Genomic DNA, 72089 nt, shown 5'->3' with positions numbered 1-72089 from the left:
AGGTCTGTACCAGAAAACCAGGTAAAACCAGGGCTATTTCAAGGGCGAAGACACAATTTCAAACGAAGTTGGATGCGACATCTGATGTACGACAACTCTGGCAGGGTTTGCAAGATATTACTTCCTACAAAGTGAAACACAATAGCATGAATAGCAGCGATGCTTCACTACCAGATGAACTCAATGCCTTATATGCCCACTTTTAAAGGGAGAATATAACTACAGCTATGAAGATCCCTGCTGTACCCAGTGACCCTGTGATCTCTGTCTCAGAGGCTGAACTCTCACAGGGCAGAAGGTCCCGATGGAGTACCTGGTAAGGCTCTGAAAACCAGTGCGAACCAACTGGCGGGAGTATTCAAGGACATTTTCAAACTCTGACTGCTATGGGCAGAAGTTCCTACTTGCTTCAAAAAGGCAACAATTATGCCAGTGCATAAGAAGCATAATCTGAGATGCCTTAATTACTATCGCCTGGTAGCACTCACATCGACAGTGATGAAATGGTTTGAGACGTTGGTCATGACTAGGCTGAACTCCTGTCTCAGTAAGACCTGGACCCATTGCAATTTGCCTATCGCCACAATAGGTCAATGGCAGATGCAATCTCAATGGCTCTTCACATGGCCTTAGAACACCTGGACAATACAAACACCTACATCAGGATGCTGTTCATTGACTATAGCTCAGCATTTAACACCATCATTCCCACAATCCTAATTGAGAAGTTGTAGAACCTGGGCCACTGTACCTCCCTCTGCAATTGGATCCTTGACTTCCTAACCGGAAGACCACAATCTGTGCGGATTGGTGATAACATCTCCTCCTCATTGACGATCAACACTGGTGCATCTCAAGGCTGTGTGTTTAGCCCACTGCTCTATTCTCTCCACACCCATGGCTGTGTGGCTAGGTATAGCTCAAATACCATCTATATATTTGCTGATGATACAACCATTGTTGGTAGAATTTTGGATGAAGATGAGAGGGTGTACAGGAGTGAGGTATACCAACTAGTGGAGTGGTGTCGCAGCAACAAGCTGGCACTCAACGTCAGTAAGATGAGAGAGCTAATTGTGGACTTCAGGAAGGGTAAGATGAAAGAATACATACTAATCCTCATAGAGGTATCAGAAGTGGAGAAGATGAGCAGCTTCAAGTTCCTGGGTGTCAAGATCTCTGAGGACCTAACCTGGTCCCAACATATCGATGCAGCTACAAAGAAGACAAGACAGCATCTATACTTCATTAGAAGTTTGAAGAGATTTGGTATGTCAACAAAAACACTCAAGTCTTCTATAGATGTACCGTGGAGAACATCATGACAGGCTGCATCACTGTCTGGTTAGGGGGGTGGGTGGTGGAGGCTGCTGCACAAGACTGAAAGGAAGTCTCAGAAAAGCAGCGTCCATTACTAAAGACCTCCAGCACCCAGGGCATGCCCTTTTCTCACTGTTACCATGAGGTAGGAGGCACAGAAGCCTGAAGGCACACACTCAGCGATTCAGGAACAGCTTCTTCCCCTCTACCATCCGATTCCTAAACGGACATTAATCCTGTGAACACTACCTCACTTTTTAAATATATATTATTTCTGTTTTTACATGATTTTAATTCTATTCATTGTATGTATAGTTATTTATTTATTTATTCTTATTATCTTCTTCTATATTATGTATTGCATTGAACTGCAGGTGCTGAGTTAACAAATTTCATGACACATGCCGGTGATAATAAAGCTGATTCTGATTCTGATTCTGAAAATTAATAAGTAAGTATTGTTACGAGAATACACATAAAATTAAGATGTTTGCTGGCCTGGGCTAGCATCAGTGGCATCAGCAGTTGGTCTGCCACCTGCCCTCAGGGGAAGGAGAGATAAGGAACAATGGAGCAGCGTCTGGAGATGTGTAATGAAGGGATGTGGGAGGAAGAGCTGTCTGGAGCGGCTCCCCCCTTTGAGCCCTGAACTGTTTGAAGTGATGGACAGGCGATACCCCAGCAGGGGGATAAAAAGGGACAGGTTCGCTAAGACAGACACACACGCCACCCGAGGTAACGAGACCCTGGAAGCGGTGCGCTTCTCACGAGTGGTGAGAAGAACCGGACAACGCACAGGGTGGAAAGGTACGATCAGCGGGAACCCGGTGTGTGTCCGCCCTTGCCTGGGTGCCGGGTTCACTGCAGAGGATCGACCGCATCTGGAGGAGGGGTCACAGTCGGTGACCTCAGGTGACATCACCAAGGACCCGCCCAAATGCTGTTTGTGAGCCATCTCGCTGGTCTGTGAGTGAAGCTGTGCTGAATGATGAGTTGTTCCTATTCTATGTCTCTCTTCCCCACCTTGTCCATCGCCATGGCAACGATTACTGCGAACTGAACTTTGAGTCATTTTGAATTTGGTCATTTAACCCCTAGACAACGATAGAGCTTGATTGATGCTGTTATCTTAATGCTGTGCACATGTGTGTTTATCATCACTGAACTGTTGCATTTATTACCCTTTCGATTACTATGTTGCTTGTTTCTTTAATAAAACTTTCTTAGTTCTAGTACTCCAGACTCCAACTGAGTGATCCATTTCTGCTGGTTTGGCAACCCAGTTACGGGGTACGTAACATAAGTGGGGTTCTCGTCCGCGATTTTGAACGCTAAATTTGGGACGGAGTAAATTGATTGGGTTAAAATTCCCGAAAGAAAGAAAAGACAAACAGCAGAAATGGAGGTTGAGGAATTTATAAAGGCGCCGACCTTGGAGGCATTAGAGGATGCCAGGAAATCGGAATTGATAGCTGTGGCAAAACGGGTGAATCTTGCTAAGGTGAAGTCGACAATGAGGAGAGAGGAGATACACAGAGCTATTGTAGAGCACTATGTATCTAAAGGTGTGTTTCCCCAAGGTGAGCTGGGGGAGGTGTCTATTGAAAAACCTGCTGGAGACGCGGTACAGGTACAGCTTGAAAAACTGAGACTCGAGCACGAGTTCCGGGTACGGCAGTTAGAAAGGCAGGAGAAAGAAAGAGAGTTAGAAAGGCAAGAGAGAGAAAGACAGTTGGAGAGAGAAGAGAGAGAGAGGGACAGACAGTTGGAGAGAGAGGAGAAACAGAGGGAAAGGGAATTTGAGCTGGAGAAGTTAAAGATAAGGGCCGAGCAGGGGCTCGTGCCGAACCAAGGTGGAGGGTTCCGGGCGACCCAGGAGGTTAGGCTGGTTCCCCCATTTGACGATACCGATGTGGATCGGTACTTTCTCCACTTCGAAAAAGTAGCTATAAGTCAGGACTGGCCGAGGGATAAGTGGGTTGTTTTACTTCAGAGTGTACTGAAAGGGAAAGCCCAACAAGCTTACTCCGCTTTATCCCCGGAAGATGCCCAGAAGTATGAGGTGGTGAAGGAGGCCATCCTCAGGACTTATGAGTTGGTCCCGGAGGCATACCGGCAGAGGTTCCGGAATGCGAGGAAGCGGTGGGACCGCACGTATTTGGAGTTTGCTCGCGAGATGCAAACATATTGTGAGCGTTGGTGCGCCTCGAAAGGGGTAGAGGGGGATTATGACAGACTGCTGCAGCTGATTCTGATTGAGCAGTTTAAAGGTTGTGTCCCTGAGGGTATGAGACCCTACCTCGATGAGAAAGAGGCAGCCACGTTAGCCGCAACTGCTAAGTTAGCGGATGAGTATGCGTTGACGCATAAAATGAAGTTTGCCCCGAGTAAAGGCTACCAGAAGGGTAGTCAGGACGGCGGGGAGAGTCCACCGGAAAAGTCAGAAAGTAAGCCGGGGACTAGTGAAAAGGATAAGGTAGACCGGGAGCAGTCTGGTAGGAAGTCTCCTGGAGTCGTCTGTTATAATTGTGGGAAAGTCGGACACTTTGCGTCCAGGTGCTTTGCCCCAAGGAAGGAGACGGGGAAAGGAAAAGCGGAAATTTTGAATGGCTGTATTGAGCTGTTAAGCGAACCGCTAGGGAAGGACAGGTCTGAAAAAGTCCAGGAAGGGCGCGAGAGGTTTATCTCGGCCGGACTGGTGTCAGTGAAGGAGAGGTTAAAACCAGTTCCAGTGCGGATCTGGAGAGACACGGGAGCGTGTCAGTCACTAATACTGAAGAGTGTATTAGAGTTTAGCTCAGAGACCCAGACTGGGGAGGTAGAGGTCAAAGGTGTTGGGGAAGGGACAGAGTCAGTCCCTTTGCACCAGATACATTTACAGAGCAACCTGGTCTCTGGACTAGTCACGATCGGGGTGAGGTCCGAATTACCGATGAAAGACGTGGAAGTCTTGCTCGGTAATGACATCGCCGGAGGAATCGTGTTCCCAGTCGTGAGATTGACGGGTCAGCCTGCCAGCATGGAGGCCCCGCCCGCGATGGTGAATTTGGCTGAAACATTTCTGCCAACCTTGTATGAGACAGGGTGTAGTGAGATAAGAGGTAGTGAGGGAGCTGGAACGGACGTAGCAGTAGCCAGGAAAGAATTTGTGCAGACGCAGGAGCGAGACGAGGGGCTGATGGTTTTTGCCGAGACCGCTCTCTCTGACACAGCCTTGACAAGCTATTGTGCGGGTGAGGAAGTGCTAAGGAAGAAAGGGAAATCAAGTACAGCATCCGCAGATGAGGAGTGGGGGGTGGTGCAAAAGAGTTATGGGGATGAGGTTTTTAACATGGCCCACGAGGTACCCCCCGGTGGACATTTTGCGGTGCTGGAGGAAACAGTTGGTGGAATCATGAAAGAGAGTTACCGGCTGCCCAGGGGGGAAAATGTTATTGATCATGACCGACGCGAACTGAGACGGTCACCGGCTTTTGATATGCTAACAAACCTAGTCGGTGTTAGCGTGGAAATCAATGAAGCGAGGGGCCCCCTGCTAAGAGGAAAAAACCATTTTGAAAAGATTAGGATGGGATCGGTCAGATGGGAGAAGGCTATTGTTTTGGCCAGGTCTACTGATAAGGTCTCTCCCTTAATCCCCGAAGGAGTAATTAAACGACTCGCACCCATGTGTTTGATTGTCCCGAGGAAATGCAAAGAACTGGGACGTTGGGTTATGTCGGTTACAATAGGGCGGCCAAGCAAACAACACCCATATTTTTCGAGTAATTCAGTGACTAAAGGGCTGATGAACACAGAGGTGTGTATTGGCAATTTAATACGGCTGTCTGAAGCCAGCGTGATAGTGAGCCTTGGAAAAAATGAATTCGGCCACACGAATGTCACTTACCTGGGAATTGTGGTGACACAGGGGCAGCTGGCAGTGATGCAAGCTACAGTGCAGGCTATCGCTGACCTCCCAACCCCGACAGACAAGAGGGCCCTCAGAAGGCTTTTGGAGATGGTGGGGTACTGCAGGAAGTTTTGCAATAACTCTGCGGTCAATACCCGTCCCCCTCCTACTAAGCCCTTGCGAGGAAAAATTGAGTCGGAATGGGACGACCCTTGTTGTTGTGGTCCGGGACAAAACCAAATGAGAGGTTACATTGGTCGCAATTCATCAGTGTTTTTGGCCACTATGAAGTTTGCTGAGTTGGAGCCTGGTCTAAGGGATTATTAATAACACGTGTAAAAGGAACAGAAAATGTGATTGTCTGTCAAGGTGTTGACAATTTCAAATTCTCTGTATTAGCTAAATAACTGTTAAAGATGTATATTGTGTATGTATCAGATAATGTAGTCATGTTTGTAATTTTTACCTCCCGGTAAAAATCCTTAAAGGGGGGAAGTGTTACGAGAATACACATAAAATTAAGATGTTTGCTGGCCTGGGCTAGCATCAGTGGCATCAGCAGTTGGTCTGCCACCTGCCCTCAGGGGAAGGAGAGATAAGGAACAATGGAGCAGCGTCTGGAGATGTGTAATGAAGGGATGTGGGAGGAAGAGCTGTCTGGAGCGGCTCCCCCCTTTGAGCCCTGAACTGTTTGAAGTGATGGACAGGCGATACCCCAGCAGGGGGATAAAAAGGGACAGGTTCGCTAAGACAGACACACACGCCACCCGAGGTAACGAGACCCTGGAAGCGGTGCGCTTCTCACGAGTGGGTGAGAAGAACCGGACAACGCACAGGGTGGAAAGGTACGATCAGCGGGAACCCGGTGTGTGTCCGCCCTTGCCTGGGTGCCGGGTTCACTGCAGAGGATCGACCGCATCTGGAGGAGGGGTCACAGTCGGTGACCTCAGGTGACATCACCAAGGACCCGCCCAAATGCTGTTTGTGAGCCATCTCGCTGGTCTGTGAGTGAAGCTGTGCTGAATGATGAGTTGTTCCTATTCTATGTCTCTCTTCCCCACCTTGTCCATCGCCATGGCAACGATTACTGCGAACTGAACTTTGAGTCATTTTGAATTTGGTCATTTAACCCCTAGACAACGATAGAGCTTGATTGATGCTGTTATCTTAATGCTGTGCACATGTGTGTTTATCATCACTGAACTGTTGCATTTATTACCCTTTCGATTACTATGTTGCTTGTTTCTTTAATAAAACTTTCTTAGTTCTAGTACTCCAGACTCCAACTGAGTGATCCATTTCTGCTGGTTTGGCAACCCAGTTACGGGGTACGTAACAGTATACAGTAGATGTTAGAAAGCTCGGGAGCACTGATGCACAGAGGGATCTTCCATAACTCCCTGGTGGTGACAACACAATTCAGCTGGGTTTTACGGAAGGCAAACGTCCTGTATCCAATAAAGTGGCCATTGAGTGAATGTTCCTAGCCTGCTGCTGCAGCTCCACCTACTTCAGGGTTCGAGACCTTGTGCATTCAGAGGTGCTATACTGCATGCACAACACATGTTGAAGCATGTGGTTATTTAGTTACTTGAAGTATTGTCAGCTTGAACCAGCCTCACCATTCTCCTCTGATCTCTCTCATAAGTGACATTTTTGCTTGCAGAGCTTCTGCTCAGTGTTTTTTTTTGTTTCTCACACCATTCTCTGCAAATTCTAGAGACTGCTGAATGTGAGAATCCCAGGTGATCAGCAGTTTCTGAGATACTCAAATGTGAGATATCCCATCTGGCATCAACAATTATTCCATATCAAATTCAAATTCCACGCCAAATTTCTTCTCCATTCTGATGTTTGGCCTGAACAACAACTGAATCTCTTGACCATATTTGGGTGCTCTTATGCATGGAGAAGCTGCCAGATGATTGGTTGATTAGGTATTTGCATATACGTACAGGTGTACATAATCAAGTGGCCACAGTGTGTCTGTTACTGTACACTACCTTGAAATTCATTTTCTTGTAGGCATTTACAGGAAAACAAAGTTTTACAATAGAGTTTGCAAAAAAATATATAGGTAAAGGCTGCTGAACAACAAATGTTCAGACAAGCTGCTCAAATAGAAGAAAATAACACTGAAAGCATGAGTAGGAAAGCATCCTTGAAAGTAAGTCTATAGGTTGTAGAATCAGTTCAGAGTTGTGGTGAGTGAAGTTACCAGTTCAGGAACCGATGGCTGTCAGGTGATAAGTGTTCTTGAACCTGATGGTATAGGATATAAGGCTTTTGTACCTCCTGCCCAATGGTAGTAGTGAGAGGACAGAATGCCCTGGATTGTGGTCATAGAGTCATAAAGAAATACAGCACAGAAACAGACCCTTCAGCTCATGTGGTCCATGCCAATACTATTTAAGCTGCCGACTCCCAATGACCTGCACCGAGACCATAGCCCTCCATATCCCTATTGTCCATGTACCTATCCAAATCTCTCTTAAATGTTGAAGCTGAGCTCATATAGATCAGCTGTGCTGGAAACTCATTCCACACTCTCATGACCCTCTGAGCGAAAAAGTTTCCCAGCATCTTCCCCTTAAACTTCTCACCTTTCACCCTTAAGCCATGATCTCTGGTTGCAGTCCCACTCAATCTCAGTGGAACAAGCCTGCATGTATTTACTCTATCTATACCCCTCATAATTTTGTTAACCTCTATCAAATCTCCTTTCAATCTTCTATGTTATAGACAATTGACAATAGGTGCAGGAGTAGGCCATTTGGCCCTTCGAGCCAGCACTGCCATTTACTGTGATCATGGTTGATCATCCACAATCAGTACCCCGTTCCTGCCTTCTCCCCATATCCCTTGACTCCGCTATCATTAAGAGCTCTATCTAACTCTTTCTTGAAAGCATCCAGAGAATTGGCCTCCACTGCCTTCTGAGGCAGAGCATTTCACAGATCTACAATTCTCTGGGTGAAAAAGTTTTTCCTCAACTCCATTCTAAATGGTCTACCCCTTATTCTCAAGTTGTGGCCTCTGGTTCTGGACTCCCCAAACATCAGGAACATGTTTCCTGCCTCTAGCGTGTCCAATCCCTTAATAATCTTATATGTTTCAATCAGACCCCCTCTCATCCTTCTGAATTCCAGTGTATACAAGCCGAGTTGCTCCAATCTTTCAACATATGACAGTCCCACCATGCCAGGAATTAACCTCGTGAAACTGCGCTGCACTCCCTCCATAGCAAAAATGTCCTTCCTCAAATTTGGAGACCAAAACTGTACACAATACTCCAGGTGTGGTCTCACCAGGGCCCTGTACAACTGCAGAAGGACCTCTTTGCTCCTATACTCTACTCCCTTTGTTATGAAGGCCAACATGCCATTAGCTTCCTTAACTGCCTGCTGTACCTGCATGCTTACTTTCAGTGACTGACCAAAAAGGACACCAAGATCTCATTGTACTTCCCCTTCTCCTCACTTGACACCATTCAAATAGTAATCTGCCTTCCTGTTCTTGCCACCAACGTGGATAACCTCACATTTATCCACATTAAACTGCATCTGCCATGCATCTGCCCACTCACCCAACCTGTTCAAGTCATCCTGCATTATCTCAACATCCTCCGTACATTTCACACTGCCACCCAGCTTTGTGTCATCTGCAAATTTGCTAATGCTACTTTTAATCCCTTTATCTAAATCAATAATGTATATTGTAAGTAGCTGCAGTCCCAGCACCGAGCCTTGCGGTACCCCACGAGTCACCGCCTGCCATTCTGAAAGGGACCTGTTAATCCCTACTCTTTGTTTCCTGTCTGCCAACCAATTTATGATCCATGTCAGTACCCTACCCCCAGTACCATGTGCTCTAATTTTGCCTACTAATCTCCTATGTGGGACCTTATCAAAGCCTTTCTGAAAGTCCAGGTACACTACATCCACTGGCTCTCCCTTGTCCACTTTCATCGTTACATCCTCAAAGAATTCCAGCAGATTAATCAAGCATGATTTCCCCTTCGAAATCCATGCTGACTCGCACCGATCCTGTTACTGCTATCCAAATGTGCCGCTATTTCATCCTTTATAATTGACTCCAGCATCTTCCCTACCACTGATGTCAGGCTAACTGGTCTATACTTCCCTGTTTTCTCTCTCCCTCCTTTCTTAAAAAGTGGGATAACATCAGCTACCTTCCAATCCTCAGGAACTGATCCTGATTCTGATCCTTATGTTTTAAAGAACACAGTCATAACCTTTTCAATCTTTCCTTATAACTTAGGTCCTCCTGTAAGTTGTCTCTGCATTCTTTCAAACTTTTTTGCATCTTTCCTGTAGGTCTTTGATGATGGATGCTGCTTTCTTCTGGCAGCACTCCATGTAAATATACTCAATGTTGGGGAGGACTGAGCTGTATCAAGCAATTTCTCCAGACTTTTCTGTTTCTGGGTATTGATGTTTCCATAGCAGGCAGTGATGCCATCAGTTAGGGCATTCTAGACTGTGCATCTTTAGAAGTTTTGTCAAAGTTTTGATGACATGACAAATCAACACAAACTTCTGAGAAGGTAGAGGAGCTGTTGTGTCATCTTTGCAATGGCTTTTACATGCTAGTGCCAGACAGATCCTCTGATATGTAAACACCAAGAAGTTTAAAATACTGACACTCTCTAACTCTGATACCCTCATAAGGACTGGATCATGGACCTCTAGCTTCTTCCTTCTGTGATCGATAATCAATTCTTAGATTTTACTGTCATAGAATAAGAGTCTGTTGTTGTGACATCACTCAACCAGAATTTCAATCTCTCTCCTATCTTCCTGTATGGCAATTTGTCATCACCTTCAGGGTAGGCCATTTCTTCTTTATTAATTATGACACTTAAATCATTAAGTGCTAGTGTGGCATCTTCCTTTGGCTAAATTTGTTGCCGGACCACATGTCATACACCTTTGCCATTACTAGTTCTAGTCATACAAAAGATATCTTTTTCATTGCCATAATGTAAGTAAATCAACATTCATTTCTTGATATACTTACATTATTTGAATCAGAAATAGGTTTATTATCCCTGGTATATGTCATGAAAATTGGTGTTTCTCAGCAGATTATACACATAGCAAGTTAGTGCAAAAAGAAACCAACATATAAGTTAGTGTTCATGGTTTTATTGCCCATTCAGAAATCTGATGGCAGAGGAGAAGGAGCCGTTCTTAAATGTCTCCAGGTTACTGCATCCCTTCCCTGATGGTAGTAGTGAGAAGAGGGCATGTCCATGGTGGTGAGCGTCCTTAATGATGGATGACACCTTTTGAAGATGTCCTTGATGGTGGGGAGGTTAGTGCCCATGATGAGTTTCCAACCCTCTGCAGCTTTGCCATTCCTGTGCAGAGACCTCTCCACGGCAGGTGGATGAGAATGTAGGTGGAATGATTAGTATGTTTGTGAATGATGCCACAATTGGTGGTGTGGTGAGGAGTGAAGAGTGTGAGGAGGAGATAGAAAGAAGGATCAGCCATGGTTGAATGGCAGAGCAGACTCGATGGGCCAGATAGCCTAATTCTGCTGCTATGTCTTATAGTCTTATGGTCTGAGGTTACAACAGGATCTATATTAACGGAAAGTGGGCCAAGGAATGATAGATGGAATTTCACTCAGAAAGTGTGAAGTAATGCATCTTATGAAGTTAGACCAAGCCAGCATATACACAGTGAATGACATGGCTCTGGAGAGTGTTGTGGGGTTCAAGTACGCAGTTCCCTGAAATTGGCACACAGGTAGACAAGGTTCTGAAGAAGATATATGGCATGCTTGCCTTCATTAGACAGAGGCTGATTACAAGTTAGAACATCATGTTACAGTGGTACAAGATGGTGGAGAGACCAAGCATGGAGCATTGTGTGCTGTTCTGGTTGCCCTATTATGACAAAGATTTAATTAAGCTACAGGGTGCATAGAATATTCACTATAATACTGCCATGACTGGAGAACTTGAGGCATAAAGAGAGAGGCGGAATAGGCTGGAACTTTGGGGATGACTGAAGAGTGGTTTTACAGATGGCTATACATTCATGATCGGCATAGATAAAATTGATCATCACAGTCTTGTTTTCCTAGTGGCTTATGTTTAAAATGAGAGTGGGAAGATTGAAGAGCGACCTGGGCGGTAAATTATTCATGGAGAGGATGTGGTTTTATGGGATGAACTGCCAGAGGAAATGGTAGGAGTTGGTAAGTTTACATTTAAAAGAGGTTTGCAGAGGTGTACAGATAGGAAAGGTTTAGATGGATTCATGCAAGTGGAACTTGCTCAGGAAGACACTTTGGCCAGCATGGATCACTCAGCACGGTCTCTGAAGTTCACCGTTGTACCAGTGTGCTGTCAAAGCTTGCAATCAAAGAAAACTACACTGTAGTTTTTTTTTCTTGCCTTGCAGAATTTGCAAGAGTGAGGCTGTAATAATACACTAAACATTTGCAATGCAAGAATGCAAACATTTGTTCAAATGGGAAGGTCACTGCCCAGGCATTGCATATTGTTGCTGAATATACTAAACGCAAACAATGTAATATATCTAAGTCTTCAGATTTAAATTATCCAGTAAAGTGACATAAAAAGGTTTGAAATGTGGATATATCCAATGAAATGAGCTAAAGCGTGAACAATTGTTCATAATTTTCAGAATTTTGCACTTGGTAGCTTCATTACACTTAAATTTTTCAGCACTGTGACTGGCAATTATTGGACTAATATTATGATGCCAACACTCTTTAAGTGTCCCTGATGCATTATAAATGCTACTTTCTTTCTCATTTTGAAAATGTTGCTCTTGTGAATAAAGCCCATTTTATTACCTGTGTAATAGCTATTTGCAATTTTTGTTATAGATTTCCTCAACAGTTTCAAAAGTATATTTCTTTGAATCCATATCTTTCTGCAATAATTCACCCATCCCCTTAAAAGGTAAACACAAGGAAATCTGCAGATGCTGGAAATTCAAGCAACATACACAAAGTGCTGGTGGAACGCAGCAGGCCAGACAGCATCCATAGGAAGAAGCACAGTTGACGTTTCGGGCCCATTCCACGCACTCACCACTCTGCATAAAAAACATACCCCTGACATCTCCTCTGTACCTACTTCCAAGTACCTCTCATGCTAGCCATTTCAGCCCTGGGAAAAAGCCTCTGATTATCCGCACTATCAATGCCTCTCATTTTCTGTGGTGAATACTGAAGCCAAGTACTCATTAAGTACCTCTGCTGTCTCCTCCGATTCCATACACACTTTTCCACTGTCACACTTGATTGGTCCGAATCTCTCACGTCTGATCCTTTTGCTCTTCACATACTTGTAGAATGCCTTGGGGTTTTCCTTAATCCTGTCCGCCAAGGCCTTCTCATGGGCCCTTCTGGCTCTCCTAATTTCATTTTTAAGCTCCTTCATGTTAGCCTTTTAATTTTCTAAATCTCTATCATTACCTCATTTTTTTGAACCTTTCGTAAGCTTTCTTCTTCTTCACTAGATTTACAACAGCCTTTGTACACCACGGTTCCTTTACCCTCCCATCCTTTCCCTGTCTCATTGGAATGTACCTATGCAGAATTCCACACAAATACCCCCTGAACATTTGCCACATTTCTTCTGTACATTTCCCTAAGAACATCTATTTCCAATTTATGGTTTCAAGTTCCTGCCTGATAGCCTCACATTTCCCCCTACTCCAATTAAACACTTCCCTAACTTGCCTGTTCCTATCCCTCTCCAATGCTATGGTAAAGGAGATAGAATTGTGATCACTATCTCCAAAATGCTCTCCCACTGAGAGACCTGACACATGACCAGGTCCATTTCCCAATACCAGATCAAGTACAACCTCTCCTCTTGTAGGTTTATCTACATATTGTGTCAAGAAACCTTCTTGAATACACCTAACAAACTCCACCCCATCTAAACCCCTCACTCTAGGGAGATGCCAATCAATATTTGGGAAATTAAACTCTCCCACTACAACAACCCTGTTATTATTACACCTTTGCAGAATCTGTCTCCTTATCTACTCCTCGATGTCCCTGTTACTATTGGGTGGTCTATAAAAACACCCAGTAGAGTTATTGACCCCTTCCTATTCCTAACTTCCACCCACAGAGACTCTATAGATAACCCCTCCATGACTTCCTCCTTTTCTGCAGCCGTGACACTATCCCTTATCAACAGTGCCATGCCCCCACCTCTTTTGCCTCCCTCCCTGTCCTTTCTGAAACATCTAAAGCCCGGTACTTGAAGTAGCCATTCCTGCCCCTGCACCATCCAAGTCTCTGTCACAGTGACAACATTATAGCTCCAAGTGCTGATCCATGCTCTAAGCTCATCTGCTTTGTTCATAATACTCCTTGCATTAAAATAGACAGATCTCAAACCATTGGTCTGAGCGTGTCCCTTCTCTATCACCTGATTATCCTCCCTTTCGCACTGTCTCCAAGCTTTCTCTATTTGTGAGCCAACCTCTCTTTCCTCCGTCACTTCAGTTCATAGTCATAAAGTTCACAGACAAGTTCACAGCCATAAAGGCAGATCATCACTGCAGCCAGTCTAAGAGCCCATTAGCTTCAGGCCACAACCTCAGTTCAGTGCAGAGTCGAGTAAACCAAGTGTAGCAGTGAGCTGAATACCAGCCTGCCCCTCTCCTCCGTCCTTGAAATCCTGACCTTTTCAATCTGGACCTGCTGTTAAACTGACCTAACATCAGCCTGTTCCTTGCTCTCAGCCCAGGCCCCACCATCTCAGTTTGGCACGAACCTGACCTTTTCAGTATGGCCTGGTACTTAAATCAGCTAAACAATGGTTTGTTCCTCGCTCTAAGGCCACTTTGATTGGGCCCCAAGTCCAGTTCAGTGATGGCCAAACATCGGCAGGTTCCTTGCTCTCGGGCCTGAGTCCCGTTGCTTTGATTCTGTTTGTGCTTACTGTACTGCACCTTTGACCCTACAGTTCACCGATTCCCTCAGGACACTCAAAAAAAAAAGGCCAGGTCATACAGGCAGTTCAAAAGCACACCTTCAAAAGGGTACTTACAGGCTATAGATTGCAGTGATTGTTGTCCAGAAAAGTAGTTAGCAGATTTGTTTGCGGCCAGTAAAGCATTGCTGTATCTCACAAGTACTATCTTAAACTGGAATGTACATCATAATCATGTCACTGTCAGGATTCATACCATTGACTCCCATTCCAAATTAATTTTTTTTAATGTTTGTAAATACTGAGCTAATACGCTCCTTAATTTCTCCACCCCCCATTTATTCACTTTTAAGCCTATTACAGCTTAATTTAGTCAGAATATTTCAATTAATTCATGCTGTAAAAAATGTCACACCCAAACGTACATAGCTGAATTGAGCAAAGATTCAGACTGAATAAGACATAATCCTGTAATTGCAATGATAATATTTTGACTGTACCAGCTCTTGGTACACTGTTAGATTTTTACTTGAAAACCCCAAGGCGTTCTACAAGAATGTGAAGAGCAAGAGGATAAGATGTGAGAGAATAGGACCAATCAAGTGTGACAGTATAAAAGTGACTCTAGACAGGTACATGGAACTTAGAAAAATAGAGGGCTATGGATAACCCTAGGTAATTTCTGAAGTAAGGACATGTTCGACACAGCTTTGTGGGCCAAAGGGCCTGTATTGTGCTGTAGGTTTTCCATGTTTCTATGTTCTATGTTTCTAACTCACTTTTGGGAACTTCAGTTCTGAGTGTTGTTTGTTTACTTTTTATTGTTTGCATGATTTGCTCTTTTTTCGCACACTGTGTGTTTGTCAATCTCTTTAATGAGTTCTATTGGGTTTCTTTGTTTTTGTGCTTGCCTGTAAGAAGATGAATTTCAAGGCTGCATATAGTATACATTGAATTGAATTGACGACTTTATTTCTCATATTTCACTCCGTCTCCATCTGAATGTGCAATGTGCAAATTATAGTAATTTGTAATAAATAGTATGTTCAGTAAAATTTACAATAGAACAGTCAATATAGCTTAGAAATACAATTGTATCAGCATGAATTAATCAGTGTGATAGCCTGGTGGAAGAAGCTGTCCCGGAGCCTGTTGGTTCTGGCTTTAATGCTGGTACCGTTTCCTGGATGGTAGCAGCTGGAACAGTTTGTGGTTGGGGTGACTTGGGTCCCCAGTGATCCTTCGGGCCCTTTTTACACACCTGTCTTTGTAAATGTCCTGAATAATGGGAAGTTCACATCCACAGATGGGCTGGACTGTCCGCAGCACTCTCTGCATAGTCCTGCGATTGAGGGAAGTACATTTCCCATACCAGGCAGTGACACAGCCAGTCAGGATGCTCTCAGTTATGCCCCTGTAGAAAGTCATTAGCATTTGGGGACTCATGCCGAACTGCTTCAACTGTCTGAGGTGAAAGAGGCGCTGTTGTGCTTTTTTCACTACATAGCCAGTATGTACAGACTAAGTGAGGTCCTCAGTGATGTGTATACTGAGGAACTTAAAGCTGTTCACCCTCTCAACCCTAGATCCATTGACATCTATGGGGTGAGCCTGTCTCCATTCCTTCTATAGGCCAAAAATAGCTCCTTTGTTTCTGTGACATTGAGGGAGAGGTTGTTTTCTTGACACCACTGTGTCAGGGTGATGACTTGTTCTCTGTAGGCTGGCTCATTATTATTTGAGATAAGGCCAATCAATGTAGTATCATCTGAAAATTTAATTAGCAGAGTGGAGCTGTGGTTAGTGGCACAGTCATGGGTGTACAGAGAGTAAAGGAGGGGGCTTAGGACACAGCCCTGTTGGGCTCCTGTGTTGAGGGTCAGAGGGGCAGAAGTGAGGGAGCCCACTCTTACCACATGCCGGCAAGCTGATAGGAAGTCCAGGATCCAGTTTCATATGGCAGGGTGAAGGCCGAGGCCTCTGAACTTCTTGTCAAGCCTGGAGGGAATTATGGTGTTGAATGTTGAATTGTGGTCCAAGAGGTGAGTGCGACAGGATGCCACTCGTTCAGTCATGTTACCTTGGTCTTTGTTAGTACAGGGACAATGATGGATAATTTGAAGCAGGAGGACACTCTACACTGGGAGAGGGAGAGATTAAAAATGTCTGTAAACACACCTTCCAATTGTGCTGCGGACATCCTGAGTCCTCACCCTGTGGTGCCGTCTGGTCTCACAGTTGCAGGTTGTAGCAGTGGCTTTCCTCGGAGGGTCAGAGTTAGTGACATTGAACTGAGTGTAAAAGAGATTGAGCTCATCTGGGAGAGAGGCCGCCATGTTGGTGGCACCATTAAGTTTGGCTTTGAAGTCTATGATGGGTATGCAACTCTCGCCACAAGTCACGTGTACTATTCGTAGTGAAGCTTAATTCAATCTTGTCTCTGTAATGTTGTTTCACAGCCTTGATAGCTTTGTGCAGATCGTAACTGCTTTTCTTGAGCTCCTGCTGATTGCGGACAGCATAAGCTCTGCGTCGCGTGGAAAGCGGTGTGCGAAGAAACGGAAGCGAGGCGAGCTGGCAGGAGTCCATGCCAGGGGAAAAGCAAGCCCTTTCCAGCCAGCTCTTCCATCCACTCTGCTCTCCAATGTCCGCTTGCTGAGGAAATCAGGCCCGCAGTCCTCAGATTCGCCGGAGGTGGGGACGTCGTAAGCGGTGTGCGAGGAAGCGGAAGCGAAGCAAGCGGGCAGGAGTCCGTGCCAAGATAAAAGCAAGCCGGCCAGCTCTCCCGTCCATTCTGCTCTCCAATGGACGTTAAATTGGACTACATCCGACTCCAACGAAATACTTGGCGCAAGTACAGAAACGGACGTGATCCCGGACTGTTATTTATGTAACAGCTTTTCCCCCAAGCCATCAGACTACCAACCTACTGCCCTCCGCTGTCTATTGTCTTGTTTACTTCTCATCGTAATGCCTGCACTGATCTGTGTAGTTTATGCAGTCCCGGGTAGGTCTGTAGTCTAGTGTAGTTTTTGTGTTGTTTTACGTAGTTCAGTGTAGATTTTGTATTGTTTCACTTAGCACCATGTTCCTGAAAAACGTTGTCTCATTTTTACTGTGTACTGTACCAGCAGTTATGGTCGAAATGACAATAAAAAGTGACTTAACTTGACTTGACTTGAAGTGCTGCTCGCACGGAACTATTGATCCAGGGTTTCTGATTCGGGAAGACCCTGACCGACCTCTGGGGGACAACATCGTCGATGCACTTCCGAATGAAGCATGTGACTGCATCCGTGAACTCAGAGACATCCTCATCATGGAAGACATTCCATTCAACATCATCGAAGCAGTCCTGCAGCATGGAGACCGATTGGTTGGACTAACAGTGGACTGTTTTAACTGTAGCTCCCTCTTGTTTCAGCTTCTGCCTGTATGTCGTCAAAAGCAGGATCGAAGAGGGATCTGATTTTCCGAAAGCTGGGAGAAGGAGAGCTTTGTAAGCTTTGCGGAAGAGAGTGTAGCGGTGGTCAAGTGTGTTATCTCCACTAGTGCTCACCTAGATGTGCTGACAAAACTTCAGAGAGAATTTCGTCAGCTCCGCTCAGTTAAAGTCACCGGCGACAATGAAGGCAGTCCCTGGCTGAAGTACATTTATGTAACACTTTATAAAAATTTTAGAGTCCCTCAATGCATTTTACAAGTCAATGAGGCTCTTATAATAATGGGTTGTATTTTAGGAACTCTCGTACTATGGGAAAACAAAGAGCTTATCAAAGAGCAGAGGAAGTCTCAACAGGGAACAGCGGGACAAATGACCAAATATTCTGCTCCACATGCAAGCTGAGCTGTTGTGAACACCAGGAAAAACAACTCCGATCTTCAAAATAGAGCAATGAGACCTCTTGCAACCATTGAGAGGACATAAGAGGTTCTGTAGATGCTGGAAGTCTTGAGAAACACGTAATAAGTTGGAGGAACTCAGCAAGACAGGCAGCATCTACGGCGGGGGTGGTGGAGTGTACAATCAATACCTGAGCTGTTTAATTTCTGACATAGATGCTGCCTGATCTGCCAAGCTTTCCAGCATTTTATATGTAGCTTTCCATTGAGAGGGCCTTGGTTTAACATGTTGGACAAGGAGAACACCTCCTCCAGTTCATTGCTCTGTCAGTCCCAGCTTAAATTTGCACTTAAGTCTATGGGCAGAGCTGTGTTTGAAGTTCAAAACAAAAGTGGGAAATGCAGATTTACAATAATGGTCATATCCTTTAAAAAATCTCTTCTCAGACATCCAGCCGGGTGCAGGTATCGAATATAACCAACATTTCAATGACAGACTCTGCCACCTTCATCAGGGATGATGGCTGGGCATGTCTAATCTGGTGGTATTTATACCCCCATAGTCCATCCTTTCTGATTGGTTAGTCCTCATCCAAACAGGTTTCTACTCTCCCACCTTGCTTACAATCAAATTCCAGTTTTTACTGACAGCAAAAGCCTTGTCTTTGTTAAAACTCTTTTCCTCTAGTTTTATTTCAATGGCTTCCTTTACTAGGTGATTGCGAAAGGCATTGGTGTGACATAATAGCTTTATGCCATCAAAGTCAACCCTATGGCCATTGGGAATGCCAAACAGCTATACCTTCTGTGCTCCCTGATGCGGGTTTCCACCGTGCGTCCTGTTTGGCTGATACACGCTGCTCCGCATTTACAGGGAATCCTGTAAACACCAGTTGACCTGAGTCCCAGGTCATGTTTGACCTGCATAAGCTGTGATTTGAGCTTACTTATGGGTTTGTGGATGGTATTAGTCTGGTATTCCTTCAGGATCCTGCTGATCCTTCCAGAAACCTTGAAAATATGGGGAAGACAGGCAGTAAAGATAGTTTCCTCCTTGTTGTAAGGTTTCCTGGTTTTTCCATCAACCCTTTTAAGGACCTATCTGATTTCCTTCACCTTGTAGCCATTCTGTTGGATTGTTGGCCATGATCGTCTTATTTCTTTGGGGAGATTCTCCTGGTGTGAGTCAATTTTTGCACTGTTAATCAAAGTAGAAAGAACCACTCTACTTTGGGAGGCATGATGATGGCTGGTACAAGTCCATGTGAGTGAGTTTCCGATAGATGCCATGTCCGAGGCTGCCATTCAGTTTCCATTGTATTAGAATGTCCAGGGATGGGAGGCAACCATTCATCTCCATCTCCATCATAAGTTGAATGTTTGGATGTATACGGGTCATGGAACTGTCGAGGTGCCTGGAGTCCATGAGGTCGCACTACGAATGATGTATCTGAAGACATATTTGGGGCGTAAGGGCACTGAACTCAGAGCCCTCTCCTCAAAGCCCTCCATGTAGAAATTAGCAACAGCCAGTTAAAAGGGTGATCCCATGGCTGCACCATCCGGTCGTTCATGGTAGTTCCCATTATAGAGGAAACATGTCAATGTAAGGGTGTGTTCAAAAAGGTTAACAGTACCCTTATAAGATCTTGATGGCAGGAGGACCAAGCTGTCCTTAATCAGAACTCTCGTGGACAGGGACACCATGTCGAAACTGACTATTATCTCCTCTGGGTTCAGCTGGATGTCGGTTATTGTTTTAACAAAGTCAGTCAAATTCATGGTGTGGTGCTCATAGCCTCCAACAAAGGCAGACAGGATAGTTATTAAATGCTTAGTGAGATAGTTAGAAAAGTCTTGGTAGCACCAGCGTGATGTGTCTTGCATATGTCTGCTGGCTGTCCAGATTTCTTCAGTAAAGTGGAGGTCATCCTCACAATTGTATCCGTGGGATCCCACTGTAGAACGCTGTAGGCAGGATCATCCAGAATCTGTTGGATTTTCCTGTGTGTTCCTCTGAGGACATCAAGACGGTTGCATTTCTTTAAACACAAAATACTCTGCAGATGCTGGGGTCAAAGCAACACTCACAACACGTCGGAGGAACTCAGCAGGTCGGTCAGTTTCCGTGGATGCTGCCCGACCTGCTGGTTGCATTTCTTTGTCCACTGGTAAAATCATGACGACTGGGTTTCGCTGCTGTAGTGCCTGGAGGGCCAGTCACCCACCTTTTGTAATGTTTGGTTTCAGCAAAATGGCTCTTTTGAGGGTCATACAGACCTATCCTTACCTCCTCCACAGTGTTTGGTGGATTGCTTGCTCTACTCCACCAATGTAGCCCCGATAAGGTATAGTTCTGGGGACCAGAGTGAAGTTTAGCCCCTTGACAAGGACTGATCTCATCGCCTCATTGATACTTTGCCTAGTTTGGTTGATGACAGTCCTTTCTGAGTCCAATGGTGGTATTGTGTATGTGGCCTGATTACACAACAATGCTATTAATAAAAATACTGGAGACGGGAGCTAAAATTCATGGTTCTTTACTGGCAGAAACCGAACTTGGCACACACGTACAGATCAATACGCACCTAATAGCGCATGCTCAATATGCGCCTAATAGCGCATTCAATGATGTGTTACTAAAACATAAATTAGTCCCTTATTATACTGTAGGCTATAAGGTACACTCCTCCCCTTTTATTTTAATAGTGTATCCACTGTTTTTTTTTAACTGGGGCATTATGCTAAACAAATACGTTTACCCTTAACGTACAAATGCCTACCATTTGTTTACTTAGCAACTTAATAATGTCAAATTATAACAAGCCTACTTTTGGTCTAAGACCCATTTATAACTCAAGCCTCTGGCGGGGAGTGGTCTTCTCTAGATTGTCCAACACTGAAGCAAATAAGTCTTCACTCTATTGTCTGGAATAAACTAAACAATCCACAAATTGGCAGGTTTCAGCCATAAAGCCATAAAGAGTAGTCAACTCCCTCTTGCAAAGATGACGAGAGCAAAGTGAAATCCATGAAAAGGTGAATATTTTTCTTAAAGATATGTACAATCATCAAAACTGAGATGGCATTGCAAAGTGCCTTCAAATAGTGTGTTCTTCAGTCTGCAAATAAACTTGTTTGTTTTAATAGAGATTTCCATATAACAGTCATTTAAAGTTGACCTCTGAGCATAGGGAGTTAAGAAGATGTGCTCCTCCAACTTGCTCAGAGTTCCAGGCAGCAGATCGCCTCCATATAATGAAGACTCCTCTGTGCAGCTGTCCTAGATATATACGCATCTTTGTGCTATCACTTGTCTTCCTTACCCACATCTCATTTGTTCCAACTGAGCTAATTACACAGCCAAACTTAATATTCTCCTTAGATTCCAAATAGATAGCCTAGCCTTTATGATACCATCTCTTATCATAATATAACTTCCCATCTTCTATTCGTGCTTCTTATCTTTGTGCTGGTGATTCAGCAGGAGTGCTGGGAAGATGCTCAGGAGAAGACGGAGATGCTGGTCTTTTCGGAGATTTAAGCTTATTGAGAGGTCGCAGATCTTCCATTATCCACTCATCTGTTAACAAGTAATTTAGCTGCGCAGGTGCAGGTTTTCGTCTTTTGTCTGTAATTGGAACAGGGTCATTAGGTCCCCTCCTTAGTTTCCTAGTCATTATTGGCTCTACCTCCATAGAATCTCCTGTGAGTTCCATTGTCAGCCTCTTATTTTCAAACACCTTTTTCTTTTCTTCAAATTCCTTCACTGCTGCTTTCTTCTCTTTAATAGATTAGATTAGATTAATATAATTCCTTTCCACTTGTTCTGTCCCTAGTTGCAGAAAAAGCTCTGCATTTCGTATCCTTTCCTTGTATTGTTGATCTAGTTTCTTCATCCTTTTCTGATACTCCTGCAAAGTGCCTTCCTGTAACTGCTGTAGCTATCTTTTGACAAATGTCAATTTCTCCTGGTAAATCTGTTCTTTTACTTTCAGGTAGTCTTCATCATCCTGCTTATTAGCAATATCTGTCTCCTTTGCGAAAATCCTCTGTAGTTTCATCCGAGTCACTGCCACGGAATCTGCGTTCGTCCTCATTGTTGACACTGTCTAGCTCCTCCTTGTTGTTGTAATAGTCGACAATGGGTGAGAGGAGAGCTGTGGATCTCTTCCCCGCCGAGCTGCCCTCCGTTGTTGACGCATCTAGTGCCTTGATGGTGTGCCAATCCAACTGGATTTTCCTGAGCCATTCACGTCCCAGCAACAGTGGTCCTCATTTTTCAGTACATAGAGGTTCACCTACTGTGTTTTGTCTCCGTAGGTCACTGTCACTTTAATTTTACCTTTGGGGCGCACTTTCTGTCCTGTGTAAGTTTTTAGAAGTAGTTTGGTTCATTTCAGAAGTATGTGAGAAAACAGTCGTTTGTAGTCATGTAGAGAGATCACTGTTAAAGCTAAGCCTGTGTCCAACTCCATTTTCAGTCTCACGCCTGCCACTTGTGGAGTGATCCTTATTACTCTTCGATCATCTGTCTCTTTTATGCTGTGAAGTTGCAGACAAGACAGTTCACTTTCGTCTGAGTCGTTTCCATCAGAACTGCTTTCTTTCATTTTGTGTACCTTGTTGTATTTTCCTTTCTGGGGTTTCTTATTTTGCCCTTTTTCTGCTGTTTACTAGCTTTGCATACTCTGCCAGTGTGGTCCTGTTTGCCACAGTTTCTGCATTCTTTTTCTTTAAACCAACAGTCATTCGGGTCATGTGATCTGTTCCCACAATGGTAACATTTCTTTCCTTCATTTCTGTTCAGTGACATTTTATTTGTGGCATATTCCAGAGATTTTTGTTGTATCTCGGAAGCACCCCGTGCCGCTGTTTCCGTTGATATTGCAATGTTTAGCGCTTTCCCGAATGTAAGGTCCTTTTCACACAGGAGCTTCTTCTGTGTGGTTTCACAGTGCATGCCACACACTAACCTGTCCCTCAATGTGTCCGATAGACCAGCTCCAAATTGACAGTGTTCTGATAATTTACACAATTCAACACAATATTCAGAAGTGCTTTCATTTTTGCTCTGATTCCGATTGTGAAATTTAAATCTTTCGGCAATGACCAGTGGTTTGGGGTTTAAGTACTGTAGGAGAGTGTGTACTATTTGCTTGAAGGTTTTGTCAGCTGGCTTTTCAGGGGTTAACAAGCTCCATAGCAGGCTGTATTTTTTTGCTCCCATAATGCTGAGTGAGATGCTGGCTTTCTTTTCATCCTTAACACTGTTAGCCTCACAATATAACTCCACTCTTTCAATGTAAATTGCCCAGTCTTCAATGCCACTATCAAGTGCTGTAATGGTTCCAATCATTGCCACCTTTGTTATGTTAATTAAGCCCTGTTTTCCCCTTATTTTCCTTTTTGACTTACGTGTCCTTTTTGCTAGCGCCACGAGCGCACTCCATCTAGATGAGTGTGTGTCGCTCCTTTTTATCTTCCTTCTGGGGCAGGCAGACTCTCAGCCTCTGGGGTCAACGCCAGCTGTGGTCTTGGCTGGACGTGCTGCGGCTCAACTCTGTCTCTTGGTCTCCCGACATCCCCGACCCTGACTGTGTTCCCGCTTCTTTTCAGACTCGCTGGTTCCCTCTGCCTCCTTCTCCCGTTCCTTGGCTCATTCCTTGTGCTCTTCTTCTGAGTGTCGTTATCAATTAAAACATGGCGTTCTGATACGATGTAGGTTCATTAACCTCGTCGCCAATTTGTTGTGTATGTGGCCTGGTTACACAACAATGCTATTAATAAAAGCACTGGAGACGGCAACAACATGTTACTAAAACATGAAGTAGTCCCCTATTACACTGTAGGCCACACGGTACAGGTGGGAAGGCTGCACTTTGCTTCGATAGTTTGGTGTATTTCCTGACCTTCCTCACAGTGTTCCTTAATGAAACTAGTTCATCTTGGGAAGCGGAGAACATGCTGATGTACTCTCAATCACTAGGAGACAAGAGGGATGACAATTCCAGGTAAAGGGGCAGTAGTTTGTTTGCATTGATGTCCAGCGAGGATCTAATGTAATGGATATGGTCCCTAATCAATGCTTGACTAGCTCATCGTTGAATGCATCTGGCTGACGGAGAACCTAACGCGGAACACTACCTCATGAACTCACCCTCCATCTCAAAAGGAAGGCTAAAGAACAAAGAAGACTTGCCTTCTCTTTACTCTTTCTCTTCATCCACAAACTCATAAGAAAGCTCAGATCACAGCTTATGCAGGTCAAAGATGACCTGGGACTCAGGTCAGCCAGCATTTATAGGATTCCCTGTGAATATAGAGCAGCATATATTGGCCCGACGGGACGTGCATATCAAGGAGCACAGGAAGTGTATCTGTTTGTTTTACCAGGAGAAATCAGCAGTACTACATTTGCATTGGCCATAGAATTGATTTTGATGGCACAAAAGTACTGTGCTGCACCAATGGCTTTTGGGACTACCTGGTGAAGGAAGCCATTGAAATACAACTAGAGGAAAATAACTTTAACAAAGATGAAGGTCGCGCTCTAAGTAAGAACTAGAATTCGATTGTAACTTGATTAGATGAGAACTAAGCTATCAAGAGGGATGGACTACTGGGTATAAATACCACTGGACTAGATATTCCAGGCATCATCCCCAATGAAGATAGTAGAGGTATACACCGATTATAATTGATAACCGTACCCAGCTGGAAGCCCGAAAAGAGTTTATTTGTTATATATGTTGGGAAAACACTAGATTATTTTTCGGTCATATACTTGTTTGAAAATCAGTAGATGATTGCCTCATGCTCTGAATGTTCTTCCAAATTTGGCCATGGGAGTGTGTATTGGGCAACAATTTGGCAGTACTTTTATAAAGATCTCCATGAAACCTTGATCCTGTAACAGTAGTGATTCACAAATTCATATATACTCTGGAGCTGTAACACCAGGGATACCTGCAGGCAATGCTGAAATATAAATAGGCTAGGGGCATCAGGGAGCTTTTTCTTTACATGGTGAAGTTTTTTTGTACGGTTTTTAAAATATTCTTGCCTTTAGTATTATTGAAATATTAATATTTCAAACTAAATGTTGACAGCTTCCTGTAAAGGAGATGTACTTACTTTCCTTCTGGATCTGATCTTCCAGCTTTGAAACTTTCATTATTATCAACAATTTATTGGCTGACTGACGATCTCTCTGCAACTATTCTTTTTGCCTCAGTGCACTTCAATAGTGTGTTTACAGCCAGTCATCCCATTCTTTTTCCTATAATCTCTCGATCTAGAGCTGTAGTTCTCTCTCCTCGAAGTTCAAAGTCCAAGGTACATTTATTATCAAAGTATGACACGTAAAACAGAGCTTTCACCACCAGTAACCACCAGGAACTCAAGAAATACTGCTACAATCTACAGTAGTGCTGCCAACATCGCTGCCTCTCTCCCAGATGAGCTAAATCTTTTTTACGTTCGGTTCGATGTCACCAACGCTGAGCCTCGAGGAGAGCCGCCGATCCGACCTGCACCTTGGTCATCTCTGAGGCTGAAGTATGCAGGTGCTTCCAATGAGTGAACAGTCACAAAGCTGCAGGACCGGACAGCACCCCAGGTCGGGTACTCGGAGTGCACACCGCACAACTGGCAGGTGTGTTTACAGACATTATTAATCTCTCCCTCTCCCAGTGTAGAGTACCCTCCTGCATCCACCGTTGTCCCTGTACCTAAACAGATCAAGATAACATGTCTGAATGACTGGTGTCTTGTCACACTCACCTCAATAATAAGCAAATGCTTTGAGAAGCTGGTCAAGGACTACATCTGCATCATGTTGCCACCCACACTGGACCCCCTACAATTCATCTACCGACACAACCGATCGACAGATGACACAATAGCCACAGGTCTACGCACCGTCCTTACACATCTGGAGAGGAAGGATACTGAGAATACGTGAGAATACTGTTAATAGAACATAGAACATAGAATAGTACAGAACAGTACAGGCCCTTCAGTCCACAATGTTGTGTCGACCCTCAAACCCTACCTCCCATATAAGCCCCCACCTTAAATTCCTCCATATACCTGTCTAGTAGTCTCTTAAACTTCACTAGTGTATCTGCGTCCACCACTGACTCAGGCAGTGCATTCCACGCACCAACCACTTTCTGAGTAAAAAACCTTCCTCTAATATCCCCCTTGAACTTCCCACCCCTTACCTTAAAGCCATGTCCTCTTGTATTGAGCAGTGGTGCCCTGGGGAAGAGGCGCTGGCTATCCACTCTATCTATTCCTCTTATTATCTTGTATACCTCTATCATGTCTCCTCTCATCCTCCTTCTCTCCAAAGAGTAAAGCCCTAGCTTGGACTACAGTTCAGCATTCAACACCACAGTTCCATCCAGGCTCGATAGGAGGCTCAGAGACCTCGGCTTTGACCCTGCCTTGTGACTTCCTGTCAGATCGCCGACAGGTTGTAAGAGTGGGCTCCCTCACCTCCACCCCTCTGACTCTATCAGAAGAGCCCCTCAGGGCTCTGAACTAACTTCCCTCCTTTACTCCCTGTATACCCATGACTATGTCACCATTCATAGCTCTAATCTGCTAATTAAATTTGCTGACAACACAATATTAATTGGCCTAACCTCAAACAATAACGAGGTGGCTTACAGGAAAGAAGTTATCTCTCTGATACAATGGTGTCAAGAAAACAACCTCTCCCACAACATCGCAAAAACAAAGGGGCTGGTTGTGGATTACAGGAGGAATGGAGACAGGTTAACCCCTATTGACATCAATGGATCTGGGACTGAGAGGGTAAACAGCTTTAAGTTCCTTGGCATCCACATCACCGAGGACCTCACCTGGTCTGTACGCACCAGCTGTGTGGTGAAAAAGGCACAACAGCGCCTCTTTCACCTCAAATGGTTGAGGAAGTTTGGTATGGGCCCCCAAATCCTAAGACCTTCCTGCAGGGCACAATTGAGAGCACCCTGACTGGCTGCATCACTGCCTGGTATGGGAACTGTACCTCCCTTAATCACAGGATTCTGCAGAGAGTGGTGCAGACAGCCCAGCACATCTGCAGTTGTGAACTTCTCATGATTCAGGACATTTACAAAGACGTGTGAGAAAAGGGCCCAAAGGATCATTGGGGGCCCGAGTCATCCCAAACCTGGTCTATTTCAGCTGCTACCATCCAGGAAATGCAGCATAAAAGCCAGGACCAACAGACTCTTGGACAACTTCTTCCACCAGGCCATCAGACTGATTAACTCACGCTGGTTTGAGTGTATATCTATGTTGTATTTATTTTAAATTATTATAAATTACTATGATTGCACATTTAGGCAGAGACATAATGTAAAGGATGTAAGAAATAAATAAAGTCAATTCAGGAAGAAAAGTATGAGGAAGCACACACCGATCCTTATCAATGGGTCAGCAGAGGAAAGCCTGAGTAGTTTAAAGTTATTGGGTGTCAACATCTCAGAAGATCTATCCTGAGCCCAACATATTGACGCAGTTATAAAGAAGGCATGCCAGTGACTATGTTTTATTAGTAGTTTGAGGAGATTTGTTATGCCATCAAACACTCTTTCAAATTTCTACAGATGTACCCCTGGATAACGTTCTATCTGGTTGCATCATTCAGTGGTATGGAGGGGTCACTGCACATGACCAGAAAAAGTTCCAGAGGCTTGAAAACACAGCCAGCATCATGGACACCCGCCATCTAATATGTGCATATTCATGAGCGCAATTGCCAAATCTGATGTGCTGCCAAATCCGTGGTTGTGACAGGGCTCCCCTCTCTAGGCACAGCCCCTGGCCCCTGAGGCACCACAGACCTGTGTCCGCTGAGATTCCCGAATGAGGGACTTGTCCAAGGTGTCCTTTAGTGATGCTGGCAGGTAAGTGCCATGGTGTGCACTGCCAATATAGGAGCCAAAGACTTCCATGTAGAGACAGAAACAAGAGCTTAGACAAAGGTAGCTCGACCAAGTCACACCGTGAGACAAATCATTATCAAAATGAGGACCCTCCAATTGGAACTAATCCGGCATCCACTTCAAGAATAAAACTAACACAGAATCTGAACTTACCAAAATAAACTTAAAGATAAACAGAAAGCATCAGGGAACCACATTACAAAGAGTGAGTTGCTCGAGAAAAACACAAGAAACCCTAAAACCATTAATAACTGTTAAGCAAGATTAACCATTTCAGGCACTCTGAAAACCTCAGAGCCCTGCACAGGCCTGAAGAAGTCACAACAGGACACCCCTCCCAATAGCTGGCACCTGAAGACCTGAAAATTCAAAATCCAGGGAAGAGATTGAGAGACTTGGGGAACTCGCGAAGGAGGCACGGGGGACTCAAGAGGCAGGGAGACTTAGGAACCCGAACAGACCGAGGAATCCTGAGAGACCTGGGAACCCCAACAGACAGTTCAAACAACCTCGGGCGGGTCCGAGAGGGTGGCTTGGGAGTCCTTGAGATGGGAAGGACATTGAAAAACTCTAAACATATTGAATAAGCCTTGGAAACAATTGGGAAATGAAAACCCTGGGGACATAGAGAAAAGTCCTTGGGAAACTTTGAAACCATGAAACTTGAAACCTAGAGGAGGAATCTTTTCAAATCTTGTTCACAGTGTTTTATCTTTCACAATATTTTCCCAGAAGAAATTAGGATATACATTCAATTTTACAGATCAAGACAGCATAGACAGATTTCTTTCATTGCTAAGCTGGCTGGTTCTCTGTAGATCTGTTTAATTTGCTGCATGGAAGTTTAATTTTCCCAGTCTGCACCATGACTTTCATCAGGAGATTAAAAGTACTAGCTTTTGGATTAGGGCTTTTCCAGAATTTACACTATTGACTTGAATGATGATTTGTTGATGATTTGCTTGAAGCACTCATTTGTTACACAGACCCAAGTCACAGGACCACAAAGCTGGGAACCCGAGTACTTGTGACTTGAAAAGCTTGGAATGGATACCACAGAAACTCAATGTAGATGAGAGAAGCTCGGTACGTAGACTTGGGACTCTTGGAATGTAGAGTCAAGGTATGCACTGAGAATAAAGGCTACCTCTCCTCAAGCCACCAAAGTCAAATCATCACTGTTCAAACTTAGCTGGGTCCATTACTTGGCAAGATCCTTCTGTCACGATGGAGACAAAACAAGTTTATACATAGGAACTCCAACGGAACATTGTTGCCGTGACGAATCACTCTGACTAATGAATCTCATGGCCAAGGTCAGCTGCCCTCTCTCTGCTGGGCCCATCATTGTGTGGTCGAAACTTGCTGTCACCAGGTGTGGATAAGGCCCAAGTGCGGAGTGAGAGACAATGAAGCGGGTCGATATTTCACGGACTTTAATGCAAACAATGTCAAAGGGAAAAAGAAAACAATAAACGCTAAACCAAACAGGGCCGTTGACTAAAACACTCAAATGGAAGACAAAGCCTACACTGCGGCTGAAAAGAACAACTAAGAATAAAATGAATACCGCTAGTCTCTGAGTCTTGACAATTGGACTTGACAGTCCAATTTCTCAGGCGAGGTGGAATGCAGATAATGAAGCATAGCTGGTTCCAAGTCTCGACAAAACTATGACGGAATGAATGGAGTTAAATGCTATCACAATGAAGTAATAATTAGCTGACACGTGTATATTCATGAATGCAATTGCCAAATCTGATGCACTGCCGATTCCGTGGTTGTGACACCATCAAGGACACCTTTAAAAGGTGATGTCTCAAAAAGATGACATTCATCTCATTAAGGTTCCCCTGTGACATCAGATTTCTGAACAATGAACCCATGAACAGTAGCTCATTATCTGCGCTCTCTTTTTACACTACTTTTTAAATTTTTACATATATTTCTTATTATAATTTATAGTATATTTTATGTATTGTACTGCTGCAAGACACCAAATTTCACGACATATGTCAGTGATAATACACCTAATTCTGATTCTTATATTTCTATGTTATCAAAGAAGGTAGCAGCAAGAACTTTATTGACAGGATCCATGCCAACTTAAATGCAGGATCAAAGCATTGTCAGACCAACATCCATCGACTCTCATTTGTCTATCCTGCTGGTTATTTCCTCATAGAATTCCAAATAATATTTTCAGGCAAGATTTCTGCTAAAGGAAACCATGTTGACTTTGGCCTATTTTGTCATGTGCCTCCAAGTACCCCAAAACCTCATTCTTACTAACGGACTCCAACATCTTCCCAACCACTAAAGTCAGGGTAACTGGCCTATAATTTCCTTTCTTCTGCCTCTCTCCCTTCTTAAAGAGTGGAGTGACATTTGCAATTTTCCAATGTTCCAGAATCATTCCTGAATCTGGTGATTCTTGAAAGATCATTACTAATGCTTCCAGAATCTCTTCAGCTGCTTCTTTTAGAAGTTTGGGCTGTAGTCCATCTGATTCAGATGAGTCACCTACCTTCAGACCTTTAAATTTCAAAGCCCAGCTGGATTGATTTGGCCTGTACCCAACATTTTCAATCTGAGCCAGCTCTTAAATCTGCCAAATTGTGGGTTGTTCCTCATTCTCAGGCCTCAACCCCACCTCCTTGACTCTGCCTCGATTCGGTTTTGCTGTTTTGAATCATCTCGAAGTCCACTCCTACAATGGCCAAACATTGGCTCATTCCCCACTCTCGAACCTGGGCCCAGGCACTACTGCCTCAATTCAGCCCATACACGCCAGTCTGCGACTGTCCTGCATATTCCATACTTCAGTACTCACTGCAAAAATGCCCCGACTTACAGGTGGTTCAAAAGCTTAACTCCAAAAGGGTATTGATTACAGTGACCATTTTTGAGAACACGTGTGAATAATAAAATAGTTAATAATTGTGTTTGCTATGAGCAAGTCATCACTGTGTTTCACCAGCATCATCTTAAACCAGAAGTCGAACTTTGAGAACACATATTCAATGGTATCTTTCAGCTTCCCAAGCACCTTCTCCTTAGTAATAGCAACTATACTCATTTCTGTCCCCTGACGTTCTTGAATTTTAGGCATACTGCTAATATGTTAACCAATGAAGACTAATGCAAAATACTAAGTAAGTTTATCCTCCATTTCATTATCCCCGATTTCTACCTCTCCTGCATAATTTTCCAGTGGTCTTTATCTACTATTGCCTCTCTTTTACTCTTTATACGTATCCTCTTTTATATTATTGGCTTTCTTAAATTCATATTTAATCATTTCTCTCCTTATGGTTTTTTAGTTGACCTGCTGTTTTTAAAAAGCTTTCCAATCGTCTAACTTGTTACTAGTTTTTATTATATGTCCTCTGTTTTGTTTTTATGCTGTCTTTGACGTCCCTTGTCAGCTATGGTTGCACCATCCTCCCTTTAGAATACTTTTTCATCTTTGGTATGCATCTATCCTGCACCTTGCAAATTACTTCCATGAAATCCAGTCTTTGCTGTTCTGATTTAATCACTACAGTATAAAATTTTGTCTTGCAGTTATTTGGTGGTATGGCCATTTGTGTCTTAGATGCACTTGTGAACTATCAACCTGATCACCTCCTGAAATCTCCTACCAGTCATGAGGTAATTTGCAGGTAATCTTAATCACTGCAGTGGCAAGGGCTATAGTGCTTGTCACTTTGGATCCCATGCTCTGAAAATCTGAACTGATTACTTAAATCATGGTTAAGTAATGTCTGATGATTGCATTCCTTTCCCAACAACATCTTATTAGGGTGACTAATGCTATCACTTCACTCAGCTGATTGCCATACCTCATTGAGCTGTCAGCTCAGTGCAGAAAACCAAGGGTTGGGTTGTGATGGTAGGTCTTAGTCAGGACATGTGTGGTAGAATTTGCAGGCTGTCCCCAGCATATCCTCAAATTGTTTGGTTGCTAACACCTACAACACATATAACTCTATTTTTCATTGTACATGTACAGACTGTTTGTAATTATTCAGTAAGTGTAAATGTAAATCTAATTGTATTTCCTTCAAAGGGTTGGCTAACAAACTTTCTTTGTGCAATACAAATCCAAATACAAGAAGTCATGACATGGAAGTCATGGAAACGGCTCAGCAAGGTGCACTTGCCAGATTTAAGCAAGCTCCACATACCAAAGAAAATGCATTCTGATTGGTGGAATATGGCAAGTTTTTTCCCCAGCAATCATTTCTGAAAAATAACTTTTTCATTATATCCTTAGAATTGTTGAACTACATTAAATAGAATACTTTTGTGTTTGATAGAATTTAAGTTTAGCTTAAAAAGGAGTTTGCTATATCACAGAAGAAGCTGGCATCCTGAGTCATCAGCCATGAATTTGCATATTTTTTGTGGTACGTGGGAACCTACAGTATTTCCTAGTTTCCTAATGCTCACCTTTTCCATTTGGCATGGTAATCAAATATATATCTTCATTACAGTTGCAGCTCTCACTTCTATTCAAAAATATTAAATTATTCAGTAATTAGTAATTTATCTTGTATAATTAGACATTATGTTCCGTCCAGCAGCAGAATATTATATGGTTGTGGTATCTTTTTATCCCTTCCTACATTGTGACCTCCTAAATGCAAATGTATTTCCAAACTCCCAATAGAAAGATACATAAAATGCAATTGTTCCATTTAAACCATTTCTTGGACGCACCTCAGCTTTAGAATAGCCTCAGATATCGTTAATTGAATGGGCCTTTCAGTGATCCCAAGGGTGACCTTTCTCTAGATATCACCGATAATGAGAAAACTACTTCCTTCAAGCCAAAAGCAATCGGCTTTCACTTTCTTTGTGGCTCATTGCTTAAGGAAATGATAATGTTGTTGGAACGATGGTCCTTTACTAGATCAGTGACTCTGACACAGAGTCACCGTACTGTGGGCACGTTACCAACATATGGCCAGTTCTATGTGCAGCTGAAATATGATTTTGCCGACTTGAGTTCTGTAATGGCATAGCAGTGGCAATTTAATCAAATCTTATTCTTATACAAGGGTGACTGAAGTGAACGTGGGCATCTCAAATTTCCTCCAGGGTGTTATTCAGAAGCTGGGCCAGTAATGTGCCTAGACCTCTGTCCCTTAGGTGGACCCCAACTTAGAATATAAATTTTTACTTCTTCCATGAGACTTGCTCCAATAATTTAAATAGGTATACGAAGCATGGTCTGATGAAAGAAACAAATTTCTACATACAATCATATCTTTCTAGCCTGGAATGGCCTCTCAGAGTCTCCATGTCCTTGTGCTCATTTGGTCCAGATGTGAAGGGATTACTTTTTCGGTCGCAAAAGATCATGGATTCCAATGGCATTGTCTGGCAGGTGACACAATAACCAGTGAGGTAGTGAGGAAAGTGTAACACCGATGAAAGCTTTGAAAATCGGCAGCCTTACCTCAACTTTTCCAAATGTCAGAATTGCAAGAGTAATTTAGATCCTTTAAAATTCTTAACATTCAGTGGCACTGCACTGACGTCAAATCTGTCCTGTCTAGGGAATTCAGCAGAATGGGACACCCATTTTATCCCATTTGGAGTCCTGAGCTGCAGTGAATTGATTGACCTAGAACCTGAATCTGTCGGTGAGTCCAGCACTTCTGTATATGACAGTGTTTCTGACTTAAATAACTAAACAGAAGTGGTTTCCCAAAGAACCTACAAATTAAAGCCCATTTCAGCGATTAAGGGGCTTTAATACTGGCAATAGTCAAAAATTCCATCCAGGTCATCAGCTGCCTCATAGAAATTCAGCAGTGAGGCTACACCAACTGGGAAAAGACTGCACAAGAGCATCAGGGCAAATAAAGACACACAGAGGACCAATGCTAAATGCCTGCAATCTGGAAATTAATTGGCTTGAGTATTCATCCCAGCATAGTTTAATTTGTAAATTATCTCATGATGTTTATTAGTGGCTTCTATTTTGACATTTTTGTGAAGTGGATACTTTGATTGTCAATGTCCAAGGGACTTGGTGAATAGGTATAACTATTTTGATGTCACATTTGAATGAAATTAAAAAAAAAACAGACAATGGTGCAAATACTTGGCAGTTAGGGGTAGTGAGTTGTGAGTATGCTTTTTTGCACTAGAAGCACAGAGATACTTGCATGCTGCCCAGCACAGTCCTCGCTGATTTGATTTTATGCAAAAGACGCATATCACTGTATGTTTTGATCTGTGTGTTACGAATAAAGCTTATCTTTAAATCTTTATTTTTAGATGAGCTGTTGGAGATGGATCACAGTGACTTGTCAGCATCTTATTTGTTATATGCCTATCAGGATGGAATACAGTGAACTGGACTGATTTACTTTGGAGTGTTTCTGGTCTAGCATTTTCCCACATTTCCTATAAATCCTATAGTTTCTTCATTATTTTTATCATTTCATTGTTTTCGGAAACTAAAAATAAATATATCCACAAATTATGATATATTTACTGTAGTTATATCATTATTAATACCAAATAGGTAATGTGCAAGAACAAACAGAAAAGACAAGCAAAGTTGGTGTTCAAGGTAACAGGTGATTATTAAATCTGGTGAGTGCCAGGAGACCAGTCAAAACAGATCTCCTTGAGAGTGAACCTGATACAATTTTTACATCCTCAGCTGACAGCATTACTCTGAAACTTGATTAACAGTAAACTAGGTTTTGATAACAGAATGGTGGTTATGGAAAGACTTAATTAAGTAACAAGTTCGGTTTTGATTACAGAATAAAATGATTATTGACAAGTTCACCTTAGTTAACAGTAAATCAAATTTTCTGTTTAACAATAAGTGCCCACTATACCATAATTGGCTAGTGGCGTAGTGGCATCAGCGCCGGACTTCAGAGCAAAGGCTCCCGAATTCGAACCCAGCCAGCTCCCCAGGCACGCTTTCCATCCGTGCTGAGTTGAGCGTCGAGCTAGCAACTCGACCTTGTAAAAAAAGGAATTGCCTGCTACAGAAACATCAACAGCAAAAAAAAAGTCGATGGCCTATGCTCTCTCGTAAGTTTAAATGGCAATTTCCTTCCTTCCTTTATACCATAATTAATGAAGTTCCTGAAACTTATCTGTAGTCACTGCTGCATTCTATGTCTCTACTTTTAGACTTTGTCTGTGGGTGGTTCCCTGTTACCACATTAGCACAATCCACATCCATATTTACTAGTTATTGGCCTCATAATTTCCCCTACAACATACATCCCATATCACAGGGCAGTATGATAGTACACAGTCAGTGTAATATTTTTATAGTGCAGGCGACCCCAGCTCAATTGTGCAGCTGTCTTTAAGGATTTATACATTCTCCTATCTCTTTATGTGTTTCCTCCAAGTGCTCTGGTTTCTTCCCACATTCCAATGACATACGTGTTTTTATGTTAATTGGTCACATGTGTGCAATTGGGCCAGAAGGGCCTGTACTTAAATAACTAACATCTAAATAATAATGATTAAAGATGCTGGGGGAGGGAAACTTATAAATGTATATAAAATTATAAGGGGTATAGGCAAGGTTATTTCCTGCATTTTTTTTTACCAACACAGGAAAATCTGTAGATGCTGGAAGTCCAGAGCTACACACACAAAATGCTGGAGGAACTCGGCAGGTCAGGCAGCACCTGTGGAAAAGAGTAAAGTGTTGACGTTTCAGACGGAGACTCTTTCTCAGGAAACGAAAGGAAGTGAAGAGGTCAGAGTAAGAAGGTGGGGGGATGGGAGGAAGAAGTACAAGGTGGCATGAGATTGGTGAAACTGGGAGAATGGGAAAGTGTGAAGTAAAGGAGGAAATTGATTGGTGAAAGAGATAGAGGGCTGGAGAAGAGGGAATCTGACAGGACAAAAGACCATGGAAGAAAGGGAAGGGGGAGGGGGACCAGAGGAAGGTGATAGGTGGATAAGGAGACAACAGAAAATTGAGAGGGGTAAACAGGAATGGGGGAATGGTGAAGGAGAGGAAGTGTGGGCAATTACTGGAGGTTTGAGAAATTGATGTTCATGTCATCAGGTTGGAGGCTACCCGGATGGAATGTAAGGTGTTGCTCCACTGATCTGAGTGTGGCCTCATCACAGCAGTAGAGGAGGTCATTGACTGACATACTGGAATGGGAATGGGAGGTAGAATTGACATGGGTGGCCACTGGCAGATCCCACTTTTTGTGGCAAACAGAGTGAAGGTGCTCGGTGAAGTGGTCTCCCAATCTATGTCAGGTCTCACTGATAATACAGGAGGCCACACTGGGAGCACTGGATACAGCAGATGACACCAACAAACTCAAAGGTGAAGTGTCGCCTCACCTGGAAGGACTGTTTAGGCCCTTGGATGGTAGTGAGGAAGGAGGTGTACGGGCAGGTGTGGCATTTGTCACTTATTCCACTTGCAAGGATAAGTACCAGGAAGGACATCATTTGGGAGGGACAAATGGACAGGGGAATTGAGGAAGAAGTGATCCCTGCAGAAAGTGGAAAATGGAGGGCAGGAGTGCTTGCTGGTGGGATCCTATTGGAGATGGCAGAAGTTAGAGAGAATTATATGCTGGATGTGAAGGCTAGTGGGATCACAAGAGGAACCCTATCCCTGGTGTGGTGGTGGGAGGATGAGGTGAGGGTGAGCTTCTTTCTTTGAAGAAGAAGGACATCTGGAATGAAAGCATCATCCTGAGATGGAGGAATTGAGAGAAAAGGGTGACGTTTTTACAAATGACAGGGTGGGAAGATAGCTGTGTCAGTCAATGGGTTTATAAAAGATACCAGTAGATATCCAGAGATATCTCCAGAGATAGAGACAGAGAGATCAAAAGAGGGGGAGAGATGTGTCAGAAATGGGCAAAGTAAATTTGAGTGCAGGGCGGAAGTTGGACGCAAAGTTGATGAAATTGAGGAGCTCAGCATTGGTGCAGGAAACCACACCAACACAGTCCTCGATGCAGCATAGGAAGAGTTGAGGAGCATTGCCAGTATAGGCTTGGAACATAGAATGTTCCATGTAGCCAAAAAAAGGCGGCATAACTAGAACCCGCCTGAGTACCCACGGCTACAACTTTTGTTTGAGGGGAATGGGAGGAGCCAAAGGAGGAATTATTAAGGGTGAGGACCAGTTCCGCTAACCAGAGGAGAGTGGTTGTGGAGGGGAACTGGTTGGGTCCGGTGACCAGAAAGAAGAGGAGAATTTTAAGGCTCTATTGATTGGGGATGGAGGTGTATAGGGACTGGACATCCAGAGTGAAAATGAGACAACTGAGGCCAGGAAACTTAAAGTCATTGAAAAGATCAAGAGCATGTGAACTGTTACAGATATTGGTAGGAGGAGACTCAACTAGTGGGATAAAACTGAGCCGAGGTATACAGATACAAGTTTAGTGGGGCAGGAATAAGCAGAAACAATAGCTCTATCTGGACAGGCAGGTTTATGGATCTTAGGTAGGAGATAGAAATGGGAGGCGTGGGGTAAGGAAACTATGAGGTCGGTAGTAGTGGATGGGAGATCCCCAGAGTCGATAAGGTCAGTGATGATGTGGGGAAAAAAATGGCCTGGTGCTCCTTAATGGCGTCCTGTTCAAGGTCTAAGTAAGAGGAGGTGTCTGAGAGTTGCCGTCTGGCCTTAGCAAGGTAGAGGTCAGTCCACCAGACTACTACAGCATCCCCATAATCTGCGGGTTTGATAGTGAGGTTGGGATTAGTGTGGAGAGAGTGGAGAGCAGCACGTTAGAGGAGGTGAGGTTGGATTTGGAGAGAGGAGTGTTAAAGTCGAGATGGTTGACGTCTCGTCGGCAATAAGTGATAAAAAGATCCAGAACAGGCAGAAAACCAGAGTAGAGTGTCCTGGAAGAGGACTGGGGTTGAAGATGGGAGAGGGGATCATTGTTTTGTGGGCTAGGAAGTCCTTGCCAAGGGCGTGGAGATGGAGATGTCGGAAGAAGAGCTTGGTGGTCATTGCAAGTGCAGTGTGAAATTTACAAGACATTTAGGCAGGTACGTGGATAGAAAAGATTTGAATCAGAATCAGAATCAGAATCCAGCTTGTCTGGTCTGCGTCGTGAAATTTGTTAACTTAGCAGCAGCAGTTCAATGCAATACCTAATATAGAAGAAAAATAAACAAATTAATAAATAAATGGAGAGATATTAGTCCAAAATAAGCAATGTGACTCAGTCAGGCAACTAACTTGCTTGACATTGATGAGTTGGGGTTGTGGGCCCTTTCCTGTGTTTAGTGACTCTAGAAGGAGGATAATCAGCCCATTAAACTGATGCCAACTCTCAGAGTTATGCCATTAAATCTTCCACCCTCCCCCCACTCAAAATTCTGTAACTTATTCTCTCTCATGGCCGTTAACGTTCTCCACTTCCGGCATACAGGAATCACAAAAGGGGCAATTTACAGAGGAATTTTTTTAACCTAACACCATATCTCTGGCATGTGGGAGAAAGCAGTGTACTGAAGGGAAGACCCCATAGTCACAGGAAGAATGTCATAAGCAGATTAACACCAGAGGTCAGATCTGAACCTGATTTGATGGAAATGGGGAACAGCTGCAATACGTACAGCACCATTGTACCTCCCACAACTAAAGTGTCCCATGGAGCATCACATGATTATCATTAAACAGTATTTGACTGGAGAATTATCTACAAAAGGTGACCAAACATTTGAATGTTAAGGTGAGTCAGAGCCTGCTAACGAAGACAGGGGTACAAACAATGGTGCATTAGTGAAGGAATATCATGGTTCAGGGTCTTGGTAGTTGAAAACTCAACAACAACATTGTAAGTCAATAGATATCAGAATACAAGGAGGCCAGACATAGATAAATGTAAAACTCTTGCGAAGTGGTGAGATAGAATAAAGCAGAGAGATGAAAAGACCAGGCCATGGATAAAATTGAAGAACAGAATGAGATTCTTCAAGTTGAAGTGTTTTTTGGACTGGAGGCTAATGTAAAGTCAGGTGGCAATGTGGTGAATTAAGGAGTGTAGCTTTGGATGAGCTGAAACCTATGGTGTGTGTTAACTGGAATTTTGTCTGAATCATTTAATGTCAAAGTTGTCTGTAGACATTTGGCCTTGATTTATTCCAGTTACTTTAAAATGTTCACAACTCAAAACTTGCATAATCTTTTCAGAACATGTTGAATTTTCTCCTGACATGAGCATTTTCATGTTCACCTTAAGTGAAATGAAGGCATTTTAATATTGAATACAAAATTAATGTAGTGAGGAGAGATGAATGGAATTATTTTAAATGATCCGCTGAAGGTACCATGGAGATGATGATGGACTGAGTGTAACTGCGTTTGATGGAACTGATCAAATAATCACTAGGACAGGTCTCCTATTCTCCCCACCCCACTCTCACAACTCCCCATTCAACAAGCTCCAGGCCTCTTTTCCTCTGTAGAGTCCCTGGCAATATCTTTGCCTCTGCATATCTCCGTCTGATCCATTCACAGAACAGTATTAACAGCCAACTAGGCCCAGCCCCACACAGCCACAAACCACTAGTTGAGAATGACAATTATGGGTCATTTCATGTCCCTGGGTGTCTTATTCACAAACAATGACATTTCAGTTTACAACATGTGGTGAGAAGATGTTAGGGCAATTATTTTGTTTCACTTTTAGCATACTAGAGATATTTAAAAGCACTCAAGCTAACAACTTTTCACCTGGCAGCCAGTGTTTCCTGTTGCTTTAAAATTGGGGGATTGTGGTGCTTGTCCCAGGTTTCAGTTGATGCAGGATCAATGTTTCCCATCCTGAGAACAAAGAGACGGTAAATTTTCATTCTACATTACACTATTGTTTTACCTTGTACCTCCTTGATGTACCATTGTAATGAATTGATTTGAATGAATGGTAAGCAAGACAAGATTTTCACTGCACCTTGGTACATATGACAATAATAAATCAATTTACCAATTTACCCATGTACCTGTGGATGTTTCTGCTGCAGGTAGTGATTGCAGAGTGCCTTTGCCATTGCCATTTCAAGACCAATTGCAACAATGGAATCATGGCATAGCCAGATTACACTGGTGGAAGATGTGCTTCCAGATTTTCCAAACTTTGCCGATGAATCTGCAATCAAAAGACCAGGAGATCATAAGACATAGGAGCAGAATTAGGCCATTGGGCCCATTGTGTCTGCTCCACCATTCCATCATGGCTCATATATTAGCCTTTTCAACCCCATTCTACTGCCTTCTCCCCAAAGCCTTTGATACCCTTACTAATCAAGAACCGATCAATTTCCACCTTAAGTATACCCCATGACTTGACCTGCACAGCTGTCTTTGGTGATGAATTCTACAGATTCACCACCATCCAGTTAAATAATTATTTTCCTCATCTCTGTTCTAAATGGACATCCCTCAATTCTGAGGCTGCATATTCTGCTCTTAGATTCCCCCATTACAGAAGACATCATCTCCATATCCACTCTATCTAGGCCTTTCAATATTCAATAGGTTTCAATGAGATTCCCCCCACACCCCATTCTTCTAAACTCCAGCGAGTACAGGCCCGGAGCAATCAAATGCTCCTCATTTGTTAACCCTTTCATTCATTCCTCAGATCATTCTTGTGAATCTTCTCTGGACCCTCTCCAATGCCAGCACACTCTTTCTTAGATAAGGCGCTCAGAACTGCTCACAATACTCAAAGTGTGGTCTGACGAATGCCTTATAAAGCTTCAGCATTACATCCTTGTTTTTGTATTCTAGTCCTCTAGAAATAAATGCTAACATTGCATTTTCCATCCTTGCCACCAACACAACTTGAAAGTCAACACTTTGGGGAACCTGCATGAGGAATTCCAAGTCCCTTGCAACTCTGATTTTTGAATTTTCATTCCATTTAGAAGAGAACACACATTTATTTTTTTTTCTGCCAAAATGCATGAGCGTACACTTCCCTACACAATATTCCATCTGCCACTTCTTTGCCTATTCCCTCAGTCTCCCTAATTCCTTCTGCAGATTCCCTGCTTCCTCAATACTACCTGCCCCTCCATCTAACTTTATATCGTATGCAAACTTGGCCACAAAGTTATCAATTCCTTCATCCAAATCATTGACATATAATGTGAAAAGAGGTGGTCCCAACAGGAACCCCTGCAGCACGCCACTAGTCACCACCAGCTAAGTAGAAAAGCCTCCCTTTGTTCCCACTCATTGCCTCCTGCCAGTGAGCTAATCTTCAATCCACACTCGTGACCTGTCCTGTTATACCACAGGCTCTTATCTTGTTAAGCAGCCTAATGTGCAGCATCTTTTCAAAGGCTTCTGAAAATCCAAATAAACAAAATTCACTGACTCTCATTTGTTTATCCTGCTGCTTATTTCCTCAAAAAATTTGGACAGATTTGTCAGGCAAGAATTTCCCTTTAGAAAACCATGCTGACTCCGGCTTGCTTTATCATATGCTGCCAAGTACCCTGAAACCTCATAGAACCATAGAACCATAGAAACTACAGCACAGAAACAGGCCTTTTGGCCCTTCTTGGCTGTGCCGAACCATTTTCTGCCTAGTCCCACTGACATGCACACAGACCATATCCCTCCATACACCTCCCATCCATGTATCTGTCCAATTTATTCTTAAATGTTAAAAAAGAACCTGCATTTACCACCTCGTCTGGCAGCTCATTCGATACTCCCACCACTCTCTGTGTGAAGAAGCCCCCCCCTAATGTTCCCTTTAAACTTTTCCCCCCCTCACCCTTAACCCATGTCCTCTGTTTTTTTTTCTCCCCTTGCCTCAGTGGAAAAAGCCTGCTTGCATTCACTCTATCTATACCCATCATAATTTTATATACCTCTATCAAATCTCCCCTCATTCTTCTACGCTCCAGGGAATAAAGTCCTAACCTATTCAACCTTTCTCTGTAAATGAGTTTCTCAAGTCCTGGCATCATCCTTGTGAAGCTTCTCTGCACTTTTTCAACTTTATTAATATCCTTCCTGTAATTTGGTGACCAAAACTGAACACAATACTCCAGATTCGGCCTCACCAATGCCTTATAGAACCTCATCATAACATTCCAGCTCTTATACTCGATACCTTGATTAATAAAGGCCAATGTACCAAAAGCTCTCTTTACGACCCTATCTACCTGTGACGCCACTTTTAGGGAATTTTGTATCTGTATTCCCAGATCCCTCTGTTCCACTGCACTCCTCAGTGCCTTACCATTAACACTGTATGTTCTACCTTGGTTTGTCCTTCCAACATGCAATACCTCATACTTGTCTGTATTAAACTCCATCTGCCATTTTTCAGCCCATTTTTCCAGCTGGTCCAAGTCCCTCTGCAGGCTCTGAAAACCTTCCTCACTGTCTACTACACTTCCAATCTTTGTATCATCAGCAAATTTGCTGATCCAATTTACCACATTATCATCCAGATCATTGATATAGATGACAAATAACAATGGACCCAGCACTGATCCCTGTGGCACACCACTAGTCACAGGCCTCCACTCGGAGAAGCAATTCTCTACCACCACTCTTTGGCTTCTTCCATTGAGCCAATGTCTAATCCAATTTACCACCTCTCCATGTATACCTAGCGACTGAATTTTCCTAACTAACCTAACTCATCCTTAATAATAGACCCTAACATCTTTCCATTCACTGAAATTAGTCTAACTGGCCGATAATTTCCTTTCTTCTGCTCCCTCCATTCTTAAAGACTGGAGTGATATTTGCAATTTTCCAGTCCTTCAGAACCACTCCAGAAACTAGTAATTCTTGAAAGATCATTACTAACGCCAGCACTTCAGCTACCTCTTCCAAACCCTCATCCAGGTGGTATATCTACCTTCATTCTTTTCAGTTTTCCAAGCACCTTCTCCAAAGTAATAGCAAAGACATTCACTTCTGTCTCCTAACAGTCTCACGTCTCTGACATTCTGCTATTGTCTTCCACAGTGAAGACTAACACAAAATACTGCCATTTCTTTGTCTCCCATTACTACCTCTCCAGTGTCATTTTTCAGCTGTCTGATATTCACCCTTGTGTCTTTTTTACTTTTCATATCTGAAAAAAAACTTCTGGTAAAAACTTTTTGATCGTGTGAATAGTCAAAGGCTTTTCCCCAAGGCTGAAATGGTTGCTACAAGAGGACACAGGTTTAAGGTGCTAGGGAGTCAGTACAGAAGAGATGTCAGAGGTAAGTTTTTTACGCAGAAAGTGGTGAATGTGTGGAATGGGCTGCTGGCAATGGTGGTGGAGGTGGATACAATAGGGTCGTTTAAGAGACTTTTGGATAGGTACATGGACGTTAGAAAAATAGAGGGCTATGGGTAAGCCTAGTAATTTCTAAGGTAGGGACATATTTGGCTCAACTTTGTGGGCCGAAGGGTCTGTGTTGTGCTGTAGGTTTTCTATATTTCTATGTATCCACTTTTATATTATTGGTTAGCTTACCTTCATATTTCATCTTTTCTCCCCTTATGGCTTTTTTTAATTTACCTTCTGCTGGTTTTTAAAATGTTTCCCAATCCTCTATCTTCCCATTAACTTTTGCAGTATTATATTCCCTCTCCTTTGCTTCTATGCTGCCATTGCCACATCCTCCCTTTAGAATATTTCTTCATCTTTGGAATGTATCTTTCTCCACCTTCCAAATTTCTCCTCAGATACACAAACCATTGCTGTTCTACAGTTATCCCTGCTATTGTCCCCTTCCAGTCAATATTTTCCAGCACCTCTCTCATGCCTCTGTAATTCTGTTTTCTCCCACTATAATACTGATGCATTTGATTTTATCTTCTCCATCTCAAACTGTAGGGTGAGTTCTATCATATTATCACTGTGTCCTAAAGGTTCCCTTACTTTAAGCTTACTAATCAAATCTGGGTCATTACATAACACCCAATCGAGAGTTGCTGTTCGCCTAGTGGGCTCAAACACAAGCTACTCTAAAAAGCCATCGTGTAGGCATTCAATAAATTCCCTTTCTTGTGATCCAGCATGAACCTAATTTTCCCAATCTACTTGCATATTGAAATCCCCAATGATTTTCGCAACATCGCTCTTTTTACATACCTTTTCTATCTGCCGTTGTAATTTGCAGCCCACATCTTGGCTACTCTTCGGAGGTGTATATACTGTATACCTCCCATCAGGACCTGTTTACCTTTTCAGTTTCTTAGCTCTATCCATGGGGATTCTACATCTTCCAGTTCTGTCACCTCCTTCTACCGACTTGATTTCATTTTTTTTACCAAAAGTGCCACCCCATTCTCTCTGCCTACCTGTCTGTCCTTTCAATATAATATGTATCCATCAATGTTAAACTCTGAACTATGATCATCTCCCAGCCACGACTTAGAGGTGCCAATAGCATCATACCTACCAAACACTAACTATGGTACAAGATCATCCACCTTATTCCATATATTGCATGCATTCAAATTTGACACTTTCAATCCTGTATTCATCACCCTTTTTGATTTTGGCCCCCTGTTACACTTTAACTCATCCCACTGACTGTAATTTTGCCTTATCATCTGCATGTCCTTCCTCACAGCCTCACTACACACTGGATATAGTTGTATACCAATTTCCCCATTCTCATCCCTATCACTCCAGTTTCCCACCCCCTGCCAAATTAGGTTAAACCCTCCCCCCACAGGTTGTTGTGTTAATACCAAAAAAAAATGTTGGAAATCTGAAACAAAAGCAAGAAACTCTGTAAGTACCCAGCAAGTTCATCAGCATCTGCAGAATGAGAAGTGGAGCTGCGGAATGTGCATCTCTTCCTCTCCATGTATGTCCCACAGTCTATTATAGCAACACGTAACTCAAGAATAATTTGTTCTAGCTGGGACATTTAGCCTATTGGGAATTATCCCATCAAAGATGTTGGAGACACAAAAGACTGCAGGCACTGGAATATGGAGCATCAAGTAACCTGCTGGAGAAACCCAGTGAGTTAAGCAGCAGGTGGGTGAGCAAAGGGATGATCCACATTTCAGGTCAAAGCCCTGCATAAGACCTGAGGCCAGTTTTTGACCAGAAAAGTTGACAAATACTTTCCTAGCACAGAAGGTGCTTCACCGATTGACTTCCAGCAGACAGTTTATTCTCCATCATGGATATTCCTTTTGTTCAATCCTTCACATATCTTCCTCACCTTTCCTGATACGGAAAATTAACTTGTTTTCTCTCTTTCCCAATTCTGATAAAGTGTCTTCAACCTGAAATATTATCTCTGTTTCTTTTTCCACAAATATTGCCTGACCTGCTGAATGCTTTCAGCATTTTAATATTAACAAATACAATATTACTGTAGCAAACAGACTGTGTCAATAGAATTTATTTTAATGTAAGTGTATCTGAACTCTCTGAATTTTGAAAGCTCTAAATCTATTTTGACACAGCACATCAATTGATAAATATTCATTTTTGGATTAAGTGCCAATCCATCTGAATATCATTTTCCTTTAATTTAGAGATAATATTTCTCTCTTTGTTAGCAACGTGATTATAGAAGTTTTTTTACAGCCTGTGAGACACAATTACTGAAAAATATATATCTCATAATGCACATTTAAGAGGGCATAGAAGAGAGTGGAGGAAGCAATTTGAAAGTGAATGCTCAGACATTCACTTTTTCCAGCCTCCCATTAGACAGAAAATACAAAAGGCTGAAAGCACGTGCCACCAGGCTCCAGGGTAGTTATAAGGCTATTGAATGGTCTGCATGGACTCTCAACCTCACAATCTGCTTCGTCATGGTCTTATATTTTATCTCTGTAGCTGTAACACTATATTCTGCACTACAAACAAGAGAAAATCTGCAGATGCTGGAAATCCAAGCAATGCACACAAACTGCTGAGCCAGGCAACATCTATAGAAAAGAGTACAGTCGATGTTTCGGACAGAGACCCTTCAGCAGGTCCTGCTGATGAGTTCCTCCAGTATTTTGTGTGTATAACTATATTACTGTTTTTTTTTAGATTAGATTAGATTATGAGGACACTCAGTCCTCGTTTATTGTCATTTAGAAATGCATGCATTAAGAAATGATACAATGTTCCTCCAGAGTGATATCACAGAAAAACCGGACAAACCAAAGACTAACATAGTCATAGTCATAGTCATACTTTATTGATCTCAGGGGGAGATTGGTTTTAGTTACAGTTGCACCATAAATAATAAATAGTTATAGAACCATAAATAGTTAAACAGTAATATGTAAATTATGCCAGTAAATTATGAAATAAGTCCAGGACCAGCCTATCGGCTCAGGGTGTCTGACCCTCCAAGGGAGGAGTTGTAAAGTTTGATAGCCACAAGCAGGAATGACATCCTATGACACTCTGTGCTGCATCTCGGTGGAATGAGTCTCTGGCTGAATGTACTCCTGTGCCCACCCAGTACATTATGTAGTGGATGGGAAACATTGACCAAGATGGCATGCAACTTAGACAGCATCCTCTTTTCAGACACCACCGTGAGAGAGTCCAATTCCATCCCCACAACATCACTTGCTTTACAAGTGACACTGACAAGACCACAGAATTATAACATATAGTTACAGCAGTGCAAAGCAATACCATAATTTGATAAACAGCAGACCATGGGTACGGTTAAAAAAAAGTCTCAAAGTTCTGAACGACTCCCAATAGTCCCCAATAGCAAGCAACAGAAGGGAGAAACTCTCCCCGCCATAAACCTCCAGGCGCCGACAACTGCTGATGCATTGGAAACACCTGACCACAGCTGACTCTGAGCCCGTCCAAAAACTTCGAGCCTCCGACACCGAGCACCATCTCTACCAAACGCTTCGACCCCGCACCGGCCGCGAAGCAACAAGCAAAGCCAAGGACTCGGGGCCTTCTTCTCCGGAGATTCTGGATCACACAGTAGCAGCGGCAGCGAAAAAGGCACTTTAGACATTTCTCCAGATGTTCCTCCGTTCTCTCACATCTGTCTCCATCAAATCAGGATTGTGCACGGCACCCTACTTGACAGATTACAGATATCATTCACCGAAGTGGCTGCTACACGTTGCGTCACGCCGCCACCTTCGCCTCCTCCAGTTTGCTTTTCTCAAATTCCCATCAATCCCACCATCCCCCGCCCCCAGATTCTATCACTCACCTACTCATGATGGACAATTCACAGTGAACAATTAACCTACCAATCAGCATGCGTTGGGGATCTGGAGAAAACCGAAAGAAAGAACTAAAGAAAACCTCACAATTAGAAGAACATGTAATCTCCACACACCCAACACCACAGATCAGGGTGGAACCCAGGTCACGGGAACTGTGAGACAGCAGTTATACTGGCTGCATTATACACCTCCTTTAGTTAATTGCTGCAGCTCACTGTTCCATTTAGCATAATAGAAAACTTGAAAATTGACATTTTTTTCCATACTGTGTCTAACAATCCCATTTGCAATGTAGCAAAATAACCTGTATCAGCTCAACTGGACAATGCTTTCATTTGAAAGCTGGGTTCCTGGTAAGCTGTGTGGTCAGAGAGTTGGTTGGGTAGGAAATTGCTGGCAGGAAGTAAAAGGTTGAATGAACTTGATGAATCTTTGTTATATGCTTGTGGTCAGACTTCAGCATATTTTAGATACATTATTTGTTCCTGTCCAACCCACATCTGTCTCTGGGTACAACTTGAAGGTAGCTCTAAGCTATGTAATGTAGTGAAGGGTCATAATATTTTATGTGGACACAAAGGACTTCTGATGCTGGCATCTGGAGCAACACACAATCTGCTGGAGGAACTGATTTAAAGATGATTTCTAGCTGATTTAAGTTTTCCAGAACTGCAGTATTTTACTTTTCCAAAGCATCATCTGTGAGGGGAATGGAATTCAAAGAGAGGAGGAAAACATCTGCTCAACACACACTAAATGCTGGAGGAGGTCAGGCAGCATCTATAGAGAGGAATATACAGTCGACATTTTGTGCCAAGACCCTTCATCAGGACGCTTGAGTTGTTGAATTCCACCAGCATTTTGGGTATGTTGCTCAAGATTTCCAGCATCTGTAGAAACTCTTGTGTCTAAGGAAAACATTTGTTGCAGGGTTTTGACCTAAAGACTGACAATTCATTTTCCTCACCAATGCTGCTTGACCCTTTGAGTTTCTCTGGCTCATTAGTTCAGAAGGTCTTCTGTTAGTTTGGCAAGTAACAAAAACAATGAATATTTTCTTCATTTTGAGTAAATTATGCAAAATGATCAGTTTAAAAAAACATTAAAGGTTAATTCACTTATAAATATCCACAGAAAAAAAAGTCCCTTTCAACATAATTTTCTTAAATTCTGCTGTCTTGGTTTAATTTTGACACTATGATTATAGAATCATTTAATAACTTCTAATTCCTTAAATTAATCTTCGACTTTAAATTTAATGCCCGATTTACTGGAGCCAGAATCCTGTGCTTATTGCTGCTGTTATGTTTTTTTGTTGAATGAGCAAATAAATCCTTGACTGGATCAAATGCAGTCAGGGGGGAGATGGAAGTGAAATATTTCCTGACAAATTTTCTTCTCCGTTTTTAATCCACATATGTCTGAATGACACATAGATAAGGGCTTGGGTGAGATAAGAAAATAAATCCAATGCCAGCTCAAACCCTGAAAGATTTATGAAATAGAAATCACTGGATGCACTAACAGTGATGGACATTGGTTTTCAAATGACACAAAATGTACAGAATGATTACTGGATAATTAGGAGGCTATGAGGTAGTAAGTGAGGTTCAGCTGTATAATGATTAAGTTAGCTATACAACAGGTCTAGATGAAGAAGTTTGAATCACACTATAGATCACTGACACCTGCAAAATACTGCAGATGCCGGTTTTACATGAATTAAATCAATATATTATGGAAATACTCATCTGGTAGGGTATTATCAGCAGAGTAAAGTTAATATTTCAGGGTGATGAACTTTCATGAAAGGTTCAAGATGTTGCCTGTCTTGCTGGGAGTTCCTGCCATTGAAGTTTAAAATAAAGTAAAATAACTCTGGAGGAAAATACTGATCTTGATAATGATAATCATGCATCTGTTCATTTGCTGATGCACCAATGAAATCTTACCCTCTAATATGACTGACTGTTAATTCCTCTGAATTGGAAAAGAAAGTCACTGTGTTCAGGGTCAATTACATCTTCAGAGTTAAGAAAAATCTCCAACACTCAGTCGTCTTCAATATACAACCAACTACATAGGAGGGGACAAAGATGACACTACCCACCCACCTTCCCCCTCACCTGGTTTTGCCAATTGCCTGCTGGCTTGTATGCCTTCCACTCCCCCAACTTTCTTATTCGGGCTTCTGCCCCCTACCTTTCCAGTCTGATGAAGGTTATTGTCCCAAAATGTTGACTGTTTATTCCTTTCCATAGATTCTGCCTGACCTGTTGAGATCCTATAGCATTTTCTGTGAGTAACACTCGTTGCATCTAGTGGCATGATCTTGGGCCTGGCGCCCCCTACCGGGCCAATCTTTAGCACTCTTGTTTGGGTGAATGCTGCGTGTTGTGTCCCCTCTGTAACATCAGTACCCCGAAATAACATTCAGTCCACAATGTGTGGTTAAACGATTAAGATTTTATATTTAAGTATGGGGTTAGTAGAGAAACAAAAGAAAAGGAAAACAAGTAAAAGGTGCGAATAATCTCATAAATGTGTCCAGTGCACAAATGTTGGAGCTCACGCATTCACTTTCACTGATCGTCCTTCGTTCGTCATCGACCACTGGGTTCCCGCCCCGAGCCCAGGCCCAGCAGGTCTGGCAACCGTCTCCTCAAGCCACGTCTTCTCTCTTCATCCTCTTCTTGCTTTCTCTCCCAAGCCCACGCAAACTAACAGCTTTCACAAAGACAGAAAGAATAACATCTATTCCAATTGGTTAGCAAATGAATACAAGTCCCGTTATCACTAATTATAACCCAAACATGCCGCTACAGAGAACATTACTTCATCAGTTAACATTACAAAGAAGCCATTTCATTATATACTATAGAGAAGCCATTTCATTATTAGCCTTAGCAAGTAACATGAAAGAAGAAATCCTTACATGTGTGCTGCTTTGGATTTCCAGAATCTGCAGAATCTTTTGTGCTTATGAAATGTTAGTGCGTTTGTGATTAGAACAAATGCATTACTTACTTCAACTATCACAAAAAATTAGCAGACAGATCCAACAAGATGACAAAACAGTGTTGTGGCCTTTATTACATAAGGGTTATGGTATAAAAACAGAAAGTTTTTGTTACAGTTTTACTGGTGAAGCCGCAACTAGAATATTGTGCACAGTTTTGATCTCTTTATACAATAGAGTAGCAATAGCTGTCATATTAAGAGCATCTAGAGAGTTGAAGCTTATATTCTTCAGAGATTAGAAGAATTAGGGAGGCAACATAGAAAATTCTTAGAGGGTTTAAGGGGCAGATGTTGATATATTGCGAATAGTGGGAGAGATATGAACATGGGAAGATAGTGTCAAAAATAAAGGGCTATTCCACTTAAACAGAGTGGTATAGAAGTTACTTTCCTCAGAGGGTAGTCATTCGCTGGAATTTTATCCCTCAGAAGGTGATGGAGGCTGGATGATTAGAAATATTGAAGTGGAAGACATATGGTCATTTGAAAGATTGAGGAATTGTGGGCAATGGGAGCTGGCACAGAGGACAACTTGAGGCTAACGTAGATCAATTATGAATATACTGAGTGGAAGGACAGCTTGAGGGGCTAAGTGACCTACCCCTGCTCCTATGTTTTTGTATTGTTATGTAATCCTTTATACTTTGCCTGATTCTGTAAAATCTTCACTGCACGTATCTCATGGTAGCAACATTATTCTCAAAGATGGATTCCCTGAACTTGTAACAGGGCTAATGACTTGTCTAGATTCAATGTTAATTCATTATTTTTACATTAATTAGATTTGTACTTTAAGTTAAAAATATAAAAGAGTATAAAATATATAAAAAGAACTTTTTGAAGACCAAAGAGGAGAAAAAACAAACATAAAGAAGAATCTTGAAGGACCTAGCATTCTAAAATCAGAAATTCGAGCAGCCATAAATAAAACAAAACATAACAGAGTAACTGGTCCAGACAACATCATTGTTGAAATGATACTGGCCTTAGAAGATTTTGGAATAGAGAAAATAACAGAAATCGCAAATGAAATCTATGATCATGGGGAGATACCGATGATTTAAGTAAATCAATGTTCATCACACTTCCAAATAAAAAGGGAGCAACAGAATGTAAGTTACATTGTACAATATGCTTGATGAGCCACATGGCAAAAATTATTCTCAGAGTAATCATGATGAGAGCAAGATGCTGTATAAAACCAGAAATCAGTAAAGAACAATGCGGCTTTGTGGAAAACAATAGAACCAGAAATGCAAAATTTTTATGCTACGGATGATCTGTGAACGAGCTATCCAGGTACAAAAAGACATCTACCTATGTTTCATCGATTATACTAAAGCTTTTGACACTGTCAGACAGCAAGGAAAGGAAAGGTACATCGCATCTGGAGTTTCTCCAGTTAGCGGACAATTCCCCTCCATGCCTCTCTGACGTAATGGGGAACCACGTACGAGGTGAGTTACAGCGGTAGTTTGCCATTGCCTTCATCGTACTAACAGCTGACCCAGAAACAAAACTTCAAGAACTACTCACTATAGTGGCAGCAGAAAGTAATCACAGAGGCCTCTCAATCAACACCAAGAAGACAGAAAGCATGGTAATCTCCAGAAAGACAAACATCCCACAATGTGTGATCAAGATCGGAAATACAAACATCAAACAAGTCAACAAATTCAAATACCTTGGCAGCCTAATAACAAGTAATGGCAGATGCGACACAGATATCAAATATAGAATAGCAATGGCGAAAGAAGCTTTCCAAAAAATGAAGACCATATTAACGGACAGAAAGATGAGCATGTATACTAAAAACAGAATACGCAGTGCTACATTTATTCTATCCTAACTTATGGAAGTGAATGCTGGACCATTTCTCCAGCAATGGAAAAGAGACTAGAAACAGCTGAATTACGGTTGTACAGGAGAATGTTAAAAATATCATAGGCCACACACACATCAAATGAAGAAGTTCTTAGAAGAGCCCAAGCAGTTAGATCACTCATACCAACAATAAGAGAAAGACAACTTAGATTCCTAGGACACATCATGCGGAAAGATGAACTAGAAAAACTCATGCTCTCTGGAACGATCGAGGGGAGCAAACCTAGAGGAAGACCTCGACTTATGTACATCAAAAACCTAGCCAGGTGGCTACATATTGAGGAAATGGAAGTCATCCAGAGAATGAGGGATAGATCTATATGGAAAACCATGGTCACCAATGTCCGCATCGGATATGGTACCTAGACAGACAGACAGACTGTAAGTTATCTCACCTAGTGAAACACAGTGGAAGGAATTAGAAAAGGTAAATCCACCCTGGAGATGGCTCCTCTATCAGGTGGATTTTGGCAGATCTTGTTGAGTGCGGCCCGCTAACATAAACCTTTACAATCATGCAAATGTAGGGAAGGGAAGGGAGGGTTCCCCCTCCTTCTTTCAGTCCATAACCTTGGATGTTGCAACTCATCCACTCACTTTTAAATCATAAAGGTTCATGCCTCCACCACCACTTTAGGCAGTGAATTCCAGATGCACATTAGTCATAGAGACACGGAGAGAAACAGCATGGAAGCAGGCACTTTTTCCCACTATGTCCACACCAATCATCAAGAGTTACTTTTGTAAATTAATCGCTAACCTAACCAATATTATTTTCCCTTTATTTCCCCCAGCTCCTGCCAGATTCTGCTACCAATTAACATACACAAGGAGCAAATTACAATTGACAATTAACCTACTAACCCACACAGTTTTGGGGCTGTGGGAAGAAACTGGGGCATCCTGAGGAAACCGACAGAGTCACAGGGAGAAAATGCAGGCTCCACAGAGACAAAATTGGAGTTTATGATTGAACCCTGTTCACTGGAGATTTGAGGCAGCAGCACAAAGTCTCCTATGGCCTAGGTGAGAAAGGATACTTTTTTCACATCCTCCCTAATCTTTCAGTCTAATCTTCCAATTGCCTTAATTCTATCTCCAATAACTATTGACGTTTCTGCCACTTACTTATTTCTTTCAAAAATTTACATAACTTGATTGAATCCCCCCAACCTACTCTGTTCTGAAGAACTCAGATAATCTTTCTAAGAAGCTAAAAATTATGACAATAGTATCATAATTTTTTTTCCTTCGTGAACTGTAGGGAAATGAACAATGAAAAGTATTTGTGTTCAGAAGTAGTGTTTTATACCATTCTAACATGATCTTCTTACATTATTTCTCAAATAGGAAAGATAAAATTCAATTACATGCCCTCCCAGCATTATAAATGCCCAACTTATGGATGCCTATAGAGATGAAGGAGCTGACTTACAGATCTTCAATTTTATGAAGAAGTTCTAATGATTTTTAAAAGATTTTTTGAAACAAGTTTCTCTAAATTTATAGCAGAGTTTCACTGGTGAATATGAGGTGACTTGGAGTTAAGAGTGCAGTCGGAGCCTGACCACACAGCTGTAAGTTTCCGAGTGGAGGTGATATTGTCAGTGGCATGAGAGATAGCAGATCCTGCGGTCTAAAACTGGACGCATAGAGAAGCGAAGTGAGAGACCAGAGACTATTCAGAGGTGATGGGTGGACCGAGGAATGGCGTAAGATGACAGGCAGGTGAGCGAGTTGGAGTTGGAAGACTGGAGCAGGTGGATGATAGATGAAGGTAGACAAAGGCAGAGAGGAAAAAGGAAAATAAAACACAGACGGAGCAAGCTGGCGGGAATAGAGCGTGAAGATAGGAGACAGCTGCTGCAGGAACACAAAGCGCTACCCATTCTGTACTCTAACTAGTGCCAGGAGTGAAGGAGTAAAAGGAGGTGAGAATAGGAACCTTTTGTGGGGAAAAGGGAGAGGTGAGCAACAGTTGGAATCAGTTAAAGGATGGGGAGAGAGTGGTAAGAACTTGTCTGTGAAGAGGGTGAATGGAGCCAGGACAGGAAAGGGAAAAAAGATGAGTGAGGTGCTGGTGGAATGGTAGGATGAGAGGCAAAAATTGGAGGACCACAGGATCAGAAGAGAAGGGGGGGGGTGAATGGAGGGGGGAGGAACAAGAAGAAAAAAAGGTGTTATGGTTTACTTAAAATTGGAAGACATTATTTCTTTCAGCCCACAGAAGTTCCTCAGAAGACTGTGATATTTTTGGTGAGAGTTCGGTCATACACCACTAGATTCAGGAACGGTTTTTACCCCATGACCATCATGCTCCTGAACCAGCTAATCTAAAGTGATTCTATGACCTACACTTTGAAGGACTCCTTTCAGCTTTTGTTCTGTATTAGTTTTTTTTATTTGTATAGTTTGTTTTTTTTCCCCACTTTGGTTGTTTGCAAGTCTTTGTTTATGTATAGCTTTTTGTGAAGTTCTATTGTAGTTCATTTTTCCTGTACATTCTTGCAAGAAAATGAATCTCGAGGTGGTATATGTTAAAATATACGTTTATTTATTTATTCATTGAGATAAGCATGGAATAGGCCCTTCCAGCCCTTCAAGCTGTGCTGCCCAGCAATCCCCTAATTTAGTCCTAGCCTAATCACGGTACAATTTACAATGACCAATTAACCTACCAACCAGTACATCTTCGGACTGTGGGAGGAAACCGGAGTATCTGGAGGAAACCCACGGGTCATTGGGAGAACATACAAACTCCTTACAGGCAGTGGCAGGAATTGAACCCTTGTCACCTGTACTGTAAAGCATTTGCTAACTACCGCACTGCTGTGTACTGTACTTTGATAACAAATTTACATTGAAATTTGAACTTCGAGCTGCTGCACTGGTTGTTCAGAGGTCTGTATGGGGATGGATTTGGTGGCTGCTGAGGGAGTCACAGGCAGTTTTTGTTGGGGTGAGCGGCAAATTTTCCCAGGAGTTTGGGAGATCAGTGGGATGAATGGGTATGGATTTACTGGCAGCTGCAGGGCTGCAGGCATTTTCTGCTTGCTAGAAATGGGGCACTTTCCCACTCCACTCTCACCCCTCCCCCAGAGCTGCACTTCGGTTTAAGTGAGCACAAGGGAGCAGATCTGTAAAGTGCAATCACTTGGCCACTCATCGAATCGGTGAAGCCCTTCCGGTAGCAGCTCTTCCCATGCCCGCTTGCTTAATTTTCCAGCCTTTTTTGTGATCCTCTCCCACACACTTTATTGTTTTCTTCCAACTTACAAAAAAAAATTGTGTCATGAACAATTCTCAGGAAGGAAACTCATAATCTAGGGAAAGCATATTTAACCATTTAATGACCTTATCTACCTACCAATGGTCTGTGGGCACATTTCTTTTCCTAGCGAAATGAATAAATTAGAGGATCAATATTGCAGATTGAATGGAAGAGAAAAGTTAGATGAAGTTATTCAATATCTGTGCCCTGTCGTGGCATCATTTGGGAACAGGCAGTCTGAAATAATTCAAGACTTGATTCAAAATTAGTTGGCTGAATGACATGAGAGGCTTGTGAAATAACCTCCGCTAGACAGAAGAGGAAAAGAAATTGAATCTTCTGTACCAGAACAAAGGCTCTGAGACTTTGACAGTAACTCTTGTCCTCAATCAACAACAGGTCAGGAGAACAACATACTGAAAGAATACAAGAGCAGCGAGGTCATTGTGGAAACGTACAAAACCCCAATGTGAATGCCAAGCAAAGTTCTGAATGCAACACTGTAGGGAAGATGTAACAGCACTTGAAAAGCTACAAAGGAGAGTCGCAAGCATTTCCACCGCCACCACCACCCTAGACGTTCATCACCCATTCTTGTCCCACTTCCCCTTCTGGCTCCAACTATCCACTACACACACAGACCAACTATCCACTACACACACAGACCAACTATCCACTACACACACAGATCATCCAACTCCCCCTCCGTCTGTCGCTACTTATCTCATTCCTTATGGTTCCCATTCCCACCTCCTTTCCTTGTCACAGTCTGGCTCTAGTAGCCCTTTGTCTTCCTGCTTATCCCCCTTTAGCAGTGGTCTCTAACTTCCATACCTACCTCCATGAACCTTGGTCCTTCTACCTACCTTTCAATACTTTATCCCTCATCCTTTGGATGATTCCATCTATCATACACCTATAATTGTCTCCAGACTCCATCTCTGCCTCCCTGGTGCAACCTTCCTGTCATCTTCTACTCCTCCTTTGACCACCAATCACCTTGGATTCTGGTCAGTTCTTTATACTGGCCATCTTGTCTCACCACTCTCAGAGCCAATGTAGGGGTTTGACCTTTTCCCCTATGACGGGCACTGTGATTTTCTTTTTCTTTTTTTTTTGCATGTATTTATTTTGAATAAAGTTTATTTTTAAAATTCAAACAAAAAGATTCCTTTCCTCCGACAGATACTGCTCGACCTATTGAGTTCATTCAGCAGATTGTTTAAAGAGAGATTAGTTTTATTTGCCACATGTACATGAAAAATTACATAATTTCTGCATCAATGACCAACACAGTGTGAGGATTTTACTGGGGACAGCCCACACATATCACTACACTTCCAGCACCAACATAGAATGCCCGCAACTCACTAAGCCTGACTGTACGTCTTTGGAATGTGGGAGGAAATCAGAGCACCTAGAAGAATTCAATACAGTCATGGGAAGAATGTAAAAACTCCTTACAGACAGCGGTGGGAATTGGACCCCAATCAGCGATTGAACCACTATGCTACCATGCAACTCCCCCCCAAGAAAAAAGAACTGGTCCTTGTCACCAGGGAGATGACCATATGAGGTTTACTGATCCCCTTCTCCTTGCCCAGCAAGTGTTGATTCCTTTTATGATCCCTTAAATTTGTTGCAGATAGTCACCAAAAAAATCAACGTAACCTCCCAGGGCTGAGTCAGAAACAGAATCAGATTAATAATGACTCATTTAGATGACATGAAATGTGTTGTTTTGTGGAAGTAGTATAGTGCAAAAACACAAAACTACTATAAATTTACAAATATAAATAATGAGTGCAAATATGCAATAGCGAGGCCATATCATGGGTTCATGGACATCCAAAGGCAGAAGGGAAGAAGCTGTATCTGAAGCATTGCCTGTTGATCTTAAGGCTCATGTTTCTGCTCCTTGATGGCAGTAACAAAAGGAGGGCATGTCCCAGGTGGTGAGGGTCCTTGGTGAGAAACGCCACTTTCATAAAACACCGCCTCTTGAAGATGTCTTTGATGGTCGGACTGATCTGGGTGGCCACAGCCTACATTGAAACTGACTCACATTACCCTAGGTGAAACCAATTTACTGCATCAAGAGGTCCAACAGGTAAATGGAGCTCACCTGAAATTATTCCAGAATCAACCAAGGCCCAATTCTGGACAAGGTCCTTCAGAGCATTGACATTCCTGGGCCTAAACATGATCATGAATGAACTTGTCTAACTGTTAAAAAGAAAACCAGATGTTTGAACAACATTTGAGTAGAATATAGAACAGTACCATACAGGAATATGCACTTTGGCCCACAATGTTGTGCAGAACCAATTCAATTAGTAATCAAGTGACTAATTAAATTAATCTCTTCTGTCCATACCATTGTCCATCTCATTCTAATTTCCTCACATTCATGTGCCTATCTAAAAGTCTCTAATGTTTCTGCCTTTACCGCCGCCCCACGCTGCACATTCCAGGCACCCACCACTCACTGTGTAAAAAACATGCCCCTTACATCTCCTTTGAAATTACTCTCTGTTATCTTAAGTGTACAGGCAAAATCCTGTCAGGAGCTATGAACTTGATCTCCAAGATCCCTCTGCTGGTCAACACTGTTAAAGATCTTGCCTTTAACAATATAATGTCTCTCTGCAACACTTCACATTTTACTGGGTTAAACTCCATCTGGCAGATCTCTGCCCATATCTGTAATTAATCTATATCACATTGTATTCTTTGACAGTCTTTTACACTATCCACAACACTGGCAAGCTTTGCATTATTTTCAAACCTACTAACCCAGCCTCTACATTTTCTTCCAGGTTATTTACAAACATCGCAAACAGCAGAAGTCCCAGTACAGACCCCTGTATCACTACTGTTGATGGACCCCCAAATAGACTAAGTGCGTTTGACCAGTAACCTCAGCCTTCTGTGGGCAAACCAGTTTAGAACCCAAACAGCCAATTCACCATGGATCCCATGCATCTTAATCTTCTGGATGAGCCTCTCACGAAGGACCATATCAAACACCTTACTAAAATCCATGTAGACAACATCTTCTTCTCTACCTTTATCAATCACCCCCGTCACCTCATCAAAAAACTCAGTCAAGCCAGTAAGACATGATTTGCCCTGCACAAATCCATGCTGGCTCTCCCTAATTATGCCACGGATTTTCAAATACTCATAAACGCATGGTAGCATAGCGGTTAGCTCAACACTATTACAGCTAGGGGTGTCGGAGTTCAGAGTTCAATTCCTGTGGTATCTATAAAAAGCCTCGGACCCTTGGAGGTGTAATACCCTGGAATGCGTGGGTTTTCCCCAGGATCTCCTGTTTCCTCCCACAGTCCAAAGATATAATGGGGAGGTTAATTGGTCATTGTAAGTTGTCCCATGATTAGGTTAGGGTTAATTGGGGTTGTTAGGTGTTACTGGGGAGGTGTGGCTCGAAGGGTTGCAAAAGCCAATTCTGTGCTGTATCACTTAATAACTATATCACTGAATATTCAAGCAAAGCGAGCAGTTAGGGAAAACATAAATGTGGTCTTTATTATAAGAGGATTTGAGCACAAGTTAAAAAGTTATCATTGGAATAAATCACGGCCTGGGTAAGACCACATCTAGAATATTTGCATAGATTTGAGTCTACATTCAGAAGAATGTACTTGGGATAGAAGTAAGCATTTGCTGGATAAATGATCTGTTGCTTTCTTGGCATAAATGATGAATAAACTCTTCATAGTCATAGTCATAGTCATACATTATTGATCCCGGGGGGAAATTGATTTTCGTTACAGTTGCACCATAAAAAATTAAATAGGAATAAAACCATAAATAGTTAAATAGTAATATGGAAATTATGCCAGGAAGCTCTTCTTAGGCTTCCAGCCAGGTACAGATGTTGATTTTAATCAACAATTCCATAAGACCATAAGATTTAGGAGCAGAAGTAGGCCACTTGGCCTATCGAGTCTGCTCTGCCATTCAATCATGGGCTGATCCAATTCTTCCAGTCATCCCCACTCCTCTACCTTCTCCCCATACCCTTTGGTGCCCTGACTAATCAAGGACCTATCTATCTCTGCCTTAAATGCATCCAATGACTTGGCCTCCACAACCACTCGTGGCAACAAATTCCACAGATTTACCACCCTCTGACTAAAGTAATTTCTCCGCATCTCTGTTCTAAATAGACGTCCTTCAATCCTGAAGTTGTGCCTTCTTGTCCTAGACTCCTCTACCATGGGAAATAACTTTGCCATATCTAATCTGTTCAGGCCTTTTAACATTTGGAATGTTTCAATGACATCCCCCCTCATTCTCCTGAACTCCAGGGAATACAGCCCAAGAGCTGCCAGACGTTCCTTATACTGTAACCCTTTCATTCCTGGAATCGTTCTTGTGAACCATCTCTGAACCCTCTCCAATGTCAGTATACACAAAATAATCTGCAGATTCTGGGGTCAAAGCAACACTCACAACATGCTGGAGGAACTCAGCAGGTCGGGCAGCATCAGTGGAAACGATGAGTCGACGTTTCGGGGAAAACCGGAACCGTACGTCCTGACGAAGGGTTCCGGCCCGAAACGTCGACTCATCGTTTCCACGGATACTGCCCGACCTGCTGAGTTCCTCCAGCATGTTGTGAGTGTTGCAATGTCAGTATATCCTTTCTAAAATAAGGAACCCAGAACTGCACACAATACTCCAAGTGTGGTCTCACGAGCGCCTTATAGAGCTTCAACATCACGTCCCTGCTCTTATATTCTATACCTCTAGAAATGAATGCCAACATTGCATTTGCCTTCTTCACCACTGAATCAGCCTGGAGGTTAAACGTTACAGTATCCTGCACAAGGACTCCCACATTCCTTTGCATCTCTGCATTTTGAATTCTCTCTCCATCTAAATAATAGCTTGCCCATTTATATCTTCCAGCCAAGTGCATGACCATACACTTTCCAACATTGTATTTCATTTGCCACTTCTTTGACCATTCCCCTAAACTATCTGAGTCTCTCTGTGTCCTCAACATCACCCAATCCTCCATTTATCTTTGTATCATCAGCAAAGTTAGCCACAAATCCATTACTCCTATACTCCAAATCATTGATCTACTGTACATCGTAAAAAGCAGTGGTCCCAACACCGACCCCTGTGGAACTCTACTGGTAACCAGCAGCCAGCCAGAATAGGATTCCTTTATTCCCACTCTCTGCTTTCTGCTGATCAACCAATGCTCCACCCATGCTAGTAATTCCACGGGCTCTTATCTTGCTAAGCAGCCTCCTGTGCGGTACCTTGTCAAAAGCGTTCTGAAAATCCAAGTACACCACATCTACTGCATGTCCTTTGTCTACCCTGCTTGTAATTTTCTCAAAAAATTGCAGTAGATTAGTCAGACAGGATATTCCTTTCAGGAAACCATGCTGGCTTTGGTAATCTCATCCCATAATCAACTATTGATTCCAATAACTTCCCAACCACTGCTGTCAGGCTAACAGGTCTATAGTTTCCTTTCTGTTGCCTCCCACCCTTCTTCAATAGCGAAGTAACATTTGCAATTTTCCCGTCATCCAGTACAATGCCAGAATCTATCAATTCTTGAAAGATCATTGTTAATGCCTCCAGAATCTCTCCAGCTACTTCCTTCAGAACCCGAGGGTGCATTCCATCAGATCCTGGAGATTTATCCACCCTCAGACCTAACAATTCATGACAAACTCTGCTATCTTCATCAGGGATGATACCTAGGCATGTTTAGTCCAGTGGTATATACTCCCTAGTGGTCCAACCCTTCTGATTGGTTAGTCCTCATCCAATCAGATTTCTGCTGTGTCACCTTGTTTACAATTATATTCCAGTTCTTACTTAGAGAGATACCTTCGTCTTTGTTTAAATTTGATTTCTCTAGTCTTATTTCAATGGCTTCCTTCACTAGGCACTCCCAAAACCCATTGGGGTGGCTCAGTAATTCAGTGCAGTCGAAGTGAATCCTATGGCCATTGCAAATGCAATATTCTGCTACCACTGATTTCTCTGGTTAACCTAAACAAATACACCTCCTGTGCTCCATGATAAAGGTTTCCACCTTGCACCCCATCTGGCCGATATACGTAGCTCTGCATATAAATGATGGAAAGTAGACAGTAGCCACGGGCATGGAGGTCTATCAGAAACCCACTCACATGGACTTATACCCCAACAATGACAGCCACCATTACGCATCCCAATGTAGAGTGGTTCTTTCTACTTTGATTAACCATGTGAAAACTATTTTAGACCCAGAGAGTCTCAATGAGGAAATAAAATGATTGCGGATGACATTTCTACAGAATAGCTATAAGGTGAAGGAAATCAATTGGATCCTTAAAAGGGCTGATGGAGAAACCGGAAACTTAATAACAAGGATGAACCTTTCTCTACCGCCCGTATTCCCTATATTTTCATGGTTTCTGGAAGAATCGCCATGATCCTAAAGAAATGGTGAATTAATACCATCTATAAATCCATGAAGGAGCTCAAATCACAGCTTAGGTGGGTCAAAGATAACCAATGAATCAGGATTGCTGGCATTTACAGGATCCCTTTTGAACGCGGAGCAGCGTGTATCAGCCAGGCGGGGCTAACGGTGAAACCTGCATCAAGGAGCACAGGAGGTTTATCCATTTGGGTTACCGGGAAAAACGGCAGTAGTAAAACACTGTATTCATAATGGCCATAAGATTAACTTCAATGGCACAAAACTATTGTACCACCCAATGGCTTTTGGGACTATCTGGTGAAGGAAGCCATTGAAATAAAACTAGAGGAAAAGAATTTTAACAAAGGGGAAGGTCTCTCGGTAAGTAAGAATTGGAATTTGATTTTAAACGAGATCGGACAGCAGAAATCTGATTGAATGAGGACTAACTAATCAAGAGGGATGGATGCTAAAGGTATATATACCACGGGACTAGACATGCCTATGCATCATCCCTGATGAAGATTAAAATCAATACCTCTACCTGGCTGGAAGGCCAAGAAGAGTTTATTCATTTGCTGGATAGTTCCTGGGAGGGAGGGTGTGTCCTATGAGGAGAGATTAAGCAGATTTGGTCTATTATCTCTTGAGTTTAGAATAATGATAAGACCTGAGAGGGTAGAAAGTCAAAATGTTGTTTCTCTTAGACAGGCTGTCTAGACAAGGAACTGGAGGATCAAAGACAAGGTTGTGTTTAATATAGGACAGATATGATTCAGATCCAGATCATTTATCACATTTTTATCAAAACATATGGAGAAAAGCATCATTTTTGTTAACAACCAATACAACCTAAAGATGTGCTAGGGAGAACCCACAGTGAAGCCATTAACTGTTTCTCTCTCCAGAAGTACTACTGCTGAGTGTTTTTAGCATTCTCTGTTTTTGATCAGTTTGATCACATCGCATTAAAATAGACTGTATTTTCATTGGTTCTAATTGTGATCTTTCTTGTAAACTTTGTGTATAATTTATGTTTGATTTATGTTCTTTCTTGGCATTATTGCCTGTACGATGCCTGCGATAGTGCTGCAGGTAAGATTTTTATTGCATACATCTGCATTCATGTATTTGTGTATATGACAATGGATTAAACCTGGACTTCTGTACAATATGAACTGTCTTCATGGGGGGGTAATGAATCTTCAGAATTCCTAATCCAAGGGGGCTGTGGAGGGTCAGTTACTGAATATTTAAGAGAGAGTGTATGGTAGCCCGTGAGCCAAGTGGTAAGTGGTCACCTTTACATGGTTGGTCAAAGGGCCTGATTCTGTGCTGTGTGACCTTATGGTTGCATAGCTTGATAGGCCTGCTTGCCAATATTAGTCAAGGTACTCTGTTCAATGGTTAGAAAGATATGTTCTAGTTTTATAGAACACTGGTTAAGCTGCATCTGGTGTACTGCATTCAGTTCTGGTTGCCCCGTTATGGGAAGGATGTGGAGGTATTGGAGATGGTGCAGAAGAGGTTCATCAGAATGCTTCCTGGATTAGAGGGCATGTGCTATACAATGAGGTTGGACCATATTGGGTTGCTTTCTCTGGTACAGCAGAGGCTGAGAGGAGACCTGACAGAAGTTTGTAATCCAATCACAAACAAGAGAAAATCTGCAGACGCTGGAAATCCAAGCAAAATGCACAAAATGCTGGAGGAACTCAGCAGGCCAGGCAGCATCTAGCAAAAGAGTACAGTCGACGTTTCGGGCCAAAACCCTTCAGCAGATGTATGTAAGATCATGAGAGGAATAGACAGAGTAGAGTCAATATCTTTTCCTAGGGTTTTAAAGGCATGCATTTATAATGAAATGGATAAATTCAAAGGAGATGTGACAAAAGTTTTTACACAAGGAGTGGTGGATGCCTGGAACGCCCTGACAAAGGTGGCTGTGGAAGCAAAAATGACAGAGATGTTTCAAACACTCTTAGGCACATGAATGTGCAGAAAATGGAAGGATTTGGATATTGCATAGGCAGAAGGGATTCATTGCGTTAGACATTTAATTACTAGCATTGTGGGCTGAAGGACCTATTCCTGTTCTATGTTCCATGAATGTTATACTGTTATTTCATACTCATTCGTTATTGCTATTTTTTAATATTTGTATTTGCTGTTTGTTTACAGCTCCCGATGTTTATAGTTTACATATTTGCTAAGTATGCCCGCAGAGAAAAAATCTCAGGGTTGTTTGTGGTGATATGTATGTACTCTGACAATTAACTTAAATTTGAACTTTGAACTTCTTTCTTCTCCTTGTTCTGCTCATCTCCTATAAATATTTTTCACAGATTCTTGTTAAATTGTAAAATTTACCCTTTCAGAAGTTTAAAATGCAGAAAGAAATGACAATCAGATTGTAATAGGTTTGTCAGCACCACAGGTGAATTATTGGGCAAGAATATAGTCCGCTTTTATACTGATGCTACTAATATATGAATTGTTGGCTTCATGTGATTAAACTTGTATGAGTTTGCTCTGCCTGCTAGAAATGAAGTAAGAAAAACACTGAATACTTGAGAGTTGCAACATCTTAATTGCCTCTAAGACGTTCATTTTCAATTATATTATGTTTATGTATTGCCTGTAACTTTAAAGAAGTCCCCACTTCACTGGTATCTGATCAAACAATCTTTGATATTGGATCACACAAGGAGACAGTGAGATAGATGACCAGGTAGTAGGTTTTAAGGGAGGTAAAAGGAGGTAATTCTAAACCTTTGGCTTTTGACAGTCACATTGATAGTTATCAATGAAGGCCATTAAATTTAGTAATAGAAACATAGAAACATAGAAAATAGGTGCAGGAGTAGGCCATTCGGCCCTTCGAGCCTGCACCGCCATTTATTATGATCATGGCTGATCATCCAACTCAGAACCCAGCCTTCCCTCCATACCCCCTGACCCCTGTAGCCACAAGGGCCATATCTAACTTCCTTTTAAACATAGCTAATGAACTGGCCTCAACAGTTTGCTGTGGCAGAGAATTCCACAGATTCACCACTCTCTGTGTGAAGAAGTTTTTCCTAACCTCGGTCCTAAAAGGCTTCCCCTCTATCCTCAAACTGTGACCCCTCGTTCTAGACCTCCCCAACATCGGGAACAATCTTCCTGCATCTAGCCTGTCCAATCCCTTTAGGATCTTATACGTTTCAATCAGATCCCCCCTCAATCTTCTAAATTCCAACGAGTACAAGCCCAGTTCATCCAGTCTTTCTTCATATGAAAGACCTGCCATCCCAGGAATCAATCTGGTGAACCTTCTTTGTACTCCCTCTATGGCAAAGATGTCTTTCCTCAGATTAGGGGACCAAAACTGCACACAATACTCCAGGTGTGGTCTCACCAAGGCCTTGTACAACTGCAGTAGTACCTCCCTGCTCCTGTGCTCGAATCCTCTCGCTATAAATGCCAGCATACCGTTCGCCTTTTTCACCGCCTGCTGTACCTGCATGCCCACTTTCAATGACTGGTGTATAATGACACCCAGGTCTCGTTGCACCTCCCCTTTTCCTAATCGGCCACCATTCAGATAATAATCTGTTTTCCTATTTTTGCCACCAAAGTGGATAACTTCACATTTATCCACATTAAATTGCATCTGCCATGAATTTGCCCACTCACCCAACCTATCCAAGTCACCCTGCATCCTCTTAGCATCCTCCTCACTGCTAACACTGCCACCCAGCTTCGTGTCATCCGCAAACTTGGAGATGCTGCATTTAATTCCCTCATCCAAGTCATTAATATATATTGTAAACAACTGGGGTCCCAGCACTGAGCCTTGCGGTACCCCACTAGTCACCGCCTGCCATTCTGAAAAGGTCCCGTTTATTCCCACTCTTTGCTTCCTGTCTGCTAACCAATTCTCCACCCACACCAATACCTTACCCCCAATACCGTGTGCTTTAAGTTTGCACACTAATCTCCTATGTGGGACCTTGTCAAAAGCCTTTTGAAAATCCAAATATACCACATCCACTGGTTCTCCCCTATCCACTCTACTAGTTACATCCTCAAAAAATTCTATGAGATTCGTCAGACATGATTTTCCTTTCACAAATCCATGCTGACTTTGTCCGATCATTTCACCGCTTTCCAAATGTGCTGTTATCACATCCTTGATAACTGACTCCAGCAGTTTCCCCACCACCGACGTTAGGCTAACCGGCCTATAATTCCCCGGTTTCTCTCTCCCTCCTTTTTTAAAAAGTGGGGTTACATTAGCCACCCTCCAATCCTCAGGAACTAGTCCAGAATCTAACGAGTTTTGAAAAATTATCACTAATGCATCCACTATTTCTTGGGCCACTTCCTTAAGCACTCTGGGATGCAGACCATCTGGCCCTGGGGATTTATCTGCCTTCAATCCCTTCAATTTACCTAACACCACTTCCCTACTAACATGTATTTCGCTCAGTTCCTCCATCTCACTGGACCCTCTGTCCCTTACTATTTCTGGAAGATTATTTATGTCCTCCTTAGTGAAGACAGAACCAAAGTAATTATTCAATTGGTCTGCCATGTCCTTGCTCCCCATAATCAATTCACCTGTTTCTGTTTGCAGGGGACCTACATTTGTCTTTATCAGTCTTTTCCTTTTTACATATCTATAAAAGCTTTTACAGTCCGTTTTTATGTTCTCTGCCAGTTTTCTCTCATAATCTTTTTTCCCCTTCCTAATTAAGCCCTTTGTCCTCCTCTGCTGAACTCTGAATTTCTCCCAGTCCTCAGGTGAGCCACTTTCTCTGGCTAATTTGTATGCTACTTCTTTGGAATTGATACTATCCCTAATTTCTCTTGTCAGCCACGGGTGCACTACCTTCCTTGATTTATTCTTTTGCCAAACTGGGATGAACAATTGTTGTAGTTCATCCATGCAACCTTTAAATGCCTGCCATTGCATATCCACCGTCAATCCTTGAAGTGTCATTTGCCAGTCTATCTTAGCTAATTCATGTCTCATACCTTCAAAGTTACCCCTCTTTAAGTTCAGAACCTTTGTTTCTGAATTAACTACGTCACTCTCCATGTTAATGAAGAATTCCACCATATTATGGTCACTCTTACCCAAGGGGCCTCTCACGACAAGATCGCTAATTAACCCTTCCTCATTGCTCAAAACCCAGTCCAGAATAGCCTGCTCTCTAGTCGGTTCCTCGACATGTTGGTTCAAAAAACCATCTCGCATACATTCCAAGAAATCCTCTTCCTCAGCACCTTTACCAATTTGGTTCACCCAGTCTACATGTAGATTGAAGTCACCCATTATAACTGCTGTTCCTTTATTGCACACATTTCTAATTTCCTGTTTAATACCATCTCCGACCTCACTACTACTGTTAGGTGGCCTGTACACAACTCCCACCAGCGTCTTCTGCCCCTTAGTGTTACGCAGCTCTCCCCATATCGATTCCACATCTTCCCGGCTTATGTCCTTCCTTTCTATTGCGTTAATCTCTTTTTTAACCAGCAACGCCACCCCACCTCCCCTTCCTTCGTGTCTATCCCTCCTGAATATTGAATATCCCTGAACGTTGAGCTCCCATCCCTGGTCACCTTGGAGCCATGTCTCTGTGATCCCAACTATATCATAATCATTAATAACAATCTGCACTTTCAATTCATCCACCTTATTACGAATGCTCCTTGCATTGACACATAAAGCCTTCAGGCACTCTTTTACAACTCTCTTAGCCCTTTTTAATGCTTGCCCTGGATTTGTCGGCCTGCCACTTTTACTTTTCCCCTTTGTACTTTTTGCTTCTACGCTCACTTTACACCCCTCTGTCTCTCTGCACTGGTTCCCATCCCTCTGTTGTGAACTAACCTCCTCACACCTAGCCGCTTTAATTTGATTCCCACCCCCCAACCATTCTAGTTTAAAGTCACCTCAGTAGCCCCCGCTAATCTCCCTGCCAGGATATTGGTCCCCCGAGGATTTAAGTGTAACCCGTCCTTTTTGTACAGGTCACACCTGCGCCAAAAGAGGTCCCAATGATCCAAAAACTTGAATCCCTGCCCCCTGCTCCAATCCCTCAGCCACGCATTTATCCTCCACCTCATCGCATTCCTACTCTCACTGTCGCGTGGCACAGGCAGTAATCCCGAGATTACTACCTTTGCGGTCCTTTTTCTCAACTCCCTTCCTAGCTCCCTATATTCTTCTTTCAGGACCTCATCCCTTTTCCTACCTATGTCATTGGTACCTATATGTACCAGGACCTCTGGCTCTTCACCCTCCCACTTCAGGATATCTTCAGGATATAATGATTGAGAGGCTAGAACAGGAGAAACATTTGCTCGGTAAAATATGAGAGATGGCGGACATAACTTTGGAAATGTCTTATTTCTGTATTGCACTTTCTCTTTCACTCTAACAATGTATTCTGCATTTGTTAATGCTTTTCCCTTTGCACTACCTCAATGTACATATGTTGTGAAATGAGCTCTTTGAATGACATACAAAACAAAGTGTTCATTCTATCTTAGTACATGTGAAAATAATGATCCAATTCTAATAAGAATTCCATTCTGTCAAGCAAAATAAAGCCTTGAAGGGATCTGAAAAAAAATTAAATTTTAAAATCAAAGTGTTTCTTAACTGCAAGCCAATGCTGATCAGTCTGCAGAGGATTATGATGTGAAAGCATGGCACACGTTACGACAAACACAGAAAGATTTGGGTTTATTTTGAGATTATGGAGGGTAAAATGAAGGAAGTCAGCAGATGTAACAGAGGCATGGATGAGGATTTTAACTGTTGATGAGCTGTCCAAGTTTGTGACAATGTAGGATGCACAAGAGTTTTGGTTAGTTGGCTCTTGAGTAGAATTTAAACTTGCTGAAAATAAAAGTGTGCATTTCTATTGACTTTTACACACTTAAACTGATTAGGAGGCTTATTTGAATAACAGATGGAAACATTTGAATGTCAAAGAGAATAATTGCAGATTTTCTGAATGAAAAATCAGAGAGAACTATGCAGCATAGTATGGAATTGGAGCAAGAAACAAAATCAAAAAGTACAAACTGCTGCTGCTTTCACAACACGCTGGAGGAACTCAGCAGGTCGGGCAGTATCAGTGGAAAAGATCGGTCGACGTTTCGGGCCGGAACTCTACTGAGTTCCTCCAGCGTGTTGTGAATGTTGCTTTGACCCCAGCATCAGCAGATTATTTTGTGCTGCTGCTTTTGGTTTCAACATCCAAAATTATAATGTGCATTACCATTTACATCACATCCAAGCTTTATTTTTTAATCAGTCTATGGAGGGGTCCATCTGTGATATATAATAAAGATCAGCTCAGATTACATCACTTGGGGCCAGCAGCATTCTGGACATCATTGACAGAATCACATCATATGTTACTGTGGTCTGTCATGACAATTTCAATCAGTAATTGTTTATTTTGGTGCTGGAATGACAAGCCACACTTAAATGATTATTGTTCTACTTGAATTTCTGCCTGAATTGTTATGCATGTCAGACATTTCTTCTCATTTGTTTTTAGCTGCTTTCAATTACTAAGGGGACTTATTAACTCACTCCACAACAAAGCTGTTTAGTTCAGCCAAAGTGTAAACTGCTTTTCAATCAGTATCCATATAATGGCTGAAATATCTTGCATGTCCGCAAAAAAACAGGAGCAGAAAAAGACAACTCAGCCTGTCAAAGCATCCCCTACTAAGAGAAGTCTGCGGATGCCGGAAATCCAAGCAACACTCACAAACTGCTGGAGGAACTCAGCAGGCCAGGCAGCATCTATGGAAAAATGTACAGTGGATGCTTCAGGCTGAGATCCTTCGGCTGCCTGGCCCTGCTGAGTTCCTCCAGCATTTTGTGTGTGTTGCAAGCATCACCTACCATTCAACGTGATCATGGCTGATCTGTTTCAGCCCTCATCTCTTCTCACAGAGTCATAGAAAAGTACAGGATAGCAACAGGCCCTTTGGCCCATCTAGTTCATGCCAAGCCATTTAAACTGCCAACTCCCAAAGACCTGCATCCAGACTATAGCCCTCCATACCACTATCGACAACGTACCTATTCAAACTTTTGTTAATGTTGAAATCAAGCTCATATTCACCATGTGTTCTGGCAGCTCATTGCACACTCTCACAATCTTCTGAGTGAACAAGTTTCCCTTCATTTTCCCCTTAAACTTTTCCATTTTCACCCCTAACCCATGATTTCTTGTTATAGTCCCACCCAACTTCAGTGGAGAAAGCATCTTGCATTTGCCCTATCTATACCCCTCATAATTTTGTATACCTCTAATTCTGTGCCAATTCATGTCAATATTCATGCTAATACTGTATCTTTTGTCAGAAATTGCTATACTTACTTCAATACTTTGTCAACCAGAATCACCATAACACTCCTCTCAGGTGAATTGAAGATTCGCATGCACCTCTTCCAACCTTGTCTACTGCATTTGCTGTTCAAGATGTGGTCTCCTCTACCTTGGCAAGACCAAATACTAACCAAAACAAGCAAGAGAAAAATCAGCAGATGCTTGAAATCCAAACAACACACACAAAATGCTGAAAGAGCTCAACAGACCAGGTAGGATCTATGGAATGCAAGAGTACTGAAGGGTCTCGGCCCAAAACATTGACTGTACTCTTTGCCATAGATGTTGCCTGGTCTGCTGAATTCCTCCAACATTTTGTGTGTGTTGCCCAAACACTAACCAGGTCAGCGGTCCCCAACCACTGGGCCGCGGATCGGTAGCGGGCCGCAGAGCATTTGCTACCGGGCCGCGAGGAAACGATATGATTTGGCGATGTGAGTCAGCTGCACCTTTCCTCATTCCCTGTCGCGCCCGCTGTTGAGCTTGAACACACGCGAGGTCATTACCCACGCGTCATCCATCTCAGCGCGGGAAAAAGATCAACTCCTCGAGCTTGCAAATGACGGCGGGGTGAAAAGTATGTTTGACATAACATCTCTGCCGGCATTCCGGATCAAAGTCAAGGCTAAATATCCTGAGATAGCCACGAAGGAACTGAAAACGTTGCTTCCATTTCCAACATATCTCTGCAATGAATGCGACGAAAACTAAATAGACCGGGCATAAGGAACCTCTTTCGAGTATCGTTGTCTCCCATCACCCTTCGATGGGACCGTCTTGTTGCAGGGAAACAAGCCCAGGGCTCCCACTGATTCAGCGATACTGGTGTGTTGCAATGATTTTATATGTTCATACGGGGAAAATATGTGCTGTGTGTTTAATATCCAAACGTTACTTAAAATGTTATGATGCTATTGACTGATAAGTGATTTATATAACCATATAACAATTACAGCACGGAAATAGGCAATCTCGGCCCTTCTAGTCCGTGCCGAAAGCTACTCTCACCTAGTCCCACTGACCTGCACTCAGCCCATACCCCTCCATTCCTTTCCTGTCCATATACCTATCCAATTTTTCTTTAAATAATATCGAACCTGCCTCTACCACTTCTACTGAAAGTTCTTTCAACACTTAAAGCTTTCCAGCTCCCCGTCTTCCCCTGATGATTGACTTATCACTATATTCATACGAGGAAAATATGCGCTGTGTGTTTAATATTAAATTCGTTAGATAAACCCTTTTAGAAACGAAATTGAGTGTATTATCCCCTTATTACCAATATTCCGGTCGTGATGAACACCCCCACCCCCCGAACAGAATCGCCAAAAACGCCTGGCGGAGAATAATAGCGGCAGGTACACGCATGCGCACTGGTGCCCGCGCAAGGCTTCATGGTCATTGTAGTCTTTCTTTGACTGCTACTCTTGTCCGTTGGCAACCCTACACCCCCCCCCCCCCTCGGCCGGTCCGCAAGAATATTGTCAATATTAAACCGGTCTGCAGCGCAAAAAAGGTTGGGGACCCCTGAACTAGGTGACATATATTCAAAGCACCTGCACCCTGTCTGTCATGGCCACCCTGACCTCTCATTTCAGCTCTCCCTGTCCTTCCCATTCTGACTTGTCAATGCTCCACCTTCTCCACACCCAATGTAAACTAATGGAACAGCAACCTCATATTCTATATGCTTAGACTAAAACTCAATGGTATGAACAATAAACTTTCCATCTTCTAGTAATCTTTACCTCCTGTTCTTCCCTTCCCCCCTCTCCTTCTGATCCATCTCTGGTCTTCCCATTTCTGTCCATTTTCCCATACTCCTTCTCTAGACCCATTTTGTCACATTCCCCCTCCTCATTCCATCC

At 42.6% G+C, this 72089-nt stretch overlaps 1 long non-coding RNA gene across 2 annotated transcripts; it reads left to right on the top strand.

The window, feature by feature from the left end:
• The first annotated feature begins 25417 nt into the window (after positions 1–25417).
• Positions 25418–34467, top strand: LOC134343650 (uncharacterized). Of its 2 annotated transcripts, none has more exons than XR_010017306.1 (4): positions 25418–25671; positions 31544–31630; positions 33544–33630; positions 34271–34467. It is a non-coding gene; the product is annotated as an uncharacterized LOC134343650 (long non-coding RNA). The 2 variants fall into 2 exon arrangements; XR_010017307.1 differs by having other exon boundaries at positions 31544–31641.
• Positions 34468–72089: the final 37622 nt, after the last annotated feature.

The sequence above is a fragment of the Mobula hypostoma genome, chromosome 3 (assembly GCF_963921235.1).
Source record: "Mobula hypostoma chromosome 3, sMobHyp1.1, whole genome shotgun sequence".
In the NCBI taxonomy this organism is placed as follows: domain Eukaryota; kingdom Metazoa; phylum Chordata; class Chondrichthyes; order Myliobatiformes; family Myliobatidae; genus Mobula; species Mobula hypostoma.
Note: the sequence above shows the minus strand (reverse complement) of the source record. Positions and strands in the feature narration are given on the sequence as shown.